At 38.4% G+C, this 62,823-nt stretch overlaps 2 protein-coding genes across 4 annotated transcripts in view; both read left to right on the top strand.

Annotated features, from left to right (window-relative positions):
- Positions 1-2,852: 2,852 nt before the first annotated feature.
- Positions 2,853-41,228, top strand: SLC27A6 (solute carrier family 27 member 6). 3 transcript variants are annotated; one of them, XM_042822919.1, is made up of 10 exons: positions 2,853-3,427; positions 11,819-12,025; positions 15,306-15,464; positions 15,926-16,050; positions 27,303-27,497; positions 34,289-34,379; positions 35,509-35,707; positions 36,282-36,379; positions 37,959-38,089; positions 39,478-41,228. In XM_042822919.1, exons 1-10 carry the CDS (start codon positions 2,911-2,913, stop codon positions 39,652-39,654), a joined length of 1,899 nt encoding a protein of 632 aa, XP_042678853.1. In that variant the 5' UTR covers positions 2,853-2,910; the 3' UTR covers positions 39,655-41,228. The 3 variants fall into 3 exon arrangements, with proteins under 3 accessions (XP_042678853.1, XP_042678852.1, XP_042678854.1); XM_042822918.1 differs by having other exon boundaries at positions 15,926-16,080; XM_042822920.1 differs by lacking the exon at positions 27,303-27,497.
- Positions 41,229-61,935: 20,707 nt separating this feature from the next.
- The window catches only part of ISOC1 (isochorismatase domain containing 1), a 24,123-nt gene continuing 23,235 nt past the window's right edge, over positions 61,936-62,823 (top strand). The window contains exon 1 of the mRNA XM_042822896.1: positions 61,936-62,244. Coding sequence (XP_042678830.1) covers positions 61,954-62,244 — 291 coding nt within the window. The 5' untranslated portion in view covers positions 61,936-61,953. The remainder of the gene's footprint in view (positions 62,245-62,823) is intronic.

Raw genomic sequence — 62,823 nt, 5'->3', positions numbered from 1 at the left:
AAAAAAAAAAAAAAAAAAAAAAAAAAAGAAAGGTCTAGTAAAGAGAAATGATCAATTTTTTCTTATGGTTAAATGGCTGACTGCAACTGTATGCAATCCAATTGAAAATCTGCAAGCAGCACATTTATGTTGACTGAAAGTAGTTGTAAATATACACAAGAAAAAAAAAAGATTAAAAAAAAAACCACCTTGAAATCTGTTCTCAAATTTCTTTATCAAAACAGAAAGCAATCTTTATAGTCTTTACAATCTTCACAATCTTGCAGGGCTGCATTACTGTCTGACCAGGCCCACTTGGGAATATGGGCTGGATAAGCCTGATTTAAAGCATGGCTCCAAATGTCTTAATCTACAGTTGTTTGATTTACCAATGAATCAGGAGTCTAAGAGGATCTTAAAGTCTAAGATCACACATACAGCTTGGCTAAATCACCAGCTGGTGGAGGGTTTAAGAAATTAATCCAATATTACACAGGAATTCTGGCACAGGCAGGGACCAAAAGCGTTTTCAATGTTACTTGCCTAAATTCTGTAACTCTTCAACTGTTTACTGAAATTTCTTGCCTGCAGTTGCTTGATTTTATAACAAATTATAAAACTCTTGAAAATCAACAGATACAGTATTTAAATTTCCCCTTTCCCTCTGAAAGGCAATTAATATTACCTTTACAAGGAAACTTGGATAATGAATACAGTGGATTGGATTTCTATGCACAGTTGAGAGGAATTGGTACAATTGAGAAGCTGCAGAACCAGACCTTTCCTTCAAAACTACAAATTTAAAAGTATCACTGGCTTTATATTAGAATCTTGCTTATCATTTCAGTTCCTTAGGAATAGTAGCACTTCCAACCCAAGCCACTCTATGATTCCATAATTCTTTCTATTCTTATGATTAATATATTTGGTCATGTTCTAGCCATTAGTTAGTCACCTTAGTGACTTCTGCTCACCTGCCTGTCTGATTTAGTTCACACACAGTATATTTAAAACACATCTTTCTTATTCACAGCCCATTCTGTATTTATCTCTATCAATTACGTATTAGCTACTGCAACTTTTATTACCTTACAAGCAAGATACATTGCTACTGATATGAGACTGCCAGCCTACTACCGCTACAGCCATTACAGAGACATGAAATCAATTTGTAATCTAGTTCTGAGCAATTTCATTTGCTTTAACTTGCTTCTGATAGCTGTCCAGACAGCATGCATATGACAAAGATATATCTATGCATTCACACCTCATCTGGCCTTGTTCTTAAGGGCAAGACAAAGAATATCAAAAAGTACCGTTACGAGATGGAATTTTGAGCTTCACTGATAGATTGTGCACTGAACAAACAGGCAGACCTGTGATGTTATCAGAACTGGAGGTGGCGTGGAAAACAAAACTGTAGAATTCATGCTGTCAACCAGTACCTATGGTTTTATGACTTTATTAAAGTCGGAATTATTCTGGAGTGCATTTACACAGTGCTAAAAACTGTATGTAATATACAGTTTTAAAATAAGTACCTCTGAATTTTTGTCAGTATGCGCAAGGCATGCTGAAATTGTTTGCAGCAAGCTCCAGTACAGAAAATGTGTCATCCAAAAAATGACCTCAGCCTTTCATGGCCTGTATGACTGTAAATTCAGCTGCTTTGAAGTACACAGACATCAAGTTTGATGCTTCACCATGTACAACCACAGTGGAGGTGTGGTTCCATCATACCAGCATGCTGGTATGTCTGCACTAACAGACCACAAGAGAAGAGGTACCAACATTGTGTCCAGGTGCTGACAGCTTCTTGCCAGCGATGTTTCTTAAAGAATTGTGGAATCACTAAGGTTGGAAAACACTTCTAAGGTCCAACTGCCAACCGGTCACCACCAAGCCTGCTAACCATGTCCTTCAGTACCACATCTACACATTTCTTGAACAGCTGCAGTGATGCTGACTCCACCATCTCCCTGGGCACCCTGTTCCAATACTTTACTGCTCTTTCTGAGAACAAGTTTTTCCTACTATACAACCTGAGCTTCTTCTGGTAGATCACAAGGCCACTAGCTCTCATTCTATCACTGTCATCTGAAAGCAGAGTCCAACCTCCACCTTGCCATAATCTCCTTTCAGGTAGCTAGCTGTACAGAGTGATAAAGCCTCCCCTGAACTTCCTATTTCCCAGAGTAAAGAATCCCAGTTCCCTCAAGCTGCTGCTCCCAAGACTTGTGCTCCAGACCCTTCTTCACAGCTTTGCTGCCTTCACCCCAAACAGCCTGTGGCATAGTACACTGACCCACAGCCCTGACCCAGCCTGCCATTTCTGTGTGACAGTCACAAGCACATTTCTGGGACCGCGGTAGTGGTGCTGGTCTCCTCTGTTCAAAACTTCTTGAAGACATGGCAGGGCCCATGCTGTGCCGGTGTCAAGGCTGTGTACCCCAAGTCCGGCTGGACGCCTCGGCAGAGTGGAAGCGTAAGGACATCCCAGGACCGAACAGCCACAAGAAGGGACGGCACAGCACGGCACGCCCGCCTGGGGCAAGGCTCTGTTTGCTCTGCCGGCACCATGCGCAGCAGCTGCTCGTCCTCCCGCCGCCGCGATGTGAGCGCGGGGTGGAGTGAGACGGCGCTCGCCTTATGCAACCGGCTCAGGGAGCGGCCCCCGCCGCCTCTTCAGCGGCTCGGCGCGCCGCCGGGAGTCCCGAGGAGGGAGGGGAAGGCTAAAGGTGCTGAGCTACCGCCCCCCCCGACCTCGCCTCTCTCCGCGGTGCTCGCATTCCGCCAAGTGCGGAGCTGGCTGCGGCTGGCCGGCGGCTCCGGGCGCGGCCGAGGCTGAGGCGGGTGCTTGCCGTTGGGTTTCCTCTCAGACTGCGCCCCGGCAGGCTGCTCGCTGGGTGCCGCGCCGTGTGCTGTAAGGAAATGCGTTCCTGGGACGACCTCTCTCCGTTCCCAATGCTTCTTCCCTCCTGGTTACCGGGCGTTGCGGCCGGCATTGCCTCCTTGCATCTCATCCAGAAACTTCTCTTCCCCTACTTCTGGGCTGATCTGAGATACTTGCTGAAGGTGCTGCTTTATGGGCTGAGAGTGGAGAGCTACAGGCAGAGAGGGAAGGTTGTCACCGTGCTGGACAAGTTTGTGAAGCTGGCTGAGAAGCAGCCCCGCAAAGCATTCCTCATCTATGATGGGAAGGTGCTCTCGTACCGGGATGTGGACAGGCGCAGTAACAGGGTAGCGCAGGTTTTCCTTCACCACGGCACTCTGAAGAAGGGTGACACGGTGGCCCTGCTGATGGGCAACGAGCCTGATTTCATCCACGTGTGGTTTGGACTGGCCAAGCTCGGATGCGTGGTGGCTTTCCTCAACTTCAATGTCCGCTCCAGGTCTCTCCTGCATTGTCTCACTAGCTGTGAACCCAAGATATTGATTGTGGGAGCAGGTAGAGTATTCAGATGATTTATATGTCTAAAGCTTTTAGTGTCACATTCTTCCACTGTATGCCCTTTCAGCTCCTTCACTGAAAACCAAAGTTTGAGATGTTCATGGAATGAAAGAAATCTGCGGCTTTCTAGCTTCAGGGCTTCGGGATAAAGCTGAAGTCACATAAATGAAGTATATCCATGCTCTGGGGGCATGGATTTAACCTGTTCTTGATGGTATTCATTGCAGAAAAGTTTGCAACATCTGCACGTAGCTTGTTCCAAATGTTTAATTACTTCAAAAATTACCCAATATGTCTCAGAGAACATTAAAATGAGCTAATGAGAATGGTTTCCCACTGTTTGAAACAGTCAATTTTTATGTTACATTATTAAGTAATGAATTTTATTTTCCTGAACTGTTCTACCATTCTTGTAGTAGCTAAAACTGGAAAGTTTGTACCATAGCTATGAGCTATGCAGATTCTTCTTTAAATCTATTCACAAAGCTAAGCCTGTTTCCCAGAGTCTAGAACTGAGAGTTTTACTTTATAGGTGCAGCATGTAGAAGGTTGATTTACAATAACCAACTTACCTTGTAAGTAGAAGATTATAGAAGAGATCACTGTGTTTCATTAGGTGATAACAGTGTCTTTTGTGTTTTTCCAGTACATTTTTTTATTATGTACTTAAAAATAATTCAAAAACTTCATGTAGATATACGGTGCATTTTATTATTGCAGTTAAGACCCAGTTATAGAGATCTATAAATCAAAGCCAGAGAGATATAACCTAAAATTGGGCTCCTGAGCACCTCTACCTTTTTGATCAACTCTTGGTGAAACCCACAATAGCAAAGGATCATGCAGAACTGTGACTCACTGGGTGAAGGAGGATAGTTCAAAATTTGAAATGTTGGCTTCATTCTGCCTCTCTAAAATCATTATTTCAAATGTTTCAAATTATTTCAAATGCCTTATGTCTAGTTCACATCTTCTTGTCTTGTTCCTGTTAACAAAGTTTGCAGGGCTTTGCATTCATGAGACCTAACGTATAAATTTCTTTCTGTCTGCTCTATGCTACTGAAAATTTCTGCTTTCATGGTTGTATTTAATATTTTTCCCTTACATACTTTAAAATTACTATGTAGTTCCAATTGTATGCCTATGCTGGTTTAAGAGTAAAGGTGTACTTAATAACTAAACAAATGAAACTTAAATATAATCCCAAAGCGTATGGTGAGTGTTTCTGGTCTCTCAGTTTTAAATGTTGCCTTCTTACTTAATTAAAAGAATAACTCATTTAACACAGTCTCTTAAATATGTGCTTTTAAGTCATTAGACTGAGGAACTGGTTTAATCTTAAGGCAGTTCTTGAGCACTGTCTGTGATTGTTTTTTGTCTGCCATCTCAGCTCATAGAAAAGCAATGTGTAAATAGGTTATACCTACAAGCTGCTGTCTGAGTTGGTCTTTTATGTGATGGTATTCTTACATTATTCGTGGGTCTCTGTGTTCAATTCCTCAGACCCTTGAGGTACAAGATTTTACATTATTCTTTGGGATTTAGGAGCTCTTTTTGCCCATCTCTGTGAAAAAAGCTGAAGCCCTGCTTAGTTTGCTGGCCATGTCATATGGAGAAGCAGCCTCTGCAAAGAGATCTGTGTTTTCAAGTTTAGGGTTAACACACTGTTCAGAGGCAGTGAGGGCTGATTCACGTCACTCGAAACAAAAGGTTGGATCATACACTGTTATCACACATTGTGCTCCTTAATATTTATAAAAATTGCAGGTCAGTATTTAACAATGCATCTGCATAGTTGATTAGATAAATTCTCGGAGGTGTATTAACGTCTTTTCATCCAGTATTTGTGTTTCAAGGGTTACTGCCTTATCAGTAGGTATGACCTGAGTTTTTCTTGTGTGCTTTGCTCTTTTGATGCTCTTTTCTACAGGACTGTAGATAGCCTGAACTCAGCATACTAAATTGGATATTCTATTGCACAAGGCATACACTAAAAACACTCGTGTTCCAGCTTGTGTTAAAAATTCCATTTAAAGAGTTACAAAGCTGTATTTTCAGTACTTTGGATTACCTTTGATCTAGTTAACACTGCAGCACGATGGAAATTGTCCTGTCACATTTTGGTCATTAACTGTCTGTGCTCAGCAGGACCAAATTTTCTCTTGAAATTTGTGCTTGTTAGTGGCACATTAAATCTGGATTTAAATCTCAATCTGCATTTAAATCCAATTAAATTTCATTTCTGTGACAGTGGACCTCCAACTTTCTGTTGATATCTGCATCACTACCCACAGATCAATTGTTTATTGACAAATCTCTGTGTTGGTTGACAAATCTCTGTGTGTGGCAATTGCATCTTATTTCTTCTTTTGGTATATCTTGTCATTTTTTTTCAGTATGCTTTAACTTTCTCTCCAGATAGTCTGGGTGGTATTTATGGTTACATTTTCTTCCATACCTTTCATGTTGCTTCTTGCAAGATCACTCTAATGTGTGGACTTTGTACTCCTAAGTTGTCTTTTCTGTCTGCAAATTTTTCAGAGGCTGTGGTTTAGTATAATCTTTCCTTCAGCATTTGCAGCCAGGTCTTGTTCTTGTCTGACAATACTGTGATAATCTCTCTGCTATTTCTGACTTTGGATTCAAGTTTTCTAGCAGAACTGATGTTTTGGGGTTTCATTTTGATTTAGTTGCAGGAAGTTTGCAGAATACCTGAAGCTTTGATTCTTCTCATATGCTAGAAGAGCTGCGAAGTGTCTCCTTCTTGTTGGTTTCTTATGTGAAATGAGTATCTCTAGCAAGTGGTATTTTTTGCAGAATAGCAGTGTTCTTTTAGTTCATTTAGCATAATTTGTTGTTGCCTGCAACACCTAGTAACTTAGTTTATTCCCTTTAGAATTGCCTTGCATGTAAGACACATGCAGATTCTGTTTTGCCAATATATATACCTTGTGTTCCTTTCTAGTATTTCCACTTGGCATTGTAGTTCAGAACAAATTTTTCTTTAGCTGTTTTCATTTGCTGTCTTTTCAAAAGCATTTCAATGACTTTGGGATCTTTAGCTCTTGCTTTTATTTCTTATCTAACTTTTTCAGTCTTCCATCTTCAGAAACTTTCTATCACCACTCACATTCTGGAGAATACTTGTTTTAAGAGTCAGAAGCTTGAAACTGTGTTTTAAATAAGGCAGCAATTGTCCGAGAGGTAGGTAGGTAAAGAACTTGTGAAGGAGAAAAAGGAAGCTGTATGCCTTCTGCCTATCAAATTGTCAGTTGACTGGGAATCTGATCTGCTAAAAGGTGCTTATTCTGACTACATTTATTGCCGGATTCTGTCACCCTTATTTATTTAAATATTATGAGTACAAACAGAATTAAGATACTGAGTTACGCTTTAACTTTTAAGGCACTGTGGTCTTTGTAGGGAATATTTCTATTAATTGAAGTCTTACTTGAACAAGAAACGTATTTTATCTCAGCTGTGTAAAAGCAGTACCATAAAAAAACAGTCATAATCTAGTGACTCACCCAAAAGATACAAACAGAATTCATTAGTGCATTTATAGCATGCTCTTACTGGAAAGAGTTCAGCTGAGCCTTGCTTGCCATCAGTACTTCTGATTCAAGGATTTCGCTGTGAAAGGATTGTGTTACAACAGCCCTGACAGCAAAGACTACATGCTGTGTGTATGTGCTTGGGCAGCTGTTCTTAAGTGATTGTGTTTAAGCAAAACCATGACTGTGTTGGACTAAGATGACCTCCGACAGTCAGTCCCTTCTAATCTCATCCATTCTGTGATTCTGCCATTCAGAACGATATCTCTCAGCTGTGCAAAGTGCAGCTTTTTCCTGGCCAGAGTTCTTTACTCTTTAGGCATCAGCAGTGCTTTGTGCAGTAATCAAACTCTTTTTGCCAGTTATTTGAGCTCAGAACCACGATTTATGCTGATAGAGGTAAAGTTCAGACAGAAATGTGTCTACATCCTGCCAAAAATGAGTAAAGAAAATATTTGATGTATTTTTAAATTATTATTATGTAAAAATAGCAGTGTCGTCTTTCATGTGGAAGTCATTGGGTACAAAAAAAAAAAGAATTTTGTAAGAATTTGTCTTTTCTGAACTTTGAAATAAGTGATCAAAGGTATATGGACCTGAACATACAGGACAAGGAAAGCATAGCAGATCTGCAGAAGACACTCTTAACAGTTCTATTTGACGCTGTATCTCTTTGAGCATTTGTTTTATTTCAACCTTTTTCTTTGTCCCAAGATATCCTTTGATGGGAAGATTGTGCCCACTGAATGTTTTCTGCCTACAGTGGCACTTCAAGATTCCATCACTGGATCTGCAACTGACTTGAAATTTCTGTTTTTACTACTTAGTGAGAATAGACGCTGAGTACAAGGAGTCACTTGGCAATCAGGTACAGGTAACAGTAATTTTTCTGATGCCAGACAGTGTGGGAAACAGTTTGGACATGCCATAGTTTACTGAGTCAGGGTGCTCATCAAATTTATGTAAGAACAATTTGATACAGCTTGCTTACTGAGTAACTTCTTGTTCAGTGCAAGTCTATCTCATAATCTGATTTATTCCTTTCATCAGTGTAGGACTGTTGTCTGTTTGCCAATAGGCCACATTGTTTCTTTCCTAGGAAATAATATAAAAAACCTTTTGTACATCTTGCAGTCTAGGACAGTTGCTTATAACCAAAGTGTGTTTCCTTTCTTTCTTAAAAGAGCCTCAAAAGATGTTTAATATATATGCATGTGAACTTAACATAACACAGTTTCATGAGCATTTTGTTAAACAATGAGTTGCTAAAAAAGGAAAAAAATATTTGGAGAAGCACATTCCTTTTGACATATCTTTAATTTTTTTTTTCTTCAGTGGAATAGGTAGCAATGGTGAATATTCATATACTAACTGTGTAAACAGTGCACACAGAGCTGCTGTCTATATTGCAAAACATTAGATAAAGTCATTTCTTCTAAAGCAAATAAACCAAAACCTGATCAAAATTTCATGGTTTACAGAGCCAAAAAGTACTTGAAAACCACAGATATGAATAGCTGAATTGCTTTACTATCATTTCTTTACTATGTGGTTAATTACACATGCCAGGTACCTCTAGAAATATTGAAATGTAGTAGTTTCTCTAAGCAGGCTGTTTATTTTTGGCACAAGGACAAGATGATATGTAAGGACCAGTGAGCTCTATGCAAGATCAGGCATGTAAATTCTCTGTTCATGGAACAACACGAGTTGACTGTCATCTGAATTATTCTCTGGAAATGCCTTAGCACAGCTGAGAGTTCTGTCTTCCAATACCCCTTGTTCATTCCTGTTCCAGAAGTAACTTTATGTTTCTGCCACTTTGAAAACTGCAATTTTAAATTACCCTTTGTTTATCATTACAAATGTTCACATATTGCTCCAAGTAATCGGTTCCTGAACAAAAAAGAAAAACGCTGTTCTGTTGTATAATTTACTCACAGATCTAATGTTCAATAATCGTTTAAAAAAATAGCCAGTTCTTGTACAACAGAAACAGGCCTTCGTCGTATGAGCTGAGAAACAGCATGCGTTTCTATTCTGAAGTTGGATCTTAATTATTTAGAGTAAAAATATTTCACTCTACTAAAAGGGAGTTATTCCCTTCTGTTATTCTTTGATATTAAATGACTATACACATGAAGTTGATATTAGTAATTACCATTTCCTTTCCTCAAATAAAGAAAGGAAAAGAAAAAAAAAATTAGAGAGAAATCCTTTTTTTTTTCTTTTTTGTAGTTCTTATTTCTCAAACACTTAAAGAACTAGGTGCACACCTTATCTGGAATTTCTGAATTAAAAAAAAAAAAAAAAGCAAAAAACAAAAAAACAAAAAACAAAAGAAAACAAGAAAAACATATCAGAAATATTTGTGAATTTTTCTTTTTTATTATATACTTCTAAGCAAAAATATCTTCCGCAGAGAGAACAGCAATAGGCCAGTGTTACACCTTCATTTTTATTATTGTCAAAAACATGGAAGACAGAGCAATTAGAAATAACTCAAGAAGTAATGAATCTAGCTATGGAAAATGAAGAAATTCAGTAATGGCCTCTTTGGTACCTGCATTACTTATTAACAGAGATACTGTTTTCTTGAATTTCTTTTGAATGCTTAGTATCTGTACACCACACTGACGATACAATGTGGCCAGCTGAGTTTGGTATGTGTGATTACCAGGAATTGTGGAAATTGAGAAATCCTTAATATTAACAATGAACAATTCTTAACTGTCCTTAACATCTCTGCCAGCACAGTAATTGGTGCCTATGCCAATACAGTCAATAAACTGTTACGGATTTTGTACTCTTTGACTATTTTTGAGAACAGAAATTGAGCTCCAACCACTTCGAATACACTTTTATTTCTTTTAATCTAACCCTGTACCTGCAACTACCAGTATATTTGGAAGCAACATAGTCATTTAGTCCTCCTTGGTTTATTAACAGCTGTTAATCATTAGAAATACTGCTGTTGTGCTTTAATATTTATTTATGAATAGAAAAATATGCCCTAATTTTATAATGCGACAGCAAAGGGGAATTACTGTTGAGAGAACCTGAATTTTCACTGTGTAAGATTTCCTTCAGTCCACACTGCTGTGCTTAAAATGACTTTTCTTTCTCATTACTGTGTTCTACGTATAGTGAGTGAAAGGGGACTGTACTCAAATTATTCAAATAGAGTGCTCTTTCAGATTTTCATTATTATTTGGATGATATCTTCTTGAAATAACTCCACAGTGAAGGGAGTTAGGATGCAAAAATGATTATGTCACAACCCCATCAGATATACTTGCTAAAGATTTACAAAACATACAGAAGCCATCCTGTGTCATCTTCAGGTTTATAAGGCATTCATGTAAGGCATTCCCATGGGAATGGGAGGCTGTATCTCTGTTAAGGTAATAGAAGTGTCATTCACTAAAACATATAAAATAGTCTGTCAAGAGGAAAATATTTTTTTTGAATGATTAAATATCTTGCACAGTTATGGTGTACAGTATATGCAAAAGAGTTTTACTGATGATACTCGTATTTTGTATTTGCAAAATGAGCTTGGGGTTGGCATAAGGAGTTCAAATGCTGGCTCTGGCAGTGCTTTGCTATGAGGTTCTGGGTGAGTCATTTCAACTTTATTCATTTATTCATTTATAAAACCTGAGATAATAACATACGTTTATATCCACGGGAATATTTACAAGATTGATTATATAGGCTGAGGTCCAGTAATGCACTTAAGTGTAAATATATGAATGGTTATACTGAAAGCAGTATGACTGTTCCTACACCTAAGAAATTTGCTGGATTAGTACTTTAATATCTGTTTGATATTCTGATATTCAAATTGATTGAAAAATGCTTAAAAATATAAATACTAAATTCATTAGGAATTGGCCTCTGTTCAAATTTTTTCTATTTAATCTATTTTTTCTATTTAATCTGGAGCTAAACTGGGAAACTCTCAGTTTCTTTCCTGCTTAAGCAAAAAACATACATTTTATCTGCACTGCTGATTTTATTTTATAAAAGTGAGTTTGCATTTAAACTCAGGTAAAAGCTAATAGGAGTGTTATTTGTGAATGAATGAATGTGTAGTTACAAAAAATAATGTGTTTGATACCTAAAATTAGACTCAGGCGAAGATTAAGTCGAAGAACCACAGAAATAGACACATTTTTTGGAAGTGTCTGAATAAGCCACAGGGCCGTATCATATTTCTATTCTCTGAAATTCAGGTGTCCATAACCATGTTACTTTGCTTTTTTTTTTCTTCTTCCTTTTTTTTTTTTTCCTTTTAATCTTTTTCTTTCTTTTTTTTTTTTTTTTTTCTTTCCTCCCATCCCCCCTCTCATTTGAATCACATCTGTGTTTTTGAGAAAAAGAGCCTCTATTCAAGAGATTGCTGTTGAGGACATCCAGGGAAACCTGCACTGTAACTGTTGGCTGTGTGTATGTTTACCATTCACCTTTAATACTTATTCATCTTTTATTCAAAGCTTAATGATGCCACTTTCTATTCTTAACAATGAGAAAGAGTTGTAAAAAATGCAGTGGTAAGCAGAGAGCAGGAGCTGGTAATCAAGGACCACCATTTTGCTGTAAGAGCTAGATGACAATTAGACCCTGTGGAGTCAGCAGCGCTCTTATTATTTTAGATCCTGTTTTCATTCAATTTCCAGTCCACCTCATCACTATTTTATGTATTTACATCAATGAAGACGAATAAAATTTCCTGTTATAAAAATTAAAACTTTCAGAGAAATTGTATCTTAGTTGCATTTACTTTTTGGAGACATAATCTAACTAACATTATTTTATATTAAATTTTAAGACTTGCTTGGAACTTTAGAAGAAATTCTTCCTAACCTCCCGAAAGACATCAGTGTTTGGGTAATGTCCAAGGATTCCACTTTTCCAAGTGTGCATAGCCTTTTAGGCAAAATGGAGGCTGCATCTGAAGACCCTGTTCCAGTTAGTCGACGCTCTGCCAGTAACCTCAGATCTTCCGTTTTATATATATTTACTTCAGGAACAACAGGTACAAGTATGCTAAAGAGATTATATTTTCTTAAAGCTGTCATCTACAAGCTTGTTTTTTTTTTTTTTTTTTTTGACGCTCTCATCTTTTGATTAACCTTTTTATAATAGAATATCATATTTCGTATCATTTTGTTGGGAAATAAGCATTCTTCTTACTGATGAATACTTACATTTAAAGCATTATGTGCTTTTTCTTTTTTTTATTTGCTAGATTGTACAAATACCGTGAGAGAAGCTTTGCTACCTAGTTAACTGCTGAGGTGTTTATAAAATGTTTTTCCCTGTTTTTACAGTTAACATCCTAACACTGTACCCAGAACTTTAAAAAACAAGCAAATAGACATTTTTTCTTCATTAAGTCGAACTCTATGTATTGACTGAAAATAGGATTAAGTTATTAGACTTTTAGTGTAGAAACAGATGGCTAAATTTAATACCAGTTGTCTAGCAGCTAAGAAGCTAAGGCTGAAAACAAAACAAAACAAAACAAAAAAAACAACAAAAAAAACCCCCACAAACAACCGTTCAGTGACTTGAAAAGGAGCATGATGTTGCTAAAATAAGCAGGTTGGCATTCTCATTCAGTTTTAGCTGCAGGAGGAATTAAAGATTTATTTTATGGGTGGGTTTTTTTTGTTATGTTTTTTTTCCTTCATATAAATAATTATTTAGTATATTTGTTTCTGCTTCCAGGAGAAGATCTAAAAAGTAAAAATGTTTGTCTGGAATAAAAAAATCAAAAACCTCAAAATGTTCAGATGTCAGCTGTATAATAACACTATAGTAACACTAACACATATCATAGAAGAATAGAATACTTTGAGTTGGAAAAGACTTTTAAAGGTCATCTAGTCCAAATCCTTTGCAAAGAACATGCACATGCACAGCCAGATTAGCTTGCCAGGCCTTGATCCACCTTCGCCTTGACAGTCTCCAGGGATGGGGCATCAACCACATCTCTGGGCAACCTGTTTCAGTGCCTCACCACCCTCACTGTAAAAGACTTTTTCTTTGTAACTTAACTAAATCTCTCCTCTTTAAACTTGAAACTATTTCACCTTGTCCTTGGACCCCACTAAAAGTCTGTCCCCTTCTTTCCTGTAGCTCCCCTTCAGATATTGAAAGGTTACTAGGTCACCTCAGAGCCTTCTCTTCTGCAAGTTGGACAGCCCCAGGTCTTTCAGGCTGTCCTTGTGGGAAAGGTGCTCCATCCCTGGGATAATTTTTGTGGCCCTTCTCTAGATGTGTTCCAACAGATTTATGTCTCTCCTGTATGAAGGGCTCCCCATCTGTACACAATACTCCAGGCAAGGCCTCATCAGCACAGAGTGAGGGGCAGGATTTCCTACCTTACCCTGTTGGCCACACTTCCTTCGATGCAGCCCAGGATTTGGTTGGCTTTTTTGGGTGGCAAGGGCATATTGGCTGGCTTATGTCCAGCTTGCCATCCACCAGTATCCCCAGGTCTTTTTTTGGCAGGGCTGCACTCAATGCTTTCATCTCCTAGGTTGTATTGGTAGTGGATGTTGTCTCAACCCAAGCGCAAGACCTTGTATTTGGTTTTGTTGAACCTCATGAGGTTCACATGGGCCCAATACTCAAGCCTGTCTAGGTCCCTGTGGATGGCATCCTGTCCCTCTGATGCTTGAACTGCATCCCACACCTTGGTGTCATCAGCAAATGTGCTGAGGGTGCACTTGACTCCCCTGTCCACGTCATTGATGAAGATATTAAAAAGTATCAGTCCCAGCACTGACCGCTGTGCAACACCACTTGTCACTGATCTCCATTCAGACATTGAGACATCGGCCCCACGTCTGAACTTGATCCTGCAACCAGTTCTTCATCCATTGAACAGTCCATCCATCTGATCCGTATTTTCCCAATTTGGAGAGAAGGATGTTATGGGATACCTGTGTTTATTATATTAGTTTACATTGCATTTTTTTTATTCCTGTGCACTGTAATTAGAAGGATAAGACTAATTAGAAGGATAAGATTTACTTAGCTTAAGGAGTCTGGGATACCTTCTTTTACTATAAAGTAAGTCAACATTTAAGCACTTTTGATAATGCAAGAGACTAGTGTTTAATATAAAATTACTGGCTGTTAGGATACTTTAAAGTAAGTACTGTCTAGCACAGCCTGTAGTCAGCTGTTCGTAGCAGCAGAAAGAAAGAACTCAAGACTCTCCAGAGCATTTCATAGAATCTCAAAATCACAGAACAGCTTAAGGTGCCAGGGCCTCCTATCTGGCTGAACCCCTCTGTTAAAGCACAGACACACACCAGCTCAGGACCAGACCTGAGGCAGCTTTTGAAGATCTCTGAGGGTGGAGACCCCATAAGCTCCCTGGGCAATCTATTCCACTGGAATTCCTTTTTGGTTGGCATCATGGATTTACTGCATTTTCTTTTTTGTGATGAGTTTTGGAATAACTGTTAACTAGAATCTCCATAGATTATGCTTCCACTTAACAGCTCTAGTTAGTTTTCAAAATAAAGTAGCTTCAGTAGAAGAAGTGATAAAGCTTTCACAGATCCACTACATTTTTTGAAATTTAAATAGTTGTATTTTTTATTAGTCAAGAAGACTAAGTCTGAAATTTTTGCATGTACTAGAGAACACATATTGAGTAAGATCGCATCCCCCATTCAGAAGAGCAAGTACCAGAGTACTTGTTCACAGTGACCACTTGTATAAGTCTAATTCAGCACAGATATCCTGTACTGAAAATCAAGAATCTCCTTGAGAAGAGCATAATTGGAATAGACTTTCAGCATCTTTTACTACATTGCATTAAATTCTACATAGTCTTCACAGCGTTCTAGAACAAGTTGCTAGACTTAGATGAACATATGTTTAGATAAGTGTACTCTACTGCATCTACCTGGTGCAGGTTGCATAGTTTTCTTAATTATGTTGGACTCTCTTGCCTAAAAAAGAACTATTCTGGTTTATGTAGAAAGAAGTTCATATGTACAGCTGACCCTTTGTTAGTTTTGTGTAATTAGATAGTGTATTGATCAAGATCTCTTATTTGAATCGATTTACATCAGATTTAATAACTAACACACGTCTGATAACTAACAATCATCTGATGTGTTGTTACGTGTGAAAAACAAACATACAATACGGCTCTTACAGTTGTCTATTTAGCTGAACAGGTGTCTATCAAAGTACTGATACAGTTATGATTTTAAAGAAATCACTTTGAAAGAAAGAAATGGCTTCTCTTGAAGGTGAGCTTTATGCAGAGTATTCTGTTTTCATTACAGGTCTTCCAAAGGCTGCAGTCATCAGTCACATGCAAGTTCTTAAAGGAGCTGCTGGACTCTGGGCTTTTGGTGCTACTGCAGAAGACATAATTTATATTACTCTGCCTCTTTATCACAGTGCAGCATCTCTTCTTGGTATTGGTGGATGTATTGAATTAGGTAGGATTTATTTAATTTTTGATGTACAATTAATTATTATAAACATACATCTAAAGAAATTTGGCTTCACTGCTTTTAGAGGAACTAAATCAATGAACATTATTTTCTGGGTAGCTTTATGGGTCTGCATTTTGAGGGCATAGGAAGGTCTTGTAATAGAGGAGGACCTCTTTTGCCAGCTGTTTTTCGGCAAAGATTATGTAGTTATTTGGGTCAAAAATGTTTGGTTTTTTTTTTTATTATTTTTATTTTTTTATTTTTTTTGGTAAAAAGAAACTCAGAAGCATGTATTTTGGTAGTGTGTGTAGCACATAAGTGTGTGTACAGACTAAGTACTGTACACTGCAATATAATTAAAATGTTCTTTGGTGAATTTAAGAAAACCAGTGGATACAAACACAGCTAGATAAGCTGCCACTTAGAGAAAAAAACTGATTTCTTTTTCTATTGCATCCATTAAGGCGCAACGTGTGTCTTAAGAAAGAAGTTTTCAGCTAGTCAGTTCTGGAGTGACTGCAAAAAGTACAATGTGACTGTCATCCAGTACATTGGAGAACTTTGCCGCTACCTTTGCAGCCAACCGGTGGTAAGTGGCAAAGATGATGGCAATTCATCTGTAAGTAACTCGTACACTTATTGTTCTTGCACTGGTTATGTAGGAAGAAGGGAAGGAAGTAAAGCTGTGTTCGGCTTTTTCCTCTGCCCTTCATCTTGCATGAGATTCCTGAAATATTTGGTGATCTGTAGACTGTAAAAAAAAAAATTAACTGTTTGAACTGTGAAAATGTTAAGGTAAGAGAAAGGACTTAGAGATTAAAAATGGAATCAGTGCCATTTAGTGAATAAATATTAGAGATTTACAAACTAACTTCAGAAAACCTGGATTACCGTTAAATACCCTTTCAGAATTTTCAAAACTTTGTTTTTTGGCATGTAAGTGTTTGAGAAGTCTAAAATTTTGCAGGTTGTGTTTCATTACTGTTTTGGCTTGTTGGGTTCCTTGTATGATCCACGTGGATCGTATTTTGAAATTTTGAAGTAGTTTAGTCTGATCAGAAGACTGTCTTTGTTCCAGTTAGAAAGCTATTTCAGACAACAGTGCAAATTTCATTAAAGTGACATTCTTCCCTTACTCTACTTAAGCCTTAACTTGAAAATACATCTTTTCCCTTGGTACTCAGCAGTGTGATGTTCTTTCTGCAGGTTATTGAGTGCAGTGTGTGCTGAACCTATTGTAAATATCACACAGAGCTGACTGACTCTTGTTAATTGAATTAACTCCTGGTCTAACTATTTTATTGTATCTTCCTATATCCACAACTTGATGTTAGAGAGAGACAAAGCTTTAGGCTAAGTTAAGTGCATAAGATTTGTTGGGGTTTTTTTGGGGGGTTGGACTCGATGATCTCTGGAGGTCCCTTCCAACCCCTACAATTCTGTGATTCTGTGATTAATTGAAGATTTATTATGGAATAATACAGATAGAATGGATAAAGAAAATAACTTGTTTCATAACAAACACTTGTGTTTGTCAAAATGAATATGAAACAAGTACTCAGAGTTCAGTTTTAACTAAAACTCATCTTCCTAATGATGGCAATTGCTGTTCTATTCATTTATGAGCTGCAGGCTGTCCTATTTTGTTTCAGTAATAAATGTGAAATTTTTCAATGTAAATGATTTTCTCTAGTAAAGCATTACAATAAATGCTTTTGAATAGTAAGTTGTGACCACAAGCAGCTTTTACTGAATAATAAATAAAAGCCAGTAACTGCTGGGAAGTATCTATACTAAGCATATGGAATGATGTCCTCTTTTAGTTTAACAACTTGTTTAGGAGAATGCATAAAGCAAAGTGAAAGTGTATGGAAGTTGGATGCAGTGCTAATGCAAATGTTAACTGTTTGAAGATTTTTCTTCTGCGTTTGTAAATAATGATAATATCATTTCAGAAATGTAATCAGAGGATTATTGGTAGTCACTGACTCAGTGTGGTGGCCAATTGCTCAGTGTCTGGATGGAGATCTTATTTCAAAGATTTTGAACAGAACTTTTGACAAGTCTTTGTGGTAGCTCCTAGACTCTTAGCTTAGCTGTCCTTGTTTGATCTATCTGCTTCTCACATCTGCATGTGCTCCTGAAGTCTTATTGCTGTAGATTTTTTCTGAAACCCGTTCTGCATCCAGTTTGTTTAGTAACCTGCTGTACTCAATGACCATTCATTAGAAAAGAAAGTCCTTTTTCTCTAAGTAAAAGCACAACAGTCCTGCATTATGTTATGCTTACAGCTATTTCTGGGTTCCTAAATAAGTAACTGTCATGCCTTTTCTCTTCCCGACTATTTTGCTACCCTGTTTGGTCATACAGAAAGTATAACAGCCAGTATAATAGAAATTGTAAACTTGTCTAACATATTAGCATGGCTTCTCCTATGAAAAAGGATATTCAGCACATTAATAATCTGGTTTTGCTGCTTGATATTGCGTAACATCTCTAGTTACAGTGCTCTAACAAATAACAAAATCTAACTCAGTACAGCTCCCTGTTTCATCTTTAGCAAAGGTCTTAGAAGGACTTTTCTATTAATCTATGGATACTTTTTTTCCTCAGGGGTGAGAGAGGGTCAACAGAAATAATCCCTTTCTGATTTACAGTAATGATATAATGATTTAAATAATATAGTGAGGCCTAAGCTTTGGGAAAGATAGGAATGGTAACAGCATTTCTTTCATGCTTGAAATAGTTTACCAATGCACATTAGAAGTCAGTCTTCTGGATTATTCTGTCCTCTTTTTTAGTTGTCTTATGCTGTTGTACATTATGACGTGAATTATTTCATTTACAGTCCTCTGCATGAACTTAGTAAGCTCTGAGTTAGAATCTAGAGTTTACTTCTACTTGTATTCAAAGTGTGTTTCACAGTTCAATAATTATTGTTCATAAGAATTTTTAAGTATCTGTCCTATTTTATCTCCATTTGATATTGAGTCAGTGTTATCCTTTGGCATCAGTAGCATTACCTTAGGATTACCTCTGATGTATAAGATTGTGTATGTAAGCTTCCAGGCTCGGTTTTGTTAAGCTGAAGCAAGCCAATCTCTACAACCAGTTTGGCCAAGGTTTTCTTTGGATAGGATTAAGTGCTGAATTGACTTTAGAAAAGATGCTTAAGGGTTTATTTTATTTAAATTCCGCTGCATTAGAACAATAGTATTTTAAAAGGGGAAGACAAGGAAGCTGACACCACAGGGTTTAGCAAACAGTTGTCAGTTAGTTCCCTGCTGTTGATTCAAGTGATGTGAGAAAGGGTGTAAGAACAGTGCTTATGTTGGTTGGATAACACTGTCATCTACCTGGACACAAGCTTTTTTGAAGGCAGCAGTTTTAACTGATACCAATCAGATAGAAGAGGAAAAATAAGTCAGAAAGCAATTCTCTACAACACAAGATTTACTTGATATTCCATTTTATTCTCTAATATAATTAAAGTTTTCTTCAGTTTATGTTCAGTACTAGAAATTGTTCTTACTCTTATCATTAACTTGTGGAATGGAAATTTGTGAAGCTACTTGTAGGTTTTCAACATAGACATTTTAATAAATATCCAAACCAGTAATATATCACAGTTACAGACAACCATATCTCTACCTTCTATCTGAATATTCTGAATACTCTGTATCACTTCAGTTTTACAATACCAGAGGGTCAGATTTTGCAAGTTTTTGTTTTTCTAGTAACCCGTGTATTTTTAAAGATGTTTGAGCAGTTACATATGTCATAAGCAGGCAGCATTCTTAATCCAAGTTGTCATTTATTTACTAGTATTAACAGTGGCTGAAACCAGTATTTGTACAAGTTAGTAAAGCTTAATAGAGAAAATGGAATGTTCGGATGAAGAAGCTTAGAGACAGACTGAGAATTTGAAGGCTTTTATTTTTATTTTTTGCCTCAAGGTTACATCAACTGATCTAATAAAACATAAACTGTATATTATTACAAACTTTGCCTTGTGATAGCTTTAAACTGTCATGGCTACAACAACAGCATTATTTTAAAACAGGATTTAAAAACAGGTTACAACCCTGTTCTTTTTGGCTACTACCTTCTGTTTAAATGTACTGGCCTGTTTCTCTTGGAACCTGCCCACAGGATGACTGTGTGTCTGGTTTTTGGTTCTCACCAATAAGGGTAAAGTTGAAAGCCTTCTGTTTTGTTCCTGTAGTTCTGTTCACCTTAGGAAGCACACAGATGAGCACTGAAGGCTAGCTGAGGTACCAGCTGGTGGTTATAGTATGGTGACTCCAGACTGGTGGAGACTTTAAGAGGTCCTGTATTTTGTTGAATTCCTTTCTTTACAGCTTGTTTCTTTAGACAGTCATCTTTTTGGTTCCACTATTGATGTCATTCAGAAAATGTTAGAATCATTTAGGGTGGGAAAGAACTTTGACTTCAGCCACCAACCTGAGTTACTCAGTCCCATTGCTAAACTTTGTCCCTTTTTGCTGCATTCACATGTCTTTTAAATATCTCGAGGGGTGGAGGTTCCACATAGTCCCTGGTCAGCCTTTTTCAGTGCTTGACAACTGTCTTCATGAAAAAAATTCTTACTGACACCCAAATTCAGCCTTTTCTGGTACCACTGGAGACCATTTCTTTGCATCCTTTCGCTTTTTACCTGAGAAAAGAGACTACCATCCAACTCACTTTAGCCTTTCAGGTAAGAGAACAGTGAGATGTCCCTGAAGCCCCCTCTTCTCCAGTCTAAACAGCCCCAGTTCCTTCAGCAATCCTCATTTGTCTTGTTTTCTATTCTTTTCACCAGCTTTGTTGCTCTTCTCTGAAGATTTGACAGAAACTCAGTGTCCTTTGTATCCAGAGCTCCAAAGCCAAATACAGTATTTGGACTGTAGTCTTATCAGTAGAAGGGGACAATCATTAGTTCTCCTGACCATGACGTTTCTGATATCATGATACCAAAGGCTGGAAATCACATTCACAGTTTTACAAAGGGAAGCTCCATATTTACAGTATACTTCAGAGATTCTGTAGATGTTTTAATGCTCTGAATTGACTTTTATGTTTTATGAGTTTTGTGAGTTATTAAGCTTTATGAAGCTTATTTTGACACATGGACTCCTGGGGCTTTCACAAAAAAAGACAATGATCTAATCTGTATTACTGTGTGAAACACAGACAGAAATGACTTTTCTTCCTGGTTAGATATTTTCTGAGGAAATAAAAGTACAGCTAAAGAAAACATTTCCTTTAGAAGAGCTAAAGAAATAAAACTCCAATTTAAACCTAATAGATCATGGTGGCCAGCCGTTTGGCTTCCCCGGGCCATCAAGTGAAGAGGAATATGTACATGTAACAAAACTTAGAAAATATATTTTTATTAAAACATCAAAGAAGGCAACAAACCCATAAAACTAGCTGGATATTTGACCTTGTTTTTTTGTAATTAATGTGTCAATGTCTGGATTGCTGAGAACTCTTGGTGAGTTCCCAAGGTGTTTGTCAGAGATTTTTGATCTAATTGTACTCCCTGTGTTTCATCCTAGAAAATAATTGTACACAAATGTATGTACTGCCAAAAAGTGATGACATGAATAAGGCATGAAGCAAGGCAAATTTTTCTCCAGTAAAATAGGTCTTAGTAAAAGAAAAGTGAAGAAGCATGATCAAATTTTATTTGAGTTGAATATCTGGTTGCAACTGTGTGCAGTCCATTTGAAAATTTGCAGGTGGTGTTTATATGTTGACTGAAAATGGAGTTGCAATAATACAAAAAAAATGGTAATTTTTTATGCAATCTTGAAACCGATTCTCGAATTGCCTTACATGATTGGAACAGCAGAAAAAATTATGAAATATGAGTTGCAAAACTAATTAAAAACATACTGTGAATTATTTTCTACTTTTTGAGAGCTTTTGAGATAGTGAAAAGTACAAAATTTGTCAGCACTACAGTAGAATTCTGGATATTTCTTCCACAGTAAACATGTAAATTTATTAATTTATTTTACAAAATAACATAAGCTGGAGCTTATTAGGTAAATAAGAGAAACTGTATATCTGCTTAATAACAAAAAAATTCATGTCTTCACAAGCACAAAGTACTTTGAATGGCATTTCACCAACTAATTACATAGAGTTATGAGGCTGGGTGGGATGGGATTTCAAGAAGTGACCTAGTGCACACCTATGCTGGGAGATAAACTCTGCGACCTCTAACAACTGAATGAGCTGCAACTAATCAGCCAGATACAGTGCCACAGCTTGTATGCAGTAACTGCACGCATGTTCTGCTGCAACAGTGGAATACCTAATGCCCTGACAGCCCAGAAAGCCACCTGTATCCTGGGCTGCATCAAAAGAAATGTGGCCAGTAGGCTGAGGAAGGTGAGCTTGCCCTCTGCTTTGAACTGTCCTATGAAGACAGACTGAGAGCTTGGGCTTCTCATCCTGAAGGAGAAAAGGGCCCTGGAACACCTGAGAGTGGTTTTTTGGTCTATAAGGGGGGACTAGAAGAAAGAAGGGAGCAGACTCTATCAGGGTCTGTTACAGCAGGATAAGGGGAAATGCTTTCAAACTAAAAGATGGGAGATTTAGATGGGATATAAAACGAAAAAGATTTATACGATAAGGGTACTGAAACATTGTAACAGGTTGCCCAGAAGAGATGGTGGTTGCCCCATTCCTGGAGACATTCAAGGTCAGACTGGATGGGGCACTGAGCTGTAGTTGTCTCTGTCCCTAAACTACTGTTAAAAACCACATATTAACGTTGCAAATTTACAATCAATTGGGGCTGCATTACTAGCTGTGCAGGGCCACATGCAGCCCGTGGGCCACATGTTGGACATACCTTTACTGAATATCAACATATTAATTAATGAAAGCATGAGACTGAGCTAAACTAAATAGCAGACAGCAAATTCCTGAAGCGAATGCATGTATCCTCTTCCTAGAATTCCTTCTGGCGCCTCTGTTCAAAAGCTGTATTTTATAGTTGTGGTTATGTATGTTACTAAAAAATCCCATAGCAGTTTATAATGAGGTATTACTGTGAAGTGAATGTAAGCATATATCTTGAAGAATTTAGTGCGTACGTAAGTCTAATGGCAGTAGAATAACTCTCGTTTGATTGTCTCTTTTTAACAGGGCTAATGGTTCAACAGATACCCAGTGAATATACATTCTGCAAGTCCTAGTGTTCTATCTATATTATATATTTAACAGATTTTTTCATTTCCTAGGCCCTATACTGCATACAGTTTAATCGAGCACATAGTACAGGAAACATTTTAGGCTGCCTTTGCTTATCTCCAAGTTAGCTTCTCCTGCTGTACAAACGATAAAAGTAGGACAATGAACCTTTCTTCTTGGATTTTTCTAATGCATTTGCTAGGTATGCTTTTATATAGCTGCAGTCATGAGTCCTTCCCACAGTCAACTAATAAGCTGTTGATGGCCCTTTAAAGTTCTTTTTTTAATCAGCAACTTAGTTATGTAAACAGTTGACATAGTTTATGAAGAACACTTGAGGAAAAGACTGGCAGATGAAGAATCCTAGCTATGTGATATTTAATATAACAAGGCAGATCTTGACTTGTCAGTTAATCGCTGTACAAATGAAACAAGCAGTCAAAATGGAGAAACAGTTTGTAAAGAAGTTCATTTAAAATGTATGCAACTATTTTGTATATGGTTCAAAGATCTTGACTGAATGCACCAAAGGAAATTTTGGATGTAAGGTAAAAACAATGCTATCTTGGTAGTGCTTTAGAAAAGCATTAAAATATTTTCACCTTTACTTTAGAAATAAATGAGTATGGGTTGTTTCAGAATTACTCAATCAAATCACAGTGCAAGAAGATAAATAACTTCAAAACTTGAGAAAGTGTTCTAACATTCTGATATTCTAAAATTATATCACAAATACTATTTTTGCAATCACCCATCAAGAACTATTAGTCACATTCAGAAACACAAAGCATGATGAAATTATCATAGGACACGTACTATTGGAACTGATCTGTGACAGCTAGCCAGGGCAAGGCTCTTGCTAAATGAGTTGAGGAAATTTAGTTTTTAGTGTAGGAACTGCTAACTAGGTATTCCCTTTCTGCATCAGAATCACAGAATCAGTGAATGTTGGGGATTGTAAGGTATCTTGAAAGATCACCTAGTCCAATCCCCATACTGAAGCAGGAAGATGCATGCAATTACTGCCTACCAGCTGTGGCACTGTATCTGACTGACTAGCTGCAGCTTGTTCAGTTGTTTGTGATTGCAGAGTTTATCTCCCTGCAAAGATGTGCACTAGGTGACTCCTTGAAATCCTTCCTAATCTTATACCTCTGTGTCCTATAGCAATGTGAAGCTAGTTGATGAATGCCATTCAAATGTGGTAGAAATTCAAAATACAATTATTTAGTGCCATAGTTTGTTCCTGCATATTTATTCAGATTTCCATTTGTATAGAATACCCTAATTGTGCATCGTTTAACTATGTTTCTAGAATATCTTGGAACTGTCATTCCTTTTCCTTCCTTCCTTCCTTTTTTTTTTTTTACTTACTGTATTTTATTTACTGCTTGAATATTCTGCTGTGGTGCCTATGGAATATATGTGCGCCTGCAATATTTACCGTTTGGCCAAAAGCTGGACAGTAAATGAATATTTATAGATTTAATCATGAAGTGAGTGTTACAATGGCTAAATCTATTTTCTTTACTGTTCATGTACTTATAGTTTCCAGTCCTGTAGGTGATGGACTGCTAAAGCATAGGCTAGTTTTAATCCTTTTTTTTTCCCAGAAAGACCTGCAGAACCTGTTGGGAATCTTTCATCAACAGATAGTTATAACTGTGATGGTCTTCCTAAATCACAAATATTGCAGATGCATGAATGCAGTCTAGTAGAAAATTTATCTTCCTGTGAATGTTAATTGAATTATTATTCCTTATTTTAAGAAAGCTTGATTTCTACAGTGAGTTTTAGGTGACTCAAGACACCTTCTCCGTGTTTTTGTGAAAGGCTTAGTGTGTAAGAGAATACTTCCTAAAATAAGTTGCAAGCACAATATAGGGCTGACCAGGACCTGAAGGATTGGCATGAAGCTGTGTCGGCGCGGGGAGAGGGGCAAGGTTGTGTGTTAGGAAAAGGCACTGGAACAGGCTCCCAATGCAACCAAACTGGCTGCAGTCCTAGAATCATTTGGACAATGCTTCCAGATGTAGAGTAGAATGTTGAATGTTCTTTTGAGGAGGCAGAAGTTGGACTCGATGGTCCTTTTGGGTCTCTTCCAACTCGGGAAATTCAGTGATCCTTTTTTTACGTTTCTTGTACTGCAGTGATAGAAACTGGCCAAATTAACATGAAGAACTCAAGGAATTGAAATAGCTGTGCTTGCAAATGATGATGTACTTGTCCTTTTGAAAAACATATAAGCAGTGTATGTTATTTTCTCCCTCATCCTAGCCTGTCTTTTCAGCAAAATTTCAACATGCTTTTATTAATCTGAAATGTAAATACAGACTCTAATTCACCTTTTTTATTAATGTGGCTTTAGAAGATTAGGATTTTCCCAAACTGATGAATGACCCACTAAATTAGTGTGTATAAATACATACTTATTTGTCTTTTCTGTTCATTTTGGATGAACATAATCTATTTTGTGATTTTTCATATTCTTTGAAGAGGCAGTACATTGAATAATTTGGTGCTGCTAGTGAGGAGTAACTGCAGTTTGGTTAATCATAAATTAATTTCAGATTAGCACTGAAACTCTAAGGAAAATATCTCATTTTGAAAAGCTTTAAGTGAAGGTGACTGGAATGTTCCAAAGATGGCAGATGATATTATGGGGGAAATAAAAGGCTTTCTAGACTATGTTCGAAGTAAAACTAAAACACTTTCTTTAAAACAAGAAAAATAATAAAATTATTATATATAATTACATATAATTATATATATATAAATATATATATATAGTTCCTTGACAGTATTAACCTTTGTTGACCTTTGAATGTGGAACATACTTTATTACTTCAGATATATAAAGATCTACATAACTGCTTTGTGGTACTGCATACAAAGTAGAAAAAACAAATTGCTCTACAAATTACAAAATTAGGCCTGTTTTAGACAATTTATTACAGGTCACGTTCATGGATGGTTTTGTTGTGCATGATTTTGCAGAAAGTAGGTGAAGTTTGTGTATATGCAACCAGAAATTACTTTTTATCAAGTCATAAAGGTAGAAGAGAGGTGGAAGGGGAGAAAGAAGAAATGGAAGAATTGAGTTGATGTTTAAAAACCCAAAGAATAGTAACTGGAGGAGGCTTGTGAGTGATGTAGTTTGGGGTAGTATAGCAGAATAATATCTTTGACTGTAATCTGCCAAGAGCTGTCTGCATTTAGTGAAATGTATTAATTCCTTACTGAAGTGCTGAAGAAAGTCTCTGAAACAGGATGATGAATTTTCCAAGTTACTGATTTTGAGGGGACAGAAAAAAACTTGATTTGTTTTCAGGATTTAGGTGGTGAACTTGAAATGTTACTGTGCGTCAGTTTTTGTGACAGAAATGAGAATTTACTACTTTTGTGAAAAACTACTCGAATTGCAGTCATCAATGAGCTTCTGAGAAAGTCTTGTCTATATACTCAGTAGAAACTTTCCTGTTTTTAACATGCAGAATACAGAGTCAGCTGACCAGATCTCTTCCCAGTAATGTTTTGTTCTATTTTTTATTTTTGCTTTTATGCCAGAGTAAAGGTGCTAAAATGGATTTTCATTCTGAAGACTTACCTAATTTATCCTGGGCTAGAGCTGGAAGGACAGACTGGAATAGGAAAGAAAATAGGGACATATACGTGTGTACACACATATTTATAGATATATGCATATAAAGGAAAGAGAATATGTATGCATGTATGTTTATATATGTATATAGATTGTATTCATACGCATAAGTATACATATACAGAGATACATAAAGATGGTGTTGGAATACTGCAGTGATACAGAATTCTAAAGATATATGGTAACAGAATGGTACCTGTATTTATTTTGTATTGTCTCATTTGTGTGGTATTCTGTATTGCCACTTGCACTGATTAAAAAGGGAGTCCTGTTTTAAAATAGGTGAAATAAAAACAACCCACATTTTGGGTCTTTTGCTTTCTGGCATTTCAGCTTAAATCTGACTGCATTTTAAGTGTTCCATGCAGTCATACGGTTTGGGAAAGTATTTATAAAATTAGTCTCACTGAACTGGCTGAACACATACTATACTGCTTCTTGTAATAAAACATGAGAGTTGACAACAGTAAAGATTCAAGATCACTATGTATATAGCCTATATTGATATAGCAAGTAATGTTGAACAAAACCTTGCAAGTCTTAATATTAAAAAAATATGGAAAATGACTCATACGCAGTGTGTGGGAAGAAACAGGTATTACAAGTGTATGGGATCTGATTGTTTCTTTTAATCAGTCTGAAAACACAAGAAAGTTACTATTAATCTCTGCTAACTTTAATTACTTACCAGAAACAATGCCTGCCTATAATTTTCCCAGTTTTCTAATTTTGCTCTGCTTGAAGACAGATGGAGACAATATGTAATCACTTATATAAATTAGTGTAGCTATTATGCAGGCAATCATTTACACGTTCAACAAGACAAAAAAAAAATTATTGTTTTTTGAGTTTTCTAACTTGTAGCTACAGGTTAGTTATGCTAGCTTTCTTTACATATGTGCAACAATCAGGTGTAGTTATCAAAATATTCTGGTTTAATTTAATTTTTTTTTTTTTTTAATTTACAGAAAGATGAAGAGAAAAATCACAAAGTCAGACTAGCAGTTGGAAATGGAGTAAGAAATGATGTATGGAGAGAATTCTTAGACAGATTTGGTGCTATTAAGATCTGTGAGTTTTATGGCGCCACTGAAGGAAACATTTGTTTCATGAACCACACAGGAAAAATTGGATCTGTTGGACGCACCAATTTCTTTTATAAGGTGACTACTTATATTATACTTTGTAAAATGGAGTGCTGAAAGTCAGTGTATTTATTGGTTTGACCACAGGACATGGGACTTGAGGTATAAGGTAAACATTCTTGTTATTGCAAGATTAATTGGCAGTCTGTAAAATCTTGGCTGTCAAAGTATCACTGGTCATGCTTAGCACCCAACCCAGTTACGTTTTTAGCAGTAACACTGGAAGTTTTAGAGTCCACAGAACTCATGAATGCCTTGCCATTCTTAGGAGAATTTTTAGTAGATTCTGAATATAAGGATCAGGTCTCTACTACATTAAAGGGCAAAAATGGAAGTTAGATTTCTTTTAGTACTTACGAACATAGCATATGTGAAGTAAACACAAAGAGTATATTTATATTATATAATACTCTGTGGATATTTGGCATAAATGAGAATTGGTAGTAATAAAGTAATGCATAAATAACTTGAAGGGATATTTTATACCTACATATAATTATATATAACTCAAACTGTACTTCATGTAATTTGCTTCCTTATTCTGAAATTTCAAAGAATATATATTCCATATATATAAATATTATGTAAATACACAGAAAGTACCAGTTACAGTAATATAAAAATTCCATGCCTGCTGTCTGCCATGTCTTCTGTATTTATTTTGTTCTAGGTTACTTAACGTAGAAATTTTTTTTGTCCAGTACTTATGGCAGTACTTTTGTATTTGCAAGTCCATCTCTTGCATTTCTGTAGTTTTGGCAAAGTCATATCTCTTGAGAAACAGTAGATGTTATTTGTATCATACAAACTGTCTTCTTCTTGATGTATCCAAGTAAATGAAGAATTATGAAAAGGGTCAACTTACAACTTGTACGTTCTCACACATACCTTTAAGTATTTCACCAAGAAATTCATGGGTTTCACCCTTTGGATCCTATTAATACTATTTTGAAATGATTGCAGAGGTCAGTAAATAATATGGGTCTCAAGCTTTAGATATTAACATGAAAGATTACTTAGTACAGCTTACTAGCAGAGAGACTAGATATTTAATATTGCTATTCATGCAAATTTGTACTTCTGAAATAACAAGATTATACACATCGCCTAGAATTTGCAGAAGTAACCAATTCTGTGTATCCAAATCCTCATATTTTAAGTGATTTTTGTGCTTCTGAAGAAAGCTGATAGGAAAATGTCAAGTCCAATCTGTTTTCACAGAGAATAACACCTTCTGGAAACCTATCTGTGTGAAGTGGCTTAAGATGAAGACAAATGGGTTTTTTTACAGCTTATATGTTCCAGGGTCCACATTTTCAGTACAGCATCACATAGACTACCTCACAAGTAGTCACAAGGTGTAGACTGTATCTTTGTTTCAGGGATAGGAGCACATGAGCTGGTGTTTCATTAGACCTTGCAGGGAGAAACGAGGAAACATTAAAAGAGAGACAGCAGGAGCTGCTGAGTTTTTCAGGAGCCACTGGGAGCTCAGGAACTAAATCAGACTTTGCTGATTTTCTGTGTTATGTATTACTGATAGTCTGTAGTATACACAGTGGACATCAAGTGCCAACAGGTATCTTTAGAAAGATACAGGTCACTACAGGGAATCAGTGATCTGGAATGTAAGGAGCAGCAGCTGAATTAGGAACCTTAGAGCTAATGTTACATTTTTTTTTTCAGAGGACACTAAACCATGTGTTGTGATTGCTCGTAAACCTATTTAAAAAAAAAAAAAAATTCTTACAAAATTTTACATTTGTTCAAAACCTCAGTAAATTTGTTCTCAGAATTTTAGAGCTCTTGACAATTTAGTCAGAAGTCAATCTCCTGGAAATACCATATGTAGGTTTCATCATAGAGAAGATCAGACTTGAAATTACCTAATTATTGACTTCATTTTCTGTATATTTAATAAACTAGTGTGTTTGGTTGTTTTTTGTTTGTTTGTTTGTTTGTTGTTTTTTTGCATATGTTAGTAGTAGCACTTCATATATTAATAAAATTTGCCTTTTGATTTCCAAAAGGAAGATTAGTATTTTGGGCTTTTTTTTTTTTTTTTTTTTTTGCACATGAAGCATGCTACTTGTTCCTCTTTAAGGATCACTCTTAAAATTTAAGACACTTGCTGCGTATTAAGCGAAAAATACCTTTTGAAACTGCAATTAAAAATAAATAAATGCAATACTTGATTCCACTAGATACCTTTACATTACTTTGTGCACTGCTCCAAGTTAGAACTGGTGTAGTCTATATAAACATCAACATAATCTGCTAAGATAATTAGGGATTGTTTGCTTACTTACTCAGTATGTATATGGAAAGATAATAAGAGATGTTTTGAATTATAAAAAGCCATTCATTACATTTGGCTTGACCTGACATCGGAGTACATTCTATCTTTTTCAATACTCTCTTTTCCCTAAAAGTAAGTCCATAGTAAGTCTTCAGTTATTTCTGTAGCTTCTGTTGTAAGTAACTAAAGCACATTGTTGTCACAGGCTCAGTTTTTAGCTATTACTGTTCTCCATGGGATCTGAGGTACACTGGCTGCCAGTTGTTCCACCAGTGTACATTAATTTGGCATTCCGTATCTGTAAAGTTTGAGAAGACTTAAGGTTGTTGCTGAAAACCAGATTCAATGCAGAGACAACCTCACCTCAGTTATGTGGACATGGTATGTTTAGCTAGATTGTTGGGTAACTTATATGACCCCTATTACATGGTAACAGATCAGCCAAGATTATCTTCCAAATTGAGAGTTCTCAAAGGCTTCTCCAAAGCAGCATCAGGCATCATTTCATAACCAGTGTGCTTTGATCTAGAGCATTTGTAGTTACATAATGTACCCAATCTCTATCAAAGAATTTCTGCTAGCAGAACAAAATGGCACATGACCCTTTTATTTTTTTCAGTATAATAATTAGATGTGTCAAATTATCAGTTTTCTAATACATTAACTGCTGGGGCTTTGCTCTTGTTTCCTATGCAGTCTTTCTGGAACAGCTTCTTCAGTCTTCTTTGTGACACTCACTAGTTAGCGGGAGCAGCTAGTTCACCCATATGCTGAAGCAGAGCAGTGTTGATATGAGCAAAGTTTCATGTACAGTGCAGTTGTAGAAAAGCCAAGGAGATGCAGGGAGAGAGACACAATCATGAAAACAGCATAAGATATATAAATTTTCATACTTAAATTCTTAAGTTTGTTTATTTCTGTATGTGTTTTTTTGATTACTTTGCAATCAAGTATTGTGACACAAAATCATTCTATATTGTAATGACATAAGTTAGTACTCACTTATTTCAGGCCTTTCTTGTTTTTAAATATGTCTTACAGGTTTCACATTATTAGACAACACATTCTGAAGTGTAGCTGTTACTTTTGTTTTTCCTATTTTTCATGACATTTATTAAATATCTACCGACACGCAAGGGAGAGCAGCTTTATTTCTGGCTCTCTGACTCTTGAGCAGTCTGAAGTTGGAAAGGGAGATTGCCTCCTTCTGGAAAGCAAAGAATAGTGCAAGGAAAACCCACCTATCTGGTTACTAAATTATCTTGTTTCCGCAAATAAATAGTACAACAACATTTGAAATCTTATTTTGACGTGGGATGGTATGAAGAAATACCCTTAAACAAGTATTCTGGGAATTTCGAATACAATTACTTACCTGGGAATAGAAAGAAGTTTGAAAAAGGGGAAAAGAGATTTGTGTGATTATGTGATAGATTAAAGGAAGAAATGTACACTTTGCACTGGCATGGAGATGAACTAAATACAGTATAAAAGTCCATCCATACATATATCAAACGTGTAGCTGGAATAATGACAGGTAGATTCCAGGTATAATATTTTTAATGGAGAAAAACTAAATAGACATTTTATTTCTGTTGTACCCAACGACAACATGGCAGTTTCTGAAGGTGAAATGCAAAGGATACAGCTATAAAAGACAAATTGAGCACTCCAAGTGAGGAAAGTAAGTCTTCTGTCAGTACCTGACAAGTGGTGGTTGTGATTGGAAGTCGTATTGATAAATATTGGGGTTCTATACATTTATTTTCCTAAATAATTTTGAAGACACAAATTAATGCATAAAAATAGGTGAATGGCATTGCAATTGCCAGATATCTAAGAAGCCATTGTGTATGAAATGCTAACTTCAGGCAGTGCTCTTGTTCCACTTGGTTATTTTCACACTATACTCTTTATATGAGGGATTACTTGAAAGTGTTACACAGTATATAAATAAATCCCTAAATATGGATATTCATAATGTAAACACAGACTCAGTGAACAGAATAGTGGAAAACTCTGGCTAGCATTTTAGATGATTGGAATTTTGATACCATCTTGAAATTTTTTGCAGAGAAGATAGTGTATAGATGATTATACAAGCAATAAATGACTGAAGTTTACACTTGATATACATCTCTGTGTAGCTAATGTTTCTGATTGATGTTATTATGACATTAAAAGTTTTAATGTATTATGACATGTGTATATATAGAAATTGGTTATGGGAAAAAGGTGTACTCTCAGTATCTATCAAATATGTATGTAAATCTATATCTTGCTCTGAAATATATTTTATGTGACAGCAGAGAATATGCAATGGGAATGGAACTGATGAAATCCAGTGAAGCTTATAATAAAAACTAAAAATAATCCATGACAACCCTGAAAGATTATTCCAATTTTATTTATAAATGTATTTTAAGGACTTACTGTATGATTCTAAATTTCTTACTCAAAATTGTTTGGATGATAATCATCTGTAAGTTGAGATACACTTAAGTCATATTTATTGGAAAAGAGCAGTTGATAACAAATCGGAAATTGTTTCAACTGTTAAAGCATCTTATGTGAAACAGCAATGCTGAATTAGTATTATGATTTTTTCCACATAGCTATAGAACAATATCATAGAATCATAGAATCACCAAGGTTGGAAAAGACCTAAAAGATCACCCAGTCCAACCGTTCACCTATTCCCAATAGCTCCTACTAAACCATGTCCCTCAACACAACATCCAGCCTTTCCTTGAACACCCCCAGGGTCGGTGACTCCACCACCTCCCTGGGCAAATATGGCAGAAGAGATCACTCCTAGTTTAAAAACAAAGCCATATTTAACCATGTCTTAACATCCTGGAAAACTTTATTCACAGGCAAAAGTTTCACATCTGTTCCTGGAATTTCATTGACCAGTGGATGGGAAAGACAGAATAGCTAAAAAAAGTATTGCTTCTGCTTTCACTTATCAAGTATTGTAATGAATTTTTGGTGCGTTCTTTTTTTCATTGACTGCAGATTGAAACGGTGGGAATTTCAAAACTATTTTCAAAAAAAGTGGCACAGTAAGAGACACTAATGTTGCAGTTTAAATAATCTTATGTTTCAGTGAGATCAGTGTTGATTTTTGGTTGATCCTTTTGCATAGTGTTCTGGAGAATGAAATACAGATTAAAATCATGAGTGCTGCAGTATTCTGTGAAAATAATATAGTAGTGCTTCAGTGATTCAGGCTGTTTTCCAGTAAATTTTAAATGAGATCAAAGAAAAGTAGGCCAGTAACCAGACTAAATGCTTTGCTCTGGTGCCTTCATTTTCTACTATTTAATATGAAAAGAAAGTTTAATGCACAGAAACAGCGGTTTGAGTAGAAAATATTTTGGCTTATACTTTCATTTTGAATATCTAATGTCTAATATGTGCTGTTTTCTCTTTTCAATTGTGTATTTGCATGATTTATTTCAACAATTAAACTGAAATAGGCGTAGTTAATACTCCAGAGTTGGAAGTAGTAGAAGATGTATCCAGTAGCATAAATAGTAAATCTCAGTGGTCATTTAGATGACCTAAAGTACTAACTAGCTTCTGAGCAGTTAAAACAACATAAAATAATGCATCAAACAGTCTAATACAGATACTGACATATATTTTGATCTCTGAAGGAGCAAATAGATGAAAATGAACATGAGCAGGGCGTGCTGCTGTTCTAATTAAGCACAAATATCAGAATAACATATCACACTATTTCATTCTTATTCACATTATTCAATGCATTTGTTTTGTCTTATGAAACCTATTGAACTAGTAAATATCAATGCAAAAAAGAAGTGAAACAGTACAGCAATTTAATGTACTGCATGTATTTGCAGAAATGCAAAGAAAAGACTCCAAGAGAAATATCTTCTATTTAAGAAGAATACCACCCATTCTACTTATCAAGAATAAAGTGGTTATCTTGAAATTAAGTTAAATTGTGTAGCATTTATCAAATTCAAGAATTTAAGAGCTACAGTAAAGTATTAGATTTAAAAAAATCCCCTTGGCTTTATTGAAAAAGTGTCTGATTTCTGGATCATGACTTGATTTTGCACACTGTAACCTCGTTCTTTTGATCAGCAGTTAAAAATGTGCATTCCCTGTTGTTTTAGACACCATAATACCCCAAGAAGCCATTTTATATCAGCTAAAGATGACAGTTCAAATTTAATGTATGCTTCTACTACTCTGATCCTTGTACTACTGATATGTGGGTCCCACAATTCATTTATAAGAAAATGAACAATACAATTCTGTATCTTCACCAAGTAATTTTGAAAGTTACACGATCACAAAAATGTTTGTGTGTCAGTTATCTCCAGGAAACTGTGTAAGTTTACAGACAGAATATTTTCAGTTTCAGATGAAACTGTTCTACTCTGAGATGAGCAAGACTGAAAGTTTTCTTGCTTATATCTGCTGCCACTAGATGTCACTGTGTAGATGAAAAACGACCTTTTTTTCCCTTTTTCAGCTTTTCTTCCCATTTGATTTAATCAAGTATGATTTCCAGAAAGATGAACCAATTAGAAATAAGCATGGTTGGTGTGAGAAAGTTAAGAGAGGTAAGTATGTATTACAATGTATTACAATGGTAATGCAAACACTTCCAGGATCTTTTTTTTTAAGAGACCTTACTATTGGGATACTGTATGATACCAACATAAACTATTAATCATCAATTCTAACAAAAGCAATACGAATTTTGATGTAAGACAGACTTTATTAAGCACTGCAGTGCTGACACTGAAAGAACTTAGGAAATCTTTGGATGTATTCACAGAAGAGCAGTGTGGAAAAATGACAGTGTGATATGGTCTCTAGATATGAAGGAAATGTGCCTTTTTTAAAAGAAGTTAGCATACTGAGGTGATTGCCTGGGAGATCTATGAGAAAGACTGGTGAATTAGATGAAGTGCTTTTTGGAGAGACATTGAGTGCTTTTGATAAAGTGCTCCTTTATATGCTTTATCAAATACATTGCTTGATTATAACTGTCTTCAAAATGCTTATCAGAAAAGTAGTATCCCTTGATTATACCCATTTTCAAAGTGTGACATGCATACCAAGATATCCTAACCATATATCTCCTTAATTTTTGAGGAAGAAGAATTATATTTAAACTCCTATATTTTACTCAAAAAACGAAAGCAGTGATGTTTATCACATTACTAAAAAGTCTTCAGAGTTTTTCTCAGAAATTCTGAAGTTCTGAGCCTAACTAAGGATTTACTGCTTTGGTCAAACAGCTGCTCTTTTAGATACACTGGCTTTTTAACTGATTAGGGAGCTGTTAAAGTTGAGGCTTATCACTAGAAATCCAGTAAGGTATAGGAAGAAGGAAATACTATTTGCTCTGTGCACTTTGAGATGATAAAAAAATGCACTAGTGAGCTCAGAATTGATGGATGAGAACTGTTTAGTCAATAAGAAGAAATATATAACAGAAATTTGAATAGACAATATTGCTCTGTGTGTTTATGATCACTATGTGCACAGAGGTGACATGAATTGCAAAGCAGTGGTAACAGGTTTTATTTTTTATTATTAAGCTTTTATAATTTGGGCTTAAATACTGAACCCTGCTAAACTTGGTTCCTGGTTTTGTAAAGTGCTGTGTAGCAAATTAACAGCAATGCAATGTATGGGATTTGTGTATTTTAAGTTTACATTTGTTTCCACTTCTTTGTATAGGTGAGGCTGGTCTTCTCATTTCCCAAGTGAATGCAAAGAACCCCTTCTTTGGCTATGCTGGCAATAAGAGACACACAGAAAAGAAGTTACTCAGTGAGGTATTTAAGAAGGGTGATCTTTATTTTAATACTGGAGACCTAATGGTTCAAGATCATGAAAATTTCCTGTATTTTTGGGACAGGATTGGAGATACCTTCAGGTATAATCAATATTTCTTTTTACATATCTTCATTAAAAAACAGACATGTAGGTTAGAATAATAGTGATCTATTTGCTTTCAGCTAGAAGTGGTCAGTTTAGAAGTACGTTGATGCAGTATGTAATGGTCTTGAGAAGGATGATAGGGGCTTCATTTTGCAAAAAGTGCTCCTACTGAGCTGGATAATTCATCTCCAGTTTTGTAGGAATTACAGGTCTTTGAACAATCCTTCAGTGATCATACTTACCAATGGTAATTTTGCTGCTGGCAAGGAGAACTGGATACAGAAACAGATAAAAATGCATGAAATACTAAGCTGTGGTCTCATCTGATATATTTGGATATACATAAAAATTTTTAAATCATCAGGTTATGATAAACAAGCATTGTACTTCATAGTGATGGATAATATCTAGTAACACTTTAATTACTAGCACTGGTAATAAGATCAATGTACCAAGATGATGAGCAAGAACAAATATGAGCTATTAATAATCTAAAATGAATGGAATCTTTTTAAAGATATGCCTATATATCTCCAAAGGACAAAAATATTTTGTTTTCCACATTTTAGATGGAAAGGAGAGAATGTTGCAACAACGGAAGTTTCTGATGTCATTGTTATGATGGATTTCATACAAGAAGCAAATGTGTATGGCGTATCAGTACCAGGTAAAAGAAGCTTCAGCTTTATTTTTTCCATCCTCTGTGTTTAGTTGTTAACCTTTGTAACTCTTTTATTTCATGTTGTAAACCCATGAGTCATTTCTAATTGACTCATCTTTTTAATATGTAGCTAGAGTGTGTACGTAGATAATGAAGATGCCAACTGTTTCTGAATGAGGCAGTACATTTTTATGTGCATATAATATGTACTTTTGAAAAATTATCTTTCATGAAGTTGTGATAGCTGCATAAGCTAAAGTTTCAAGCTTTATTATTTTGACAGTCATGGAAAATCCACATTTTCATGTGTCAGAATAAAATAATGTCAGCAAGGTAAGAGTTAACATAGCTTTAAAGAAAAGTGTATGAATATATTCTATTTTATTTAGATTTTAACTAAGGCTTATAAACTCTTTACGGACAAGAATGTTAGAAAGCCAAGGTCATTACAAGGAATAAAAAGGAAAAAAAAGAAATTACTTAAAAGCAACTACCTTCTTTTCAGGTTTTTTTTTTTGTTAATTTTCATAAGGTTATTTGGGCCTCATTCACATTAATGCTAAAGGCTTTTAAAACTGTATAGCAGGTCTTGCTGACAGGGAAATGAATTTCTCCCTAGCAACTTGTGTGGTGCTGTGTTTTGCCTTTGTGGCTGAAGCAGTGTTGGTAACTCAGCACTGCTTAGCTGGACTTTTGCCTACCAGTGGGAAGCAGCAAATGCATTCTGCTTTTTTGCTTTGCTTGTGCATACGCCTTTTTCTTTCCCTGCTAAACTGCCATTATCTTGGTGCATGAGTCTTCTCACCTTCTTTCAGTTTATCCTGTCATGTGGGAGAGGGGAGTGAGTGAGAGAAGTGGATATTTAGCCCTTGCCCAAGGTCAAACCCCTACAAAATTATAAGCTTAAAATGCGAGAAGGGTGCTACTTGCCACTAGTTTAAAGCCACAAGAAAAATCATATTGAAGAGTACTGACTGAAAATCAGAATTAAAAGAATGAGAGCTCCTCATTTCATGTACAACATTTACCTTCTGATTCTTATCTGTATGAAGAAATAGCTGAGCCAGTTTACAGGGCACAAATAAATTCCCTCACAGAAACTGTAGCACTGGGGGGGAAAAAAAGATAAACAAGAGAAAAAGGGTTAGCTGTTGCTACTCAAACAGTAGTTAAAATGTGAAGGGTTTCTTTCATTGTTGAGTTCTATTTCTCTTGTGTTTTACCCATTTTTCTCTCTCATAAACCTACTGTCTTTCCACTCACATGGATCAAGGCTGTTAATCTTTCTCTCTGTTGACAACTTTAAGATCCACAGTTTTGAGAGGACATAGTGGCAAGAGGGAAAGGCTGAATGTGAAAGAGCAGTCAATTCATTAATCCAGGGGAGCACATGTGTAGTCTGTTTTTGAGAGAAGAGTGAATTTGTTGCTTAACTCATCACCTGATTGATCTCCAAAGAGTGAAACATTGTACAAAATCAAAGTGTAATCCTACTGTTTTAGTGAAACTCAGAATACTATATGTAATTGTCAGTCCACCATTATTTCTTTTTTGTAAAGTTTTCGTCTCACTTCCTTTTCTCTAGGCCATGAAGGAAGAGCTGGAATGGCCTCTCTTATTTTAAAGCAGAATAAAGCAATCAACCTGGAGCAATTGTATAAACAAGTAGTGACATATCTCCCAGGTTATGCCTGTCCTCTTTTTCTAAGAGTCCAGGTAAGCTGGATGACTGCTTTGTGCATACAAACATCTATGCTATTTGAGCACTGAGAAGTCTTATGAAATATGAGAAAATTCATGTTCAGATATCAGATAATTTTATTTTAGAACTGGTCCTATTTACTGTATTAATGGAGTTTTAGGGGAGGAGTTACATAAAAAAGGCAATGCAATTTGCAGATTATTTTAAAATGAGAGGAAATGTATTAATCAGTAAGAAGAGACATCATACAAAAGCATTTGTGGAGATTAGAAGCATGCACATGGGAAAACAAGAGGTTTGGATTACTAAACTGGGAACTATTTCAACTGGAGAAAATAACCTAGAATCCATTTTATTCATTGAAAATGAGAGAGTAGAAAGGTAAAGCAGGAGACACAACAAACAAGATAAAAGAAGAGAGGTCATGAAGTGGAGCTCAAAAGAAAGAAGGAGGAACGAGGATGCTGGAATCAAAGAATCACCAAGGTTGGAAAAGACCTACAAGATTATCCAGTTCAACTGTCTATCAGCAGTAGTTCTCACTACACCATGTCCCTCAACACAATGTCTAAACCTTCCCTGAACTCCTCCAGGGTTGATGAATCCACCACCTCCCTGTGCAGCCCATTTGAGCACTTCACCACTCTTTTGGAGAAGTAGTATTTCCTAACGTCCAGCCTAAATCTCCCTGGCACAACTTGAGAAAGAAATACTCTCAGATGTCCATGCAGTATGGGAAAGTATGAAGAGCAGTTTTAATGGTTGCATCGAGAGTTGATGACAGGTCAAAGGGATAAGCAACAATTGCACTAAAATTTCACAAGTCAATTAGGAACGTTCCAAGATTGCTTAACAATGAAAGGAGCACTGTGGTCAGAGATTTAGCTGTAATTTAATCAGAGTGGCAATGGAGGAGTTGAATCTAGGATTGGTAGTAAATCGTAAGCTCAGTTTGAAATGAAAAATAAATAAAGTAATCACTGCAGAGTTTAGTGGTGTCTCTGACAAAGGTTTCACATGGGAGGAAAAAAAAAATCATAGAACAGCTTGGGTTGGAAGAGACCTCAAACCTTATCCAGTCCCAACCTGCTGCAAAATTGCCACCCACCAGATCAGGCTGCCCAGGATCCCATCCAGCCTGGCCTTGAACACATCCAGGGATGGAGTATCCACAGCTTCTTTGGGCAACTTGTTCCAGTGCCTCACTACTCTCACAACCCTTGGTTGCTTGCAAGTGACTGCAGCTTCTTTTCACTCTATCAACATGTGTTGGTCCATAGCAGAACAGAAGTTCTGAGAAAAATGATTTCTAGAGAAATGAGACCAAACAGTATCAATTAGGACTTATAAAAACAAGTGAAAGTGTGAGTCAAAACATAATAAATCTCTCTCTCTCCTACAGGAAACAATGGAAATGACTGGAACTTTCAAACAACAAAAATTTAGATTAGTGGACGAAGGTTTTAATCCATCTACCATTACGGATCCTCTTTATTTTTTAGATAATTCCAAGCAAACATATATCTTGTTAACCAAAGAAGTATATGAGAGAATCTTATCTGGTCAAATCAAACTTTAATTAACCCAATGAAAAGCTATTAAGGGACAGTTTCTATGAGCTACTATGTGAAAAGCAGTAAAAATTATTACCAATATTGATATGTTATCTAGATTAATATTTCATGTAGTTCATATTTTCTTTCAAACATGTATTGTACCTTTCCTCACTTACCTTAGTTCACTAGTAATTTACTACCACTTGAGATCAAATACAAGTAAAGAACCTGTAAAACAAAAATGAAATTTTAATTTTAGAACATAAGTGCTGAATCTGATAGCTTTTCTTAGAACTAAAGGAACATGTATGATACAAAGTAAAAAAGATCAAACATAACAAAAGTGTACTGACAGAAGCTGCTATTAATTCTATGCAGACAAACTATGCCAGCAACATATTTGTAAATGTATCTAATATATACTTTCAAATATTTGCTTTAGAAAATATAGACTTGGAAGTGGTTAGAAGAAAAATCTTACATGGAGGAGTTTTATAATGGAACATAAAACAAAAGGGGATGAAACAGAAGAAAACCCTCCAAACAAAGCTGAAATTAAAGAATTTATACAAAGATCACTACTGAGCCTGCTAGTCCATACTCTTTCATGTGTTGAACTGACTCTTTAGAGAGTCAAAGTATGAAGACAGACCAAACTGTTGTGAAGTGTTTGGCAACAGATTAAAAGTAGACAGTGTCCACACTTAATGGGAAAAAAAAAAATCACTCATGTAGGATTGTATAATCAACGAGTATACAGGTGTACAATCAATAACTATACAGGCAAGTTAGGCCGGAAAGATTATTGCGTTAGAGCAGGATAACCAGAAATGAATGGAAAGCTTGCCCACATCCTGGGCTTGCAGAAAAAGACTACAAGAGGAACAATCTCCGGAAAGAGATCCTTCCTTAGTGGCAGTCAGCTCTTAAATGAGGTCTTAAATGAGGGGCTCCACCCCTTGTGCTCACACTGGATTGCCTTCACCCGTGCTCCCGCAGCCGCAGCTGACTCATTGCTTGCCTCAGGGGATCAATCAGAGGTTCAGGCCGTGACTCAACAGTTCCCATACAAGCATAAGAAGAATGATTTGTGTTCTACGTTACGCATATTGACTAACAATATAAAAATATAAAAATAGCCTCTTTACTCTTACTAGTGTCTGCCAGAGATTATTATTTCCTGGGTCTAAAATATTGCAGATTAAAAACAAATTCTTAATCATATATTCTCATGCCATTCTTTACAAAATTAAAAAAAAAGATTATTTAAACAAATTTTGCATCGTCTGTTTAAGACTGATTACTTATGTACTTGTTAATAGTATGCTTTAAATACTTTTTAATAGTTTATTTTAATACCGTGGTTCAGTGCACTCTTCAAATAATAAAAATAATGGGACAGTGTTATCCTGTAATGGATTGTGGCCATTACAAAAGCTTCTGCCAAATGCTTTTCGCAGTGCTGAAGAGTTAAATCACATGCTCAATTTTGATGCTAGATTTACGAGTTTGACTTATTTTGCTTTACAAAATCTGGTACTGTTTAAGACTAATGTAGATGTTCTACCATTGAGAATGAGAATAAAAGAAATATCAAAAAGGCAAGCAGAAATGTAAATAATTTTTCACCCTGTGCTCTCCCTCTCCCCTTCCTCCCCCCACCAGGAAAAAAAAAAAAAGTTTGGGAATATCACCATTTGGTGACTTACTTGTTAAAGTACATAGGATGAAGAAGACTGTTTCTGAATGGGAATGTTAGGGCACAAAGAGCATTACAAGAGGGAAAACATTTTCAGACTGTCAACTATGAAGAATGCTGGCTGATGTTTCTGTGCTGAGATATGTTGCAGCAGCAGCAGGACTCTTCTGACACAGCAAGCTTGAATAGCCCACAAGTGTTGGTTTCCTAACTCCAACCACTAGGGATATACTGAATTTCAGCAGCTCCTTGCTACTCCTTAGAGTATCCATGAGAGCCTGCCTGTTTTCAAGGACATGCAAAAGAGTCTTTCTGTCCCATATGCTATCTCCAAGAGAGAGGATGGCTATAGTATCAAGAATTAAAAACAGGAAAAGCAACAGGGACTGTGTAAAAATAGCATATTGTTTGCCATTTCTTTCTTTTAGCAAGTAGATTGGATACCAGCACATGCACTGGAGCATGTTACAACAAAATGTGCTATTTACCAATTACTGAAGTGGCACTGGAGTTAGGATGAATAATAGTAATGTTTATTTAAAGTACTGGGAAGGCTCTTCCTTTCAGAATGAGAAAGTTGAAATACTTTGACCAACTTGTTCATTTCCTGTCCTCATGCTCAGGTCAACATGTGGAATTGACTGAGGGCTTGAGTCTTGCTGCAAAACTATGCATAACTTTTTTCCTGGGAAGTTTGATATTTTGTGCTGGTGTTAAAGCAACTACTGGATGATTGAGTGTGGGTGGGCAGCTGCAGTGCTGGCCTCATATTAAAAAAAGAAAAGAAGGAGATGAAAATAAACACAAGTAATTATTTCCAAGCTTTAAAGTAATGTATCTTGAAGTTTACTTTTGCAAGTGGGGATGATGTTCAATGGTAAAAGAACCTTATTTTAAAAATTAAAAACCTGAAATTAGAATTGCCATATAAGGAATGTAAAATTTTATGAGAGTCAACACATACCCAGTCTCTTGTCTTTTAGGACTAGGTACAGTTAGTACAGCTACACTCTGAGCTAGTTTCACAAGTCCTTCTCAGGATCCCCAGGGAAAGGTAAATAAATAAAAAGTTCCAAGCAGATCATGGCCTGAATTTTGTTCCCCCACAAATAGAAATAAATGGAGCTTTTTGAGAGATGAAGAAATATCTAAGCTGCCCAACTGAGGAGGATTAACCTTGGCTTGTCTCTGAGTTTTCAACACACCGTTCTGGCACTCCCCCTCCTCAGCAGGACAGGGAAAAAATGATCACAGAATCATAGAAGCACAGAATATCCTGGAAGGAACCCACAGTGATCACTGCATCCAACTCTTGGCTTGAAGCAGGACCACCCAAAATTGACATAATATTTCTGAGAGCTCCCTATTCTGTGTTTACAGAACAGAGTAGGAAATCTCCTCTTGGCCTGCAGGCAGTCCTGGGCCTAGTTCACCCCAGGGTATGGTTGGCCATTTGGGCTGCCATGGCATGCTGCTGGCTCATGTTCAACTTGCAGTCAGACCCAAGATCTCTTTCTGCATGGCTGCTCTCCAGCCTCTCTTCATCTAGTCAGTACATGTATAGCCAGGATTGACCTGTCCCAGTTTCAGAGCCTTGCACTTGCTCTCAAACGTCATGCAATTGCTGATTACCTAGCCCTTTAATTTGTCAAGACGTCTGCAATCCTCTTCACCCTTGAGGGAGTCAGCAACTTCTCACAATTTAGTATTATCTGTAAACTAACATAGTATACTTTCAAGTTTCGAAAATATTAAAGAGAACTGTTCCCAAAATGGAGACCTGTGGAAATCCGGTAGTGACTGGTCACCAGCTCAAGCTCCTCCTGCTGTGACTTTGGTGGTTGCAGAGCTGTTTCTCTCCCATTTCTCACTCCTCTCTCCCATTTGCTGTTGTGCAGCATTTTTAATACTTAAATATTCCTTCAATGCTTTCTTACATAATGTCATATAATCATAGACCCATCAGCAAAATGTTCACCCATTACATTATGATTTTGTCTTGCTTATATGCTGGACTTTTTGTCTAGGAGGACACTGAAAGAAAGTGTTGAAAGCTTAGCTGAAATCCAAAAACAACTGTATTTCCTTGGTCAACTAGGTGGGTAACCTTGTTATACACTGAGATTAAATTTTTTAAACAGGACTTTCTTCTTGTGAGTCAGGGTTGACTGTGACCAATGGCTGCTTTATCTGTCAAGTGTTTTTCAGTAACTCCTGGAGTAACCTTCTCCGTCATTTTGCCAGTCACTGAGACTGGCAAGATTGTAGTTATCAGTATTCTTTCTTGCCCTACTTAAAAACTGGGATAATACTTGACATCTTCCAGCTGACTGAAGCCTGTCCATTGAAAAATAACTGAGAGAGATCTCATGATTACATGATTCAGTCCTGGGATGAATCCCTTCGGGCTCCATAGATTTATGTGTGTGGCAATGAGGCATGGACTCAGGTGTGAATGATCAAATCATTTATTACACTTATATACATTCACAAGATTCCTCTTTCAGCTTTCCCGTCTGTGACTACAACTCTTCCATCTGCCTTTACATGTCAACAAAGTATTGCACAAACGCTCCTTAGCCATGCATACAGGTGCTTATCCAACCAGAGCCATGGGCTGTTCCTTTGGCTTTTTTTTCTAGAGCTGTCCTTGCTTCTCAGTGTTGCTTTTTCATGCAGCAGCAGTTCAGAAGAAAGACTTATGAACAGTCTTTCTTGTATTCCCACAATTCTCCCTTTTTTGTTTATTAGCAAACTACCACCACTATTTACTCTAAAATAATAGCACTACTTATATTAATAACATACTAATCAGAACTCAATCAAGGCCTTGATTGATAACACACTAAACATAAAAAAAGAATTACATAGAAGGTCATGAGTTTTTTTAGCTGATATGTGCACACTCAGGCAATCTTAGACAATTCCATGAGTGGGAAATGGAAAATCCCTAAGTTAATGTGCTATTACTTATTAACTCCTGAGAGACAGCAAATCTCAGGAAAGAAGAAAGAAGGAGCATGCTGGCATTGGATGTGATAGGCAGTGCAAGCAGGGCATCCCCTGCTTCGAAGTGCACTTTTCCTCTCTCTCCCATCACAGTCTCTCTCCTGCTTTTATTCTTCTCAGAGTCTGCATGGTTTTTTTTCATTCGTATTCCGCATCTGCATGGCCAGTGTGCGATGCAGAGCCCAAGCAGAACAAACTGTGAGCAGAACTTACAAAATAAGACAAACTACTAAGGCTGGCTCTCCCTACAAACAAAACAGTTGCAGAAAGTATTTACAGCTACAGCTACTTACTCCCATGTTTTCTTGCTGACCAAAGCAATGATATTGCCATCCTTGCTCACTGACATATTGCTAACTGGATCCATATTGCCTGAGTCGTCGTTAACTTGAACAAGTACATGATTTATCACTTTGTTAATCGTAACTCTTGCACAGGAAATAATGCAAGGAATACAGACTAAAAGGCACACAGAAATCAAAAGACATATTAGTCCTAAATTAATTAGATTCAGAATCCAACAACCCAGGTCTTGAATCCACCCTTTGAACCAGCCCCATGAAGTTCCCACATGTAATTTCTGCACACCTTCCTGCAGTTGCTGAATACGCTGATGGATGGATCTGTTAAGTTCATGCAGCACAGTCCTCCAGTGTCCTCACAGCCATGTCCTTGTGTGAGAAGCAGGAAGTCAATAGCAGCTCTGTTCTGCAGTGCACTGTGACAAACTGAGTCGACATCCTGTAACAGGCCCGAAAGTGCTTGTGAGTTGCATTGGTCTGTTTGCTAAGCCAACATCCTAGCTTAATTAAACTAGCTAATGCTTTAGCAGCTGCTACCCCAGAGTGAAGAGTGATGCAAACACAATTGATTCCCTGTTCCAAAATTTAATCTTGTCTTTGCAATTTTATCAAAAACATGAATATTTCTTCAGATTCTACCATGATTTTGGTGTTTGGCAAGGATCACAGTCAGATTTGGTATTAATAAGGTCAACGTGCCCAAGGAGCAGGGCCCTCCTTTAATATATGATGGAATGTTTAGCCATGTGCAATCTCCACATATTAAAAATACACATACTAAAAATTACTTGATTTGGAAGTATTTGAGGGTGTGTACTTACACCAGGCTGATGCATTTTTATACACCAGCACTGTAGCATTGACTGACCATGAAAGGGATTTATCGTTTCCAGAATACTTGAAAAATGCACACAAATCTCTTTTTACTGATCCCAAAAGTTCTAGCTTCTGCAGGGGTAGCAACACCGGGGACAAGGGGGAACCCACTGATCCCACATGTCCACCATCCATTTTCCTCCCCGGACCTTCTCTTCCTGCACAACTGAGGAAGCACTAGTGGTGTGAGCCAGTTGTTCTCATTTTCCTTGATCAAGGGGAAGTCCTACCAGACACGTGGTAATGGGGAATCAGGGGATGATATTGATAAGCAGAGAGTGTTCTGTCCAGTGTTGCTGGCAAGCATAACCCACACATTAGTCTTAGTGTGCAGGTACCCATACAGCTTTCACGATGATGGTGCAGCAGATGAAGGTGATGTCAACAAATGAGGTTGCACTGCCATTCCTGGCATCCATCATGGTCCTGCACCTGTGGAAACACAAGCATAACCTCTCCCCCAAATTATTAGTGGGAACAGGCCTTCGCATTGACCCGATTCTAAGTTCTTTATTAGTACAGCAGCTTTCCCCTGAATATTCATTCTTTCCTCATTAACTGCAAAAAAATGACAGGCTATGGATAGTCCTCCATCATCATAACATTTTAATAAATTTATAAAGTTCAATACATGTGTGGCTTTAGCAAGCCTTTCTGCTGGAAGTGCCTTCTGCATTCCCTCTTTTCGCCTAAATAGCATAAGGGTGCTGTGGTTGCGCTCAACTATGGCTTGTCCCATAGGCGAGTGTGATATGCCACTGAGATGTTTAATTCCCCATAATTATAGAAACTGTAATACTTTCTGGGATATATATCCGGGGCCACTTTCTGTCTTAATAGTTTTTGGTAGCCCAAGAATTGCAAAGGCCAAAAGAAAATACTTGCAGATATTGCAGGCCTTTTCTCAGTATGTACTGTTGCTGCTATGACTCTGGAAAAGGTTTCCACATAGACGTGGATATATTTAAGTCTTCTGAATTCACAGAATCACTGAATGGCCTGAGTTGGAAGGAACCTCAAAGATCGTGAATCTCCAACTCCTCTCCTCCACATGCAGGGCTACCAACCTCCCCATTTAATACTAGACCAGACTACCCAGGGCCCCATCCAACCTGGCCTTGAACACCTCGAAGAACGGGGCATCCACAACTTCTCTGGGCAGCGTGTTCCAGCACCTCACCAATCTCTGACATCCAACTTAAATCTTCCCTCCCTCGACTTAAAGCCATTTCCCCTTGTCCTGCTGTTATCTACCCTTTCAAAGAGTTGATTCCCCTCCTGTTTGTAGGCTCCCTTTAGGTATTGAAAGACTGCAATGAGGTCACCTCGCAGCCTTCTCTTCTCCAGGTTGAACAAGCCCAGCTCCCTCAGCCTGTCTTCATAAGGGAGGTGCTTCATTCATTTGATCATCTTCATGGCTCTCCTCTGGATGCTCTCCAACAGCTCCCTGTCTTTCTTGTACTGGGGGCCCCAGACCTGGTCACATTACTCCAGATGGGACCTCACAAGAGCAGAATAGAGAGGGACAATCACCTCCCTGTCCCTGCTGGCCACTCCTCTTCTGATGGAGCCCAGGATACCATCTGCTTTCTGAGCTGCAAGAGCACACTGCTGGCTCATGTTAAGTTTTTCATCCATGAGGACCCCCATGTCCTTCTTTGCAGGGCTGCTCTCAAGGACTGCTCCTTCCAGTCTGTTCAGGGATGGGTGTGACATCTGTCTGCCATAATTCCAGAGCTGTTAGACTTGAGGATTAACTCCATAAAATAGAGAAGCTGTCATTTGTTGGCAATCAAGGCATGCTGTAATTATCTGTCATGCCTGAGTCAAGCTAAGGCCATAAGACTTTTGCAGCACCTTAGCATTCTGGTGAAAAAAGACATGTGACAGTCAAGCCTGTTCAAATTAATTGGGATGTCCAAATCCAGTTTAAGAACAAAAATGCCAGCTAACTGATCCTCTTATTTGTTTCCTTCTATTAAAGGTCCTGGCAAAGAGGTATTGGCAAAGAAGTGATTGGATATGTGTTATAAAATATGGTTCCCATCAGGAATTAACTAGAAACAAAAGAGCAGACAGAAGCATGAACAGTTGTTAATTAGAAACGTCTCTTAGTTTTGATCCTTCTATTCTAGTCACTGTTCCTGTAAATAGACTGAATCAGTGACGATATTAATTGGACTGGGCCACTTTTGAAATACTCTTACAACTGCAGCTAATTCTACAATTTGTGGAGAGCCTTTTATTGTCTAAATATCCAACTGCCATCAGCCAGATGTGTCCTACCATACAATACTGACTGACTTGTTCTTCCTGAGCCACCTGAGAATACAGTCAAGGTGTCTAAGGGTACCGAGAAACATTATTATGCATCCTGTATAATAAAATGCATTTCTAACAAGTTATGATCCAGTGAGTGTATTGATGTCACTCTGTGAATCCCTCCATTGCTACCTGAAAAGGCAGTGAACATTGGGCAGCCACTGTAACATGTTTGTAGACACAGGTAACATAATTACTGAAGGTTCAGACCCACTCAGTGATAACAGACTTTGTCTTCTTCGCATACAAGAGCAGAAATCATTTCAACTTTTGTAGTGATTGTTTTGGAAAACTGATAAGGCAAAAAGATCCATTCCAGTTAAAAGAGGATCCTGCAAAGTGTTATTTCACTGAAAGAGGAGAGCATAAGGCTGAAAATCTGGATTCAGTACTACTAGGTGAAATGAAAGGACAGGGTCATATCGCTGAGCTTGTCGCTGCGACATAGTTGAGGCAACCTGCAAAGCTTGCTGCACTGCAGGTGTCAGTGATCTTTTGGAATTTAAATCTGGATTGCCCTTTAATAACTGAAATAATGGGAGCAGGGTTTCATTAGGTATTCCTAGCAAAAGCCTGATCTAATTTATAGTCCCTAACAGCCTTTGCAAATCATTTAGAGTTTGAATGTCCAAATCCAGTTTATGGCGTTGGAGTGATAGTCTGATTGGTAATTCACCATCCCAAATACTTCCATGGTGAACTCTCTTGGACTTTTTCTGGAGCTACCTCTAAACCACAGCTTCCTATGCTGTCAATGACTACAGCCATGGCATGTCACATTTCTTCAGTTGACTTGGTTGCCACAAGAATGTCATCCATGTAGTGATAAATAACAGCATTAAACACTTTTTCCCTCGCAGGGTTTAAGGCTTTCTTCCCCTAGCAGCACATCTACCCCAACCACCTGCAGAGGATCTCCTTATCATCTCCACATATTCTCAACTGCCTTTCATTGGGCCAATTCTGTCCAATATCCTGTCCACATCATAAACTGGGTATTTGTCAGAAGCAGTTGTGCCAGGGTTTTACCCTTTGCTTGGGCAAAGGGTATAGCTCTTCATTATTGAGCTCAGCAGGTTAGTCGTGCACTGGGACCCTATCCTGAAGTTAAAAAAAAGCTTTGCTTAGTTCCTTTATTGCGTGGAAACTCATTCCCTCCCATTCAGGAGGCCTGTTTGGCTCATGTATCACAGGGCATGCAATTGCCGAATGCAACAGATGAACTATTTCAAGTTCTCCACTTAATTCTGCCTCCTTTCACATCGACCGCCACATATCGAAGGGAAAACCATCCCTGTCCTTAGCCACATTAGGTACGGGCAGGCGGGGCGAAGAGCAGCCGCGTCACACGGGCAAGAGGGGCAGGAGCGGAGGGCCGGGAGCGGCGTGAGATTGAGGAGGGAGGTCGGATTCTGCCGACAACGGGACAGCGGGCCCGGGAGCAGCGGATTGTCTGACCCATCCCGCCGATCATTTAAGGTCGTGTCTAACAACGGAGGCGCTGTGGACTGCCGAGCCTGCCCAACCCGTGTGTTTCCTTAAAGTCTCAAAAATAGTTCTCCACAGCCCTAAAAGACCTTGCGCTACAGAATCTGAGCGAGTAGCAGCATCCCAAGGTTTGAGCGCCGCTCGGTCCACATGTCTATATCATAGACGGAGTTGCTTATCACTTCCATCTACTTGATTGGAAACCCATACAAGAAGATGTTTCAAATTAAAAAATCTATGTTCACATGATGCTTTCGGCGAACACGCTCTTTCATCTGATAAAATTCTTCTTGTTCCTTGGACATATCACCACCCACAGTTCTCCACTGCTCACTTCTGTCCAGCAGAGATGATGATGTTGCCCGGCTGATCTTGCTTCCTTTCAGCAGACCTGATGCTGCTTCTTTCCAGCAGTCTTGAGTTCAGTGGGACTTGCCACCGGTCAGCTGAACACCCATCAAGCTGCCAAGTCCCTGTTATGGGGTGCTATTTGTGGCCATGAGGCACAGACTCAGACGTGAACGATCCAAATCATTTATTACAGGTTCTCATGACTTAGATACACAAGATTCCTTGTATATTCCTTATTCCACAATAATACTTGTATATTCACAAGATTCCTTTTTTAGCTTTCCCATCCTCCCTACAACTTTCCCATCTGCCTTTACACATCAACAAATTATTGCACAAACACGCCTTAGCCATGCATGCAGGTGCTTACCCAATCAGAGCCCTGGGCCATTCCTTTTGCTTTCTCTTCTTTCTCATGCTGTTTATTTTTCTTCATAGCTGCTGCTCTGAATTGTCTTTCTTATATTCCCACGTATGTGCATCTTGGAAAGGCAGTGAAACCCACACAGGTTCTGGGTTGGCTGGGAGTTTATCATGACTGCTGTCATGATCTTCCATCTCAGGGCTCCAGGAGTCTCAGGCCCATAATTTGTTTGAAGACAGACACAAAGAAGGCCTTATATGCCACTGCTAGAACTGTATCCCTGTTTGTGAGGTGACCCTCTTCCTGCAGGGAACAGGCCAGTGTTATCTCTGGACCTCGATTTGCTGTGGGTATAACAGGCATTTTTGTTTCCCTCTACATTACTTGTCAACTCTAATTGAGCTTTGGCCAGACAAATCTCTCTACAATAACAGATAGCATCTCTGTAGTCCTCCTGTGTCACCCAACCTCACCCTTCCTCATCCATACGCTTTCTTTTTCACCCAAGCTCTAGAAGATCCAACCTTCTGCCCCACATGTGCTCTCAAGTAGTGGTACAGACTCAACAGGATCATGATGGCTTAGACAGCCATGGGACTCTTCCCAACATGTTTCACTTATGTCAATGTTGTAGGTCTGGGATTGAGCCAAGGCTTCTAGTTCTTCCTGTATATCACTCACACTGCATGCACTCGTGTATAAACATATAAAATGTAATTCATTATACCCAGCATCTCCTGGAGCAGACTGAAGGATCTCACTGGCACTCTGTCCCTCAAATTTTGGCCTGCTGTCCCATAGCTTATCATTGGTGAATTTGATTTTGTCCCTTTCCCTCTTGAATCTATTTTAAAGCTCTCATCAGTCAGCCCTGCTAACTGCTGCAAAAAGTCTTTTTCACCCTCTGACACAGGTGCACCCCATCAGTCACCAGCTGGCCCGGCATAGAGCATTCCTTGATGGACAAACCCAAAATTCTGCTAGTGATGCCAGTCTCAGTCATGCGGGTTCCCTTCAATATCGTTCCCTGCTGCTGCAAGGAAAGAGGTAAACACTACCTGTGTCCCAGTCTTTCAACTAATTGCTCCAAGATCTACAAGTCCATTTTGATAAGTCCTGCACTTCTCTTCACTACTTCATCACTGCTGACACAAAAACCCAATAACATACTATGATCAGAGGGCCATACTAGGATAGTGAGTTTTCTAGTACATCTGTTATTCAGGCATATCAGGACCTCTCTTCCTCTCAGAAGGGATTAATCTGTATCAACAAGCCCTCTTTTTTTCTTGATGGAGATGGCTGTGTCACTGAGGTCAGGCTGATTAGCCCTACATGACCACTATAATCTGCAAGGATCTTTGACCACACAGTTTTTTGCCCATCCATCCAGTTCCAGAGCCTCAGACCCATTGAATAAAAGCACCAGGAGGGTTGGGTAGGCAAGAAAGGTAAAAGCCAGATAAACTGCTCTCTGTGGTGGCTCTGGGTTTAGAACTCAACTATCTGGCTCAGTTCAGGTAAAAAACAAACAAACAAACAAACAAACAAAAACAGCCACCACCAACAAAAACAACAACAACAAAACCTCCTGAATTAAATAACTGAGTGCAGTTAACTATTTGAAGTGTATTTTGCAAGGAAAGAGTGAATGTGGAACCTGCTGAGTATAGATAGAGTTGTCAGACATCCACTTTCATGTTAGTTACACAGGGCTGTGGTACAGACAGATTTGCAGAAACTGTAGATTGTTTTCCACTTCCCTATCATTGCAGTGAAATTTAATACTTCTAGATCATAATTTGCTTACAGTTCTTAGGAAGTAAATACCATGTGTGCATCTGAAGAAAACACAAGCATCTTTGTTAGCTACATTTCTTTCTGCAAAGTTTTGATATCTTTGATATCAAAAATAAAGTTCTTGAAGAAATTGTCAGGTGGCATAAGCATGGTGTATGCCAAATTAATCACTGCAATTTAGAGAATGAGAGATAAATTCAGCCACACAGAGTGAAGTACATGGAGGAAAAGCAATGTTTTTGAACTCATTATTGTTTTTTCAGGAAGACTAGCATTTACTCCTGGCTCTGTAAAATTACATAAGAAATGAGATGGAAAATTATTAAAAAAAAAATTAGCAACAGGATAAAAACATTAAATATGAAAATTTAAACTGTAGTCTAGACTTGTAGCTGAATTCTTATCTCTGTAATAATTCAAATAAAAATCTTGGATACAAAGAGTCTGTCATTTTAGAATAACCAGGATTATGTCCTAACTATGTAGCACATTTTGAAGTCCTAGTACATGGAACTCTTCCTCTTAAACTGTCTTTGCCATCTTATTATGTAGTTTTAAGTGTATGTATATCCATATGGATATACTGATATCCACTTTATATACTTATACAAAAATGACCTAAGCTCCTGCTTCATTTGAAGACACTATGCTTAGTTAGGAGCAAATGTTGCTTGCCTTCAAAGCTAAATGGCTGAAGGAAAACATGTTGCTACATGCATTATTTTAGTGCCTAACTCAAGAGCTCAGGTGCTTAATGGAATTCACAGGTATCACACAGAATAAGAGCTCCTTAATAAAAGGTAAGGGCAGAACTATATGCCTGTGAACAGGATAAGAAAAACTCCAACAAAGTCATCTCAAGAAGCATGAGCTGCTTAAAATGAGTAGTGGGGAACAGTGAGAAGAGGATTGTGTAGTAAATCCTTCTCCTGGAAGCATTTAGGAAAGAAAATACCACAAAGAAATACCAATTTTTCAAATGCTTGTAATTCTGCAGTTTGTCAGCAAGAAGAGGGTGATATGAATTCAATTTCAGTCTTCACCCAAACATTTCACTAGAATTAAAAATTGTAAGTAAGAGAGGAAATTATTTATTGATGGTACAAATATCTGTACCATCATTACATATCTGTAATCAGTCCTACATCATCACTGCAGTAATGATGCCATTTTTGTAGTAAGATGAGAAAAACCACTTCTGGAAAATAAGTAATGTGACTCCCTTTCCATTTTTCTGGCCAAATCCAATTTTTGTGAAGAGAAACCCATATATGAGTTATCTCCATCAGCAGTTTATTGGGAAATTCCAATGTTCAAACAAAAGTATGCCTTACCGTTGTCTTGGTACATTTTAATAACTACTCTGTTACTATAAGGAGCCCTATGACATTTGTCATAATGTTTCAAGGTAGTAAGTTTTCTCCAGATATACAGACTGTTCAAAAGGTCTTTTAGTTTCCTTCCATGCTATATTAAAATTCTTTAGAGAACTGTGTCATGTAAGGAAGCAAAATATAGTCAAAACAATAGCCTAAGATATCTCACTGTGTTGATCTCTCTTGTAATTCTAAATGAAAAAAAAAAACCACAACCAAAACCCTCCCTAACAAAAATGTTGATCTTATGGACTGTATTTTTCTTGAATTTCTCTTCACTGTGTTCAATAAATGATTGCTATTCTTAAAGAACATGTGACCTTGCACATGGTCATTCCACTTTGAAGTGACACCCAAGGATTGCTAGAAAAGAGAGAAAGGATTTCACCTACTGGAACTCTTCATAATGCTGCCAGTACCATTTAGTTGAATTCACTGAAAACACACAAGGAGTAATTTTGGCTTCATTTATTCAAGCGCATCATACCTTATTTATAAAACCCTGTTCATATCACTGATTTTTAGCTCTAGGTGTCAGAAGGTATTCATTTTACAGCTCATAGTTGAACAAGCAGTCACACAAACTCTACTCCACATAGTAGAAATCCGTCCAAAGGAGTCTCAGAAAAAGGAAAAGTGTGGGTTTTTTTTGCTTCAGATTTTTTCATCTTTTGCCTTTCATTCAAAGCTACTGCATTAAAACCCACTTCTAGAAACTGTGTTTATACTTGCTAAACATCTCAGGCATACTTACAGTATTTATTTGCAAAAATGGGGTCACTTGCCACTCAGTCCGCTGTTACAAATATAGTCTATTAACTGTGAAGGTGTTGTCAGACCTGGAGTGACCGTAAGACTATATATTCTGTTCTCTGAAAGATACTGACAGTAGATTATACATCTAAAAATATCTCTGCAGTGGACATCTTTTTTCGTCTATATTCTGTTTCTCCATTAAAAAAGTCAATTTTACAGAAAAAGGAAGCAAGGGATAATTCTTGATTTAATATAAAATCAACAGTGGATTAAGGATTCCTGGAATTAAACCTATGAATCTCCTGAGGAATGAAACCACATTTCATTCAATGGCTGCTAATGCAGAAGTTTATCAGGCAGATGTTCCAAATGTCAGTAATCAAGTTAGAAAGCTTCTGAAAGAGCTCTTGAGTTAGTATATTGCATCTGCAAAATAAAATATTTAGAACTGGGAAACTGAGGGCTATGGTGATTTAAAAATATATACAACAAGATGAATGCAGACACTGAAAGAGCAGACAGAAGGTACTTGTCCTCTTAAAAACCTCTGTCAGATTCCTCTGTGTCTAATTTGCTGATATACCTTTTAAAAGCGGAACTGCACCTACCACTGTAGGTCTGAAAGCTAGCCAAAAATAAAAGCATGTCCAAAGAAAATGCAAGGGCAAAGTCTGACAGGAAAACGTTCTTTGTTCAGGTGGTTGTTTACACAAAGAAAGGAGCGAAGAGAGCAAGGATTTGCAAGACACTGTGGAGTTTAGCTCAGAATGACCTATTAATGCTTTCCAAATTTGAAGGTTAGCCTGCACATGTCACTCTATCTGCCTACTTCATGCAGTACTACTACATACAGATCTTGTGCTGAGATCCTGCATGCATCAAGAGGATCAGCCAGCTCCTGTGCCTCGGGGACTGGTGGGCCAAGATGGAGCAATCACCAGGCTGTGGGCTGCTGTTGAGCTGCTCAGCTCATCTGCTCCAACCACTTTGGGATCCCATCCTTGCTGGTGTTGTCAGTGCTGCCTCTTGCTTTTCCTAACGAATCAGCCTTCTCCTAAAGAGCAAAACTTTCCTACACATTCAGTTATTTCTACATTCCTCAGACAGAAAGCTCAGAGGGTTTTGCCGTCCATGAAGGCAGATGCATTAGAGAAAAGCAATAATAGTTACTACTGTTCCTTGAGGCTTCTTTTAATGTATACCTAGATTTACTGTCATCAAGTAGCTGACTAAGACTTATGTAAAACTGGAGAGAAAAATGACAGTTCCTGCAAGCTCTGTTTGGTAGTCAGAATATAACAACAGGAATGACTTCGACTTATCTCTCATAGTTGAAGTGTTTCATTGTCTTGACCACTGAAATGCACCAAAACCTTTCCTTTTTCATCAGCAAATGTAACCTATTGCTTTGTAGTAGTTACTATAAAAAGGTAATGGAGTATATAACTGGGAGCAAAGTAGGCCTTGACATAATAGAAAGTGATTAGCTGAGAAAATGAATAGCTTATGTGATTTTGTGCACATCAGATACTAAGAACAAAACAGATTGTGCTGCTGAAAAAACTGATCTCATATGTGGAAGAGATGTCACATCCCACCAAAAATCCTATAGCACAAAACACATCTTCCAGCGTGACTACCAGGACATACCACAGTATACTGATGGGGAGAGGCCAGCCTTTCTTCAAGAGCCAGGCTTCTCATCATAATTCTTTTTTCCCACACCTAAACATTAGGTGGCTTGTGATCTCTGCAATCCTTCCTCCTGGGAACACCTTGCTTCATGGTGGTGCTTTAGCAGCCCAGTCATATTGCTCACAAGCATGGCTCATACACTCCACTCAAGTACTCAGAGAATCTTGCCAGTCTCATCACAGCAGCCACACACATAATATTGCATTCAGTGCTGTGAGAGTGTGGCAATATGCATCTACACGTTCATGCAACTATTGTGCAAGAAGAAAAAGCCTCAATAGTTGGATGCAGTGACAAGATGACAAAGCACAAAGCACAAAGTCAATAAAGCAGAGAGTAACAGCAGCAATGGCAACAAAATTGAGAAGTGAGCTGAACTGGTTGGTTGGTTGGAGCTGAATTGGTTGGCAAGTGAGTAGCTCATTTGCAAGATCAAATGAGTGTTACAATCTGAAAATCCTGGCTACCTGAGTCCAATACCTTCACAGATGTCTGTCCAAACAATTACGCAAATTAAAAGTCTGTAACTGCTTAATAGGATGAGTACAGAAAGAAAGGTGCAATTTTAGAAATGTGACAGCACTAGAAGATACTGGCTTCTTCAGGGACAACTACAAGAGATTTGTTGAAACTGTGGAAACTCTGCAGAATCAAGTCCACCAGATATGACTGTTTATAAAATATTTCTGCCCCACAAAGAAAATAAAACCAAATGAATTGGCTTCTGAACATATGAAGAGTTTTGCTGAAATAGAGAGAAATTATACAAACCAGTGAGGGACTTGCATAGAGAATCATTTCAAGAGTAGCTTCCAACTAATGCTCTCTTGATCCAGAAATGAGCAAGCCACCAAGAAAATGAAAAAAAGCAAAGCAAAAGACACAGTACAGACAATACTCAAAACTGTCTTCATTATAGCAAATAGTGTTCTGCATTGTCATGCTTTTATGATTTTTGGTTACTGGTACTCCACATCATGACATCACGTAGTGCACTGGGAGTTAAAAGAGTTCGTGCTCCAGTTCCATGGTCTGTTGATAGTTCTGGGTACCTGGTTCTCAGGAGAGAATAACTACATATCCCAGGAAACTTTCACTGTTCTGTTTCTGCTTTCCTTTTCGTGGGGAAGATAAAACTGTTACGTCCCTTTTTCTTTTACTGCTCATCTGTGTGTGTGTTATGCTCCCTTAACACACACTTATCTGTTTCACCTTAATCAGCATTAGAGTAAAGCCTTTGGCTTTGGATGCTCTCTCTCTCACTTTATTTGTTTTACTTCTACAATTCCAGTTATATTGTATCATATTGCATTATCTTGCATTACAATATCTTATTCAGTAAGTCAACTTTTCAGATCACTGCCCCTGTTTTATTTTTGATCCAATCTCCCTGCCCTTTTCCCTCCTCCCCCGTGGAGGAGAAGACCCATGGATCCCCCTGCCCACAAAACCAGGCCAAACTGGCCCATAAACTGTTGACAGTACGACCAAAATCATTAATTAAAAGTAAAAATTAAATAGAACTCAAAACCCCAAACCACAAAAACTAAAGCATATAGGGTTCAAAAAGGAAATGTTCAGTCAGCAAAATTAGTCTGATCAACTTTATATCCCTGCATCTGGCATTACCCAGCTTAAATGTTGGGATGAATAAAGTTATCTCCCATTTTGTAGATGAAATCTATCTGACTGGCAATGCATGTAATGTTTGTAGTCTTTCTCTTCCTTCCTTCCTCCCTTCCTCCCTTCCTCCCTTTCTTTCTTTCTTGACAATTAACTCATCTCAGAATGAAAGTTAGTTGAAATTTTGAACCAGCAGGTGTAATTCTTTGATCTGAAAAGAAATGGCATCAAAAATTTAACTTGAAGAAACAATTCCTAAATTTTGGTAACTTTTTCTCTTTTTCTCTTGAATTGGAGGTTCAGAGGAAAAGATAATCAGAACATTAGGAACGTGCTGTGGCATATTTAACAGTAGTGATAAAGACAAATGTAATTACTCATGTAGACAGAAATATGAGGGCTATTATTACCATTTTGAAAAAGGTCTAGTTTTGTTTTTGTTTTCTTTACATAACACAGTGAAAATCATGAAGTTATTTTGTGAATAAATGCTTTCAAATTATATTTATATACTTTACCAACATGCTTACTACTGTCACATTTACTATCCTGTTCCAAATGCCATTATATATGAAATGCAGGATATGAAAACATAGCCTAAATGACATGATATTGAATTAACTGCAAAACTTTAAAACACCTGTGAAGCTTCAAAACAGGTCAACAGTTCTTTAATCTTCTGGGATAATCTGGGAGCTCTTTGCCAATCACAACTCCTTCCAAGTAAAAGCCATTTAATCAATGCAGTTGCAAGATGGTTAGGTCACCTATTAGGAATCAAAGCTTACCTCTACTCTGCACGTGGGCTATCTGATCATTGGCACTCAGGACGCACAATGATGCAACAGGTCCAGACAAAAATTACCATCACAGGTAATTTCAGCAGCAATATAGACATCTCTTAGAAAGGATTTTGCTTCATATTAACACAGTGTTCCTTCTGTGGCCATGCTGGGTATGGGCAACTGAGGCAAATGCACAATGCAGTTGGCACAACTGCAGTGCAAACTACACTGTACATCATCCACCCTCCAGCTGTATCAGCAGAACTGTGCAAGGCACACTATCTCAGGTAAGCAGAACAGATTGCAACTAAATCTGGCTGTAAGCCTAGCTTCAAGGGTACTTGTAAAATACAATGCAGACCTAGCCAGGTAACTGAAGTCAGCAGAGAGTTCAATTGGGACTGCAAGCCAGGACTACAGTACATTGAGTTTGACATTGCTTCCTTCCACATAAGATGGAGGTATAATCTACTTTCAAGAAGAGTTAAATAAATTAATAAAAATACGCCTGAAACTTTAATTGAGAAACAGTTAAACCATATCCAACAGTTAGAATTCTGAATTTGTTCTGTCTTACAAAAATGTGGATGTTTTTACTTACAAAGAAGCTTATACTGTAATGCCCTGAACCCCAATCTTCAATCTGAAAGCAAACATGCAGTCGTATTTTGAAAATGAATTCAGTGTGCGCTACCATCTTTCTCATCGTTCCCATCACAGCTTCTGATGGAAATGTTCCTTCACTACTGAAAGTGAAACAAAAAATTGCCTTCCAGATATCTCAGATCAGATGACTTCGTGCAGTTCCACTGGAGGAAAGGAAAGTACGCTTTGGTGGGCAGGGCCTGCATCTGAGCAGAATGCAAACTCAGCTGTCAGCAGGAAGACTGGAAATCACAGACATTAATGTTTCAGAATCAAGCTAAAGAAGCTTGGCCTTCCATTAAAATTCTTCACAGCGTGTAGGTACTCCCAAAGAGGCACAATTAGAATCATAGAATCATTCAGACTGGAACTCAGGGTCATCAGTCAAAACGCCATCCTGACCTGCTGAGTTCCATCACTAAAGCAAGTCTCTTGCTGCCAATAGTCCTGCCTTAGCTCTTCTAATGTAAGCAGATAAAGGCTAAGGTTTGGTGTCCTTTGGTAGAGGTGCAGGCTGTGTGGCAAGAAAGGCAGCTGCCAGCTTTTCCCTCCACATGTGCAGGGAGGGATTTGTCAGCTGTGCTCCTTTACTGTCATACCCAGAGCATGTAGGGAGATGCAGGGAGGCACTGGTAAGGCTGCACCTTGAGTATCGTGTCTAGTTTTGGGCCCCTCACTGCACGACACTGTGAAGACACTGTGGGGACCTGGATTCCATTCAGAGAAGGGCAACAAAGCTGGTGAAGGGTCTGGAACACAAGTCTTATGAGGAGCGGCTGAAGAACCAGGATTGTTCAGTCTGGAAAAGAGGAGGCTCTCTAAAACTGCCTGAAGGGAAGCTGTGATGAGGTAGGGGTTGGCCTCTTCCCCCCTGTAACTAGTAATAGCATTAGAGGAAGTGGCATTAAATTGTACTAGGGAAGGTTCAGGTTGGATGTTAGGAAAATCTTCTCTGAAAGAGTGGTCAGGCACTTGAATGGGCTGCCCAGGGAGGCGGTAGAGTCAACATCTCTGGAGGTGCTCAAGAAACATGTAGATGTGGCACTGAGGTACATAGTTAGTAGGCATGATGGGGATGGGTTGGTAGTTGGACCACATGATCTTAGTGGTCTTCTCCAACCTGAATGATTCTGTGAGCCTATGAGGAGCAGCCCTGCTGCTCCCTGCCCACTCCTGGGCTGCACAGAGCTGCAGTATAGCTCCTCCTCAGGTGGATTCCAGATGAATCTGAGCACTCTTTCCTCACTTTTACATAAACTTAACTATCAGTAGAAAGTTTTCTGCTATTTAAATAAGCCTGGATCTTGCCAATGTACCAAAATATAAGTTATGTATTCTGCATAACTGACTAATTTCTATTTGAATACGTTCCTTGAAGACAGCAATTGTAGAAAGGCAAGAACTTGCTATGGTGATTTTTCTTAATGCAGAGTCTCATTCTGCTACAGTGGAAAAAGGAAACAGATTTAAGACATCATCAATCAAGAAAACCGCTGCCTATGCTATGTTTCAAAAGTATACTGGATTTTAGAAATGCACTCAATTAAAACAAAGTACAAATTATGAACTAGAAACCACTGAATATGCAATCTGTCACCTTTTCATTTGGAAAACTGGAACTTATTCAAGTTTGCTAATGATATGGCCATAAAAGTGCTCACCCTGTACGCCTCCGTGATAATAGCATTAAGTGCCTGGCTGTACCATTAATGGGCAGAGCAGTAAGCACGGACCAATAATTCAAGTTAACTCCAAAACCCTGTCTGATGGATATTCTTACAGCCAGCAGATGGAGCATAATGTACTCTTAGCTGTATGCAGACTTCTGGCTGTACATACATCACAGAAGGCTCCAATAAACATATTTCCAAAGCTGAAAAGTGCTCTTTTTCAGCCAAATATTACCACAGGCTGGATCAAATGCTTAAACAGAGCCCAGACATACTGGCTCTTCTGCATCCTCACAATATACAAATATCATTTATTAAAGAGATATATTCAGTTTGACTGAATGTGCCTAGAATGACACTTCCTACTTTGAAAGATGTAGACCCCGTAAAAATCTTCTGAATTCACTGGTAGTAAAAGAGTGAAAATGAATGTGCATTTTAGATTTGCTACGGAATCCTCTTAAAGTCTTACTTTGTACAATTTCTGCCCTGACACAGTATGGTTTGTATGTGCCCCTGGTGAAGTGTGTAAGCCATTGCAGATTTGCTTTTTGTGTGAAATAACCACTTCAGGCTGCTTCAGAGCCTGCCCAGGTTATCAGTGTACGAACACTGTTCTGAAAGCAGCCTGTTGCTTGCAATCTTCTAATCAATTCATATAAGCAATGCATTTTCTAAAAAAATTAGAACAATCTAGTGAAAGCAGAATTGGCATTTGGTGCAACAGTTGCAGGTTTCTGACACCAGCACCACATAAGAACAATGCTGAGGATAAGACAGTCAGTATTTGGCAGGGCCGACAGTCATTAAATTGATGGAAGTGCCACTGCATTGGGTAACACATATAAAACACGCATATAAAATAGCCACTTAGTACTAACAGTGTTTTCTTTCCGTGAGGTAACACACACGCTACTCGGATCCCTCTCCTCCAGCACATAGCGTGCAACAGGTCTGTAGCTGTGGCAATACGAAGGGCACATCGTGGCTGAGCACCGCTAGCAAAGGTGAGAGAGGAAAATAGGGTGAATTCAACGAAGACTGAAGAAGGCAACACATGAGGAAGTGCTAGGCTCCCCTCAAACCGTCCTGCCGGCGGCTCGATGTGCACACAAAGATCCTTGGGCACTCAAAACGAGCGCATGATGTGGAAGCGCCGTACCACACTCACGGCCGCTTTCTGCACCGTGCGTACTGTGCGGCCGCGCCGACGTTTTCAACCCGCTTCCTCGCTGCGGGCCGCGCCGACAGCACGTCCCGCCGGGGAACGGGGCAGCTGACCCAGCCCCATCTAGGGTCCGCAGTACTGGGCTCGCCCCGTCGGGGGGAGCGACACCGCACTCCGCGACTCGCCGCCCGCCCGAAAGAAAGCCCCCAACCGCCCACAACGCTCCACCGCGCTCCGAGGGCAACGGGGCAGGTCCCGGCCCCACGGTAAGGAGGGCGGAGCCGCCGTCCGGATTGGGGGCCGCCGGGACCGCCCGCCCTGCCGGGGGGAGGAGGCGGCAGGAGGAGGAGCGGCGGCGCGGACCGCAACGAGCTGGCTTGGTTGCCCCTGAAGATGGCGGCGGCAGCCGCTCCTCTGGGCGCTGGCTGCTCGCCTGCGGGTGGCGGCTCCGTGCCCGTCCTCTTCTGCTTCTCCGTCTTCGCGCGGCCATCGACCGTGCCCCACGGCGCCGGCTACGAGCTGCTGATTCAGAAGTTCCTCAGCCTCTACGGGGACCAGATAGACATACACCGCAAGTTCGTGGTGCAGCTGTTTGCCGAGGAGTGGAGCCAATACATCGACCTGCCCAAGGGTTTCGTGGTCAGCGAGCGCTGCAAGGTGCGCCTCGTGCCGCTGCAGATTCAGGTGAGAGCTTCGTCCGCCTCGACGGCTGCCACAGGTGTGGGCGGGCGGCCCTGTCCTGCCACCGCCGCCCTCCCCGGCCGCGTGGAGCCTCCTCCGTTCCCGCTCCCAGTCGCTCGGGCACGGGCGAGTGGTGCTGGAAGCCGCCGGCGGAACGGGGATGGGGCGGCAAAGTCCAGCAGTGGCTCAGAGCGGGGCGAGCGCTGCCGCGGTGCTGCCGGAGCCGTCCGACAGCCGCAGCCGTCCGACAGCCGCAGCCCCCGGGGCACGGCGGTGCTGAGAGAGCCGCTCCCCGATGGTAGCGCAGCGGGCGCTGCTGGCGTTCTTCTCCGCGGAAAGTTTTGTGCTACTGGGCAGGGAGGCGGGCGCGCTGCGCCACGCGGGTTTGATAGCCCGGTTTTGTATTCCGTGAATGAGAACTTGTTTCACATAGTGCACGGCAGAGCTGTACGGTGGCTGAAATAACTTCTCCTTTAAAAGAGGCAGCCGGTGTGCCCATCTTCAGGTAGTGGCAACACTACTAGGCGGAAGCTAAAAGATTGTTCTTAAATAGGGCTCTATCAGAGCTCGATTTCATGGCTT

Source organism: Centrocercus urophasianus, unplaced genomic scaffold, assembly GCF_019232065.1.
Source record: "Centrocercus urophasianus isolate 14NV4802_14NV808 unplaced genomic scaffold, USGS_Curo_1.0 seq_21, whole genome shotgun sequence".
Classification (NCBI taxonomy): domain Eukaryota; kingdom Metazoa; phylum Chordata; class Aves; order Galliformes; family Phasianidae; genus Centrocercus; species Centrocercus urophasianus.
Note: the sequence above shows the minus strand (reverse complement) of the source record. Positions and strands in the feature narration are given on the sequence as shown.

Coding starts and splice junctions, on each gene's coding strand:
- SLC27A6 (XM_042822918.1), top strand. CDS start 2,911: ATGCGTTCCTGGGACGACCTCTCTCCGTTCCCAATGCTTCTTCCCTCC. Junction 12,026..15,305: donor ATTTACTTCAGGAACAACAG/GTACAAGTATGC, acceptor TTTTCATTACAG/GTCTTCCAAAGGCTGCAGTC. Junction 15,465..15,925: donor TGGTGGATGTATTGAATTAG/GTAGGATTTATT, acceptor GCATCCATTAAG/GCGCAACGTGTGTCTTAAGA.